The sequence below is a fragment of the Dendrobates tinctorius genome, unplaced genomic scaffold (assembly GCF_039654945.1).
Source record: "Dendrobates tinctorius isolate UK_male_01 unplaced genomic scaffold, ASM3965494v1 ptg000099l, whole genome shotgun sequence".
NCBI classification, from domain to species: domain Eukaryota; kingdom Metazoa; phylum Chordata; class Amphibia; order Anura; family Dendrobatidae; genus Dendrobates; species Dendrobates tinctorius.
In genome coordinates, this window is record NW_027361767.1 from 3290001 (window position 1) to 3350081 (window position 60081).

General features: G+C 50.6%; 2 protein-coding genes across 2 annotated transcripts; both read right to left on the reverse strand.

The window, feature by feature from the left end:
- Positions 1 to 10683: 10683 nt before the first annotated feature.
- Positions 10684 to 33370, reverse strand: ZNF653 (zinc finger protein 653). The gene is made up of 9 exons (XM_073587455.1): positions 33050 to 33370; positions 24205 to 24248; positions 23738 to 23935; positions 16432 to 16845; positions 16188 to 16344; positions 14141 to 14249; positions 13285 to 13399; positions 13102 to 13201; positions 10684 to 12983 (listed from the first exon to the last, which is right to left on the reverse strand). Exons 1-9 carry the CDS (start codon positions 33325 to 33327, stop codon positions 12806 to 12808), a joined length of 1593 nt encoding a protein of 530 aa, XP_073443556.1. The 5' UTR covers positions 33328 to 33370; the 3' UTR covers positions 10684 to 12805.
- A 14691-nt stretch (positions 33371 to 48061) lies between these two features.
- ECSIT (ECSIT signaling integrator) lies at positions 48062 to 53245 on the reverse strand. Its single transcript, XM_073587456.1, has 8 exons — positions 53208 to 53245; positions 52371 to 52455; positions 51758 to 52130; positions 50996 to 51219; positions 50082 to 50139; positions 49278 to 49423; positions 49102 to 49201; positions 48062 to 48925 (listed from the first exon to the last, which is right to left on the reverse strand). Exons 2-8 carry the CDS (start codon positions 52443 to 52445, stop codon positions 48693 to 48695), a joined length of 1209 nt encoding a protein of 402 aa, XP_073443557.1. The 5' UTR covers positions 52446 to 52455; positions 53208 to 53245; the 3' UTR covers positions 48062 to 48692.
- Positions 53246 to 60081: the final 6836 nt, after the last annotated feature.

A 60081-nucleotide genomic window follows, 5' to 3' on the forward strand; every position in this document is an offset into this window, starting at 1 on the left:
GGAGGCTAAAAAACACAGCATTCCAAGAAAAACACTTGCTACCCACAGTAAAATTTGGTGGAGGTTCCATCATGCTTTGGGGCTGTGTGGCCAATGCCGGCACCGGGAATCTTGTTAAAGTTGAGGGTCGCATGGATTCAACTCAGTATCAGCAGATTCTTGACAATAATGTGCAAGAATCAGTGATGAAGTTGAAGTTACGCAGGGGATGGATATTTCAGCAAGACAATGATCCAAAACACCGCTCCAAAATCTACTCAGGCATTCATGCAGAGGAACAATTACAATGTTCTGGAATGGCCATCCCAGTCCCCAGACCTGAATATCATTGAACATCTGTGGGATGATTTGAAGCAGGCTGTCCATGCTCGGCGACCATCAAACTTAACTGAACTGGAATTGTTTTGTAAACAGGAATGGTCACAAATACCTTCATCCAGGATCCAGGAACTCATTAATAGCTACAGGAAGCGACTAGAGGCTGTTATTTTTGCAAAAGGAGGATCTACAAAATATTAATGTCACTTTTATGTTGAGGTGCCCATACTTTTGCACCGGTCAAATTTTATTAAAATGCAGATTGCACATTTTCTGTTAGTACAATAAACCTCATTTGAATCCAGAAATATAACTGAGTCCATCAGTTATTAGATATATGAAACTGAAATAGCTGTTGCAAAAACCAAAATTGTTATAAAGAAAAAAGGTTAACATTAATAGGGGTGCCCAAACTTTTACATATGACAGTAATTATATATGTACAGCTGGTATAACCTGGGCATCTCCTGTATATAATTATACATGTACAGCTGGTATAACCTGGGCATCTCCTGCAAATAATTATATATGTACAGCTGGTATAACCTGGGCATCTCCTGATATCATTATATATGTACAGCTGGTATAACCTGGGCATCTCCTGCATATAATTATATATGTACAGCTGGTATAACCTGGGCATCTCCTGATATCATTATATATGTACAGCTGGTATAACCTGGGCATCTCCTGTATATAATTATATATGTACAGCTGGTATAACCTGGGCATCTCCTGTATGTAATTATATATGTACAGCTGGTATAACCTGGGCATCTTCTGTATATAATTATATGTACAGCTGGTATAACCTGGTCATCTTCTGTATATAATTATATGTACAGCTGGTATAACCTGGGCATCTCCTGATATCATTATATATGTACAGCTGGTATAACTTGGGTATCTCCTGTATATAATTATATATGTACAGCTGCTATAACCTGGACATCTCCTGTATATAATTATATATGTACAGCTGCTATAACCTGGGCATATTCTGTGTATAATAATATATGTACAGCTGGTATAACCTGGGCATCTCCTGTATATAATTATATACAGTATGTACAACTGGTATAACCTGGGCATCTCCTGTATATAATAATATATGTACAGCTGGCATAACCTGGACATCTTCTGCATATAATTATATATGTACAGCTAGTATAACCTGGTCATCTCCTGTATATAATTATATACAGTATGTACAGCTGGTATAACCTGGGCATCTTCAGTATATAATTATATATGTACAGCTGGTATAACCTGGGCATCTCCTGTATATAATTATATATGTACAGCTGGTATAACCTGGGCATCTCCTGTATATAATTATATATGTACAGCAGGTATAACCTGGCCATCTCCTGTATATAATTATATACAGTATGTACATCTGGTATAACCTGGGCATCTTCTGCATATAATTATATATGTACAGCTGGTAAAACCTGGGCATCTTCTGTATAGAATTATATATGTACAGCTGGTATAACCTGAGTATCTCCTGTATATAATTATATATGTACAGCTGGTATAACCTGGGCATCTCCTGTATATAATTATATATGTACAGCAGGTATAACCTGGCCATCTCCTGTATATAATTATATACAGTATGTACATCTGGTATAACCTGGGCATCTTCTGCATATAATTATATATGTACAGCTGGTAAAACCTGGGCATCTTCTGTATAGAATTATATATGTACAGCTGGTATAACCTGAGTATCTCCTGTATATAATTATATATGTACAGCTGGTATAACCTGGGCATCTCCTGTATATAATTATATATGTACAGCAGGTATAACCTGGCCATCTCCTGTATATAATTATATACAGTATGTACATCTGGTATAACCTGGGCATCTTCTGCATATAATTATATATGTACAGCTGGTAAAACCTGGGCATCTTCTGTATAGAATTATATATGTACAGCTGGTATAACCTGAGTATCTCCTGTATATAATTATATATGTACAGCTGGTATAACCTGGGCATCTCCTGTATATTATATATAAAACACTAGTGCATGCACTTATCTCCCGCCTCGACTACTGCAACCTCCTACTCTCTGGCCTCCCCTCTAGCACTCTGGCTCCGCTCCAGTCCATCCTACACTCTGCTGCCCGACTAATCCACCTGTCTCCCCGCTATTCCTCAGCCTCCCCCCTATGCCAGGCGCTTCACTGGCTTCCTAATGCCCAGAGGCTCCAATTCAAAACCTAACCATGACATACAAAGCCATCCACAACCTGTCTCCTCCATACATCTGTGACATGGTCTCTAGGACCTACCCGCACGCAACCTTCGATCATCTCAAGATCTCCTTCTCTACTCCCCCCTTATTTCGTCTTCCCACAACCGCATACAAGGCTTCTCCCGTGCTTCCCCCATACTCTGGAACTCCCTGCCGCAACACATCAGACTCTCACCATCAACGGAAACCTTCAAGAAGAACCTGTTCCGACAAGCCTACAGCCTGCAATGATCCTCGGTCTACTGACCCACCGCACGACCTGCTCTACCCTCTCCTACTATATCCTCACCCATCCCTGTAGACTGTGAGCTCTCGCGGGCAGGGTCCCCTCTCCTTATGTACTTGTGTGTCCCTTGTCTTACACACGTTTATTATACTTGTCTAGATTTCCCTTTTTCACATGTAAAGCGTCATGGAATAAATGGCGCTATATAAATGCATAATAATATATGTACAGCTGGTATAACCTGGGCATCTTCTGTATATGATATATAGTATATATGTACATCATGTAAAACCTGGGCATCTCCTGTATATAATATATATGGTATAACCTGGGCGACTCCTGTATATAATTATCTATGTACAGCTGGTATAACCTGGGCATCTCCTATACATAATTATATATGTACAGCTGGTATAACCTGGGCATCTCCTGTATATTATATATATGGTATAACCTGGGCGTCTCCTGTATATATATATATATGTACAGCTGGTATAACCTGGGCATCTCCTGTGTATAATTATATATGTATAGCTGGTATAACCTGGGTATTTTCTGTATATAATCATATACTTTCAGCTGGTATAACCTGGGCATCTCCTGTATATAATTATATATGTGTAGCTGGTATAACCTGGGTATCTCCTGTATATAATTATATATGTACAGCTGGTATAAACTGGGTATCTCCTGTATATAATTATATATGTACAGCTGATATAACCTGGGCATCTTCTGTATATAATTATATATGCACAGCTGGTATAACCTGGGTGTCTCCTGTATATATGTACAGCTGGTATAAACTGGGCATCTCCTGTATATAATTATATATGTACAGCTGGTATAACCTGGGCATCTTCTGTATATAATTATATATGCACAGCTGGTATAACCTGGGTGTCTCCTGTATATACACTCACTGGCCACTTTATTAGGTACACCATGCTAGTAAGGGGTTGGACCCCCTTTTGCCTTCAGAACTGCCTCAATTCTTCGTGGCAGAGATTCAACAAGGTGCTGGAAGCATTCCTCAGAGATTTTGGACCATATTGACATGATGGCATCACACAGTTGGCGCAGATTTGTCGGCTGCACATCCCTGATGCGAATCTCCCGTTCCACCACATCCCAAAGATGCTCTATTGGATTGAGATCTGGTGACTGAGGAGGCCATTTGAGTACAGTGAACTCATTGTCATGTTCAAGAAACCAATCTGAGATGATTCGAGCTTTATGACATGGCGCATTATCCTGCTGAAAGTAGCCATCAGATGTTGGGTACATTGTGGTCATAAAGGGATGGACATGGTCAGCAACAATACTCAGGTAGGCTGTGGCGTTGCAACGATGCTCAATTGGTACCAAGGGGCCCAAAGAGTGCCAAGAAAAAATTCCCCACACCATGACACCACCACCACCAGCCTGAACCGTTGATACAAGGCAGGATGGATCCATGCTTTCATGTTGTTTACGCCAAATTCTGACCCTACCATCCGAATGTCGCAGCAGAAATCGAGACTCATCAGACCAGGCAACGTTTTTCCAATCTTCTACTGTCCAATTTCGATGAGCTTGTGCAAATTGTAGCCTCAGTTTCCTGTTCTTAGCTGAGAGGAGTGGTACCCGGTGTGGTCTTCTGCTGCTGTAGCCCATCTGCCTCAAAGTTCGACGCACTGTGCGTTCAGAGATGCTCTTCTGCCTACCTTGGTTGTAACGGGTGGCAATTTGAGTCACTGTTGCCTTTCTATCAGCTCGAACCAGTCTGCCCATTCTCCTCTGACCTCTGGCATCAACAAGGCATTTCCGGCCACAGAACTGCCGCTCACTGGATTTTTTTTCTTTTTCGGACCATTCTCTGTAAACCCTAGAGATGGTTGTGCGTGAAAATCCCAGTAGATCAGCAGTTTCTGAAATACTCAGACCAGCCCTTCTGGCACCAACAATCATGCCACGTTCAAAGGCACTCAAATCACCTTTCTTCCCCATACTGATGCTCGGTTTGAACTGCAGGAGATTGTCTTGACCATGTCTACATGCCTAAATGCACTGAGTTGCCGCCATGTGATTGGCTGATTAGAAATTAAGTCTTAACACACAGTTGGACAGGTGTACCTAATAAAGTGGCCAGTGAGTGTATGTACAGCTGGTATAACCTGGGCATCTCCTGTATATAATTATATGTACAGCTGGTATAACCTGGGCATCTTCTATATATATATATATATATATATGCACAGCTGGTATAACCTGGGTGTCTCCTGTATATATGTACAGATGGTATAACCTGGGCATCTCCTGTATATAATTATATGTACAGCTGGTATAACCTGGGCATATTCTGTATATAATTATATATGTACAGCTGGTATAACCTGGCATCTCCTGTATATAATTATATATGTACAGCTGGTATAACCTGGCCATCTCCTGTATATAATTATATATGTACAGCTGGTATAACCTGGGCATCTTCTGCATATAATTATATATGTACAGCTGGTATAAACTGGGCATCTCCTGTATATAATTATATATGTACAGCCGGTATAACCTGGGCATCTCCTGTATATAATTATATGTACAGCTGGTATAACCTGGTCATCTCCTGCATATAATTATATATGCACAGCTGGTATAACCTGGGTGTCTCCTGTATATAATTATACAGCTGGTAATCTTATATAGTGATATGGAGCATGCTGCTATAACCTGGGCATCCTCTGAGACTTCCTGCAGTGAGGGCTTTTTACAGGGATCAGCCGTTAACCCTTACTGTCATCTCTCCCCAGTATGTTATTCAGTCTGTAGGAAGCCAAGTATTTGAGAGACAAATCGGTAATCACATCGGTACACGGCAGACGGAGGAGCCGGGAGGGTGACAACGGCTGAGGAAGGGTAGAGGCCGCAGTAATGGAGAGGAGGTGGTGTGGGAAGGAGAGACAAGTCTTTAAGAATGCCCTTGGCTGCAGGGAATTCTGGGAGCAGCTCAGGCGCGCCGCTTCCCCCCTCCATTTCCGTCTTCCTTGCATTATTAATAAATGTAAATTATTTATGACGATTATTCAATCTCTGCTATTTAAAGAGGCGGCAGAGATAGGGAGTGGCAGCAGGTGGTGGGCAATGAAGTGGTTAAGGAGCAGCAGCTTTAAACCTGTCTAGAAAAGTGGGCACCTTCTATTAAAGGGGTTTAATGATTGAAGTCAAGCACTGCATGACATTTACCCTGCTAAGAAGGATTTGGGACGCTGTGCCTTTAAGAACATTTAACATTGAGTTATTGATTAGAATGTGCATAGTGCGCCTTACCTGAAAGGGTTAATGTTTATCACTGCCATCCCTTTCTACAACTATCTTATCACTGCATGGATTTGACTTTGCTGGCTCAGTGCTTAAGTGATCCAACTATGACATATTGACCTCAGCAGGTTCTTTTTGGGCTGAGATCCGCCATCTGCTTGCGCCCCAGCCCTTGGAGTTGTAAGCTCAGAGGAACACAGTTGCATCTGCTTGAACGTCCTTTTGTCTTGAGGACACAATTGGAGGTTTTTTCGGCAACTTGTTTAGCTTAGAAGGTAAATAAAGAGAAGAAACACAAACACGACAATTCACGGCGCCACTCGAGGACACTCGACGAGAAGTGGAGCAGCTGCCGCTCCAATGGTATGTGGCGCCACAGTCACTCAAGAAAAACGCAGGGACAACCCTAACAGGACAACTTCTACTGACATGGGAAAAATCAAGATGACCCCAAGAACTAGGCCTAAATCCTCCCCGCCCCAGGGAACATTGGCTTTGGCTCGTTGTACCAAAAGGCAGGTTGACCTAAAAGCTGAGGTCATCTAATCAATCTAATGTTTTTGGGTCAACATGTCTGAAATAGAAGGACCTGCTATGTTCTCTGCTCAGAGGCCACCACCTCTACCGTACGATTTTATCTTCGTTGGTTTGATGGGGCAACACCATGTTTTTGAGTTATAGGATTCTCCATTCTCAAGGTCAACCAGATTTGAAGACCTATGTCTTGATATGTTCTTTTTGGTTTTGTAGGCCATCGAGACACCATATCTTTTGATGAACAGCGGAGATGAGCTGTTGGATTGAAGGGGGTGTCTCAACATGTTTTCGGTCCTTGAAGTCCATGTTGCAGGATGGCAAAGACCTACTATGTACTCTGGTCTGCCAGGCCAAAGACGCTACATGGCTAGTGAAGAATTAATAAGATAACCCCCCCCCAAAAAAACATGGTAGCTTATCTTGGATACAGGCACGTTAGTCATCTAATCTAGGGCCACACTACTTCTGCTGGATTTATGTGATGGCCAATCATGTTTTTAGGCTGTGATGAGAAGACCTCAAGACATTTAGGATGGACGAGCCACGTTACCATATTTTGGGTCATGATATCGCATACTGTTTGATAGATGATATGACCCAACCTGTCCTGGTAACATACTACATCAAAAACACCCATGGAGCAAAGTGAAACTGTGAAGTCACAGTTCGACTAGACATGTGCAGTCTTGCTCAATTCACTTGCATTGAACGAGGCTGCGCACGACTAGTTGGCATGTGACCGCATGTATGTAAATCAGAGTGACTGCAGATTTGAGCCCGAAGACTGGAAACCTCTATCGATATGCAACGAGCAGTGTTACAAGGACATGCCCGATCGCGTGCTGCACATTAGGCTCATCGTGCTTTCCAATTCAGGATGTGCCGCAATGATGTCACACACATGGAGGAGACGAAGGCGCCATTTCTCACAGAATTCTTAAGAAATCTGGAATTTTAATGTCAAGGAGAAAGGGAGAGAATAGAGAGGCTGGAGGAGACGCACGGCTCCTTCTCTCCTTTGTCTTTTGTTAGCTAACCCTTTGCATGTCATCCTTGTGACTGCAACGCTGACATGACGGTCCATATATTGAGTGCCAGCGCCCTCCGCTGGAAGACATGTAAAACTGCAATATTCTCATCCTACCTACCAGGAATAACTCCTGCATTTCTGACATTAACTTCTTGAAGACGCAGTCATTTTTTGCTTGTGCTTTTTACTATTCTCCTTCCCGGAGCCAGAACTTTGCTTTTTTTCAGCAACATCTCGCTGCACGAGGGTTTATTGTTCTGCCGGACGAGTTGTAATTTTACGTGCCACCGTTCAGTTTACCATAGAAAAAGTTTAAAAACACAGGAAAAAGTTCTAAACAATGTAAAATGGCAAAAACGGGTAATTAGGAGGTTAATGTATTTTTTTTACTCTTTACTACTTGGGTTCAATTTTATAGATCGCACTTTTAAGGACGTGGTGATCCCTAACATATGTATTTTTTTTTTCCTATATTCGGATAATAAAGGAAGTACATATAACAAAAAACTTTTTCTTTTTTACTCTATTAGGCCGGTTTCACACGTCCAGATATTTCCGGTACTGGAGATATCCGTGTCCACTACATGTGGCACATCAGGACCACACGGACGGCCGCCGGGGAAGCGGCTACCTGTACGCGCTGTTCCCCGGCGAATGGTGCTGAAGCCGGCTGTCATTCCAACACACGATCCGTGAAAACACGCTGACACGTACATAGACCCATTCATTTGAACGGGTCTACATGTCTCAGTGTCTCCAGTACGTGAGAAAACTGTCACCACACGTACCGGTGACACTGACATGTGAAACCGGCCTTACACAGAGTCTCTCACTCGGGAAAACCGCTGCGTTTTTGCCATATAATGATTCTAATAAACACTGTGTAATGAGTTATTTCACCTGTGGAGGCGCTATAAAGGAAAATTACATTTGTTTCACCCATAGATTTCAGCTGATCGCTTGGGGTCTGAAGAAGCCAAAAAGACAGAAGTAGCGAAACACATTGTTTTTTTAAATTCAATCAACCTCAATCTTGATAAATATCCCTCTTTCAACAATCGCTGGGCAAGTTTACAGCCGGCATCGATTGTGACCGATCATTCGGCTGTTTAATGTCCTGCATCAATAGGTCAATATATCATGTCCTGGATCTGTACTTTCTTCACTCAGGAACAAATTCTTGTTCTGGCCAAGTTTTTTTTTTAAAGAGTTCAAAAGTGAAACATTTGTCAAGAGGAATCAACTTCAAGACCCAATCCATTCTTGGGGGAGTTTTTCCTTTTCCTGAAGCGTTCTTCACAGCTTTTCAAAAAGATTAAATTTTCTTTTTTTTAGCCATTTTTCTAACAATTTTTTAAAGAAAAAAAAGAAAAGTTAAAGAATGGCAATGGCTCAGCTTGTGTGCCAACCATGTACTGCACATTGGATCTCTGCCTGCCTCTCCTCCATTCTCTGAGCCCTCAGTTGCAGACCACCCTCTGCGAAGTCAAGCATCTTCTACCTTGTCTTCACCCCCTGATACCAGCCATGGCACCCTGCATCAGTCCAATGTTATATCGGTGTTTCACAAGCAGAGTTATTATTAACGGATGGGTCTGTATCGGCAAATCGGCCGTGGAGCTTTCGGACCAGACATCGCGCTTCGCTTCTCAGCTCCTCTGAGATAATGACTTTTGGGTTTTCATTGGCTGTAGGCCACAATCATCGACATTACCAGAAATAAACACGTGACATAGATCACTCGGTGTGTAATGACTCTATAGAATATAGGAGAGTCACTTTTTGTATTGAAGAACTGAAATAAATTCACTTTGTGATGATATTCTCATTTTGTGAGAAGCACTTGTCTCTCTGGTGCAGACCAATATTCGCAAGTTTCATGTGTTGTCAGAAAGTTGACACAAACTCCAAGTAACACGCACACTCACCAACAGCAGGTGTAAAGCAGTAATCCCTCCCAAAAAAGTGTGTCCCAATGACAGATCTAAGGCAGTGGGGGGTCTAGTACCTAAACGTCTCTTACGAGTAGTACACAGAACATCAAATATACACGATATGGAGAAACGCTCCGGAACAAGTTTCACTCATTGAATTCAGGTTTGTGTCCTCGTCACCCCCACCCGGCATATAACATCAGATCCCTGGCCCCCTACCCCGGTATATAGCATCCAGCCCCTCGCACTCCTATCTATACCTCCCTGGCCACTCGCCCCCCATGCTGTCCGCCATTACAACCATGCCTCAGAACAGCCGGTGGTGCAGAGCTCACTGATACCGGTCCGGTCCTGTAATAGGGTCCACTGGGGTAACAAGTCTGTCCCTGACATTTCTTCCTCCTGACTTTTCCCCATCACCTGTGAGTGATATTATTGAGAAGTGGAAGGAACCGCAGCAACTCAGCCACAAAGTGCAGACCCCGTAATGTTATAGAGCGGGGGGCCGAGTGCTGAGGAGCAGAGGGCAGAAAAGTCACCAACGCTCTGCTGACCCCATAACTGCAGAGTCCAGACCTCCTCTGGAATAACATCAGCACAAACACTGCCAGAAGCTTCATGGCCGAGCAGCTACATGCAGCCATACATCACCAAGCACAATGCGGAGCGTTGGTGTAAAGCCTCCACCACTGGACACTGGAGGAGACGTGTTCTGTGCAGTGACGGATCACACTTCCCTATCCGCATCTGATGGAGGAGTGTGTTTGGTGACTCCAGGAGAACATTACCCCCTGACTGCATTGTGCTGCTGTACAGATGGTGAGGAGGATAATGCTCTGGGCTGTTATCACGGGGCAGCCTCGGCATCTTAGCGCCAGTAATAGGAAATCTTAAAGGTGGGGTCTAGGCTGAAGTCGTACAAAGACTGCAGACTTGTGACTGGTCACAGCGCGGTGTGTGAACGCCGACCTACAGCAGGGAGAGCACAAACGATCGATCAGCACTTACACTACAGACAGAACATCCCGGCTGATGAGGATGAATCCTGGCAGAAAACACAGAGGACGTACAATAAATAAAGAATCTTTTAATAGAAACAAGGCAGCAAGCGACACACAGAAGAGCGGCAGTGACTAACTGAAATATGGGAGAAGCGGCGCCCTCCGGCCAGCGATGCAGACGGGGGGCACGGCCACATCTGACTATGAAAGCAAGGAGGGAGCAGGGAAAAAATTAGTTTTTTTTAAATGTAAGACTTGAAAAACTTTTAAAAAATGTTTATTTTACAGGGAATGGATCTAAGAACAGATGAATATGAGGAGGCCATCAGCATGGAGGCAGCACATTTAGAGGGGCTACAAATAGTGACGATCTGCAATTATCTGATTGTTGTTTTGATAGATGGGAGCCTTCAACAAAGGGAGCGCTGAGCTGGGAGAAGCCCCCGACCCCCACCAGTCTTGGTTTAGCAGAGAAGAATGCAAGGCTGCCTTTTTTTCCACAACCCACCCTAAGAAATCTGCATTTGGGTAACGGGATGAGCTTGGAGCCTTGTCATGAAGAAAATGGTCCATGACAAGGCTCCAACCTGCAAAGCCGATCTGGCAACTGCAATCAGAGGAAGTTGGATGCAGATTGATGAAGAGTGCTGTGTGACACTCATTAAGTCCAGGCCTCAGAGACTGCAAGCTGTTAGAAAATACTAGTGATGTGTTGGAGGGGTTTTTTTTGTTGGTTTTTCATGATTCCATAATTTTTCCCCTCAGAATTGAGTGATTCCATAGTTTTTCGCTCTGCTTCTTTTAAAAAAGTAACCATTACTGACTGCCACATTATTTGTTCTTGATTATTTCTTTTAGTGTTTCGTAAAGCCAGAAAGTTGCCATTTGAATTGACTTTAGTTTTATGCCATGTCTGTGATCTGCTTTTTTTCAACAAAATTAAACACCTGAATGAACATCCTCCAAGGCCGGTGATTATGTAATTTTTGCCAGGGGTTGTATATTCAACACTAGGGCCCTCGATAGCAAAAATTAGATCAAGGTCTACGGGGACCGATTAGTAAAAGGAGATCAGCGATAAAACGTAGCTTATTAGCTGAGCCTTACCGGCCCGAAGCAAAGATATTCAGTCATCAAGAAACCCCCCCAAAACCGTAACATCCAGACGTCCATCACCCCCTTCCCCATTAGTCAGAATAAGAATAAACATTCCCGCTATGACCAACCTAACCCTGACCCCTAGACGCGCGTTACCGCCGTGTGATACTACATTTCCCCACTGCAATCGGATGATCGTCGTGGGCCCTTCCTTATTAACCCCTTCACCATATTTAGTATATGGGAAAACTGACCTGGAACTATGATTCTCCAGGTCCTTACAAGTACGCAGATAGAAAAAAAAATATATACATGTTTAGTATCTAACTGGTGAAAAAAAAATGTGGAAATTTTTAAAACAAAAAAGTTTTTGTTTCTGTCGCCAATTTGAGACCTGTAAACGCCTTGATTTTTCAGGATCTGGGGTTGGGTGAGTGCTTATTTTTTGCGCCCTGAGTTGACATTTTCATTCATACCATTTTGGGGTAGATACAAGGCTTTGATCACCCCTTTGGGGAAAGAAAAAAAACAAAGCATCTAATTCTGGGGATTTTTTTTTCTTGTAGGGCCATTTACCAATCACATTAATTTAGTTTATATTTTCACAGAATCATCATGACAGGCACGGAGGTCTTCAGCAGAACCCCAGCTGTCATGGCATCCTATCGGTGCCCCACTGCTGGCCATTAAAGGAACATGATGGCTGATCCATCATCTGCCGGGAAACCTGTGGGCTTTGTCAGAGCGCCGTAATGTGACGTACCAGTACGTTATACAGTATGTCGTTAAGGGTTTAGAGGGGTTGAATGGCTGATCCGATTTGTAGTTATTACCATGAGAAATTGCAGGAATAAAAGATCTGAAACGGGGCGCTCCTAACGCTATGAAGCTGTACATTTTTGCTTTTGCCCTATAGGTCACTATCGCTTGGACAAGAGTTTATTTACAATGAGTGGACAGATCTGAGAGCCCTGGCTCTCGGCGGGTTTTGAGGAGGCCATGCTCAGCGGCTGGTAGAGCCTAAAACCCTTTAAACTACCTACTAAAACTTATAAAACTGCGGTGTGACCTGGACGCTCTCCACCGCTCCTCACGTAGCTCTCCCCTCTGGGTGACTCTTCAGCTTGTGGAACTTGACGCTTTCCCGTTTCTCAAAACGTTTCCCGCAGTGTTCGCAGGAGAAGCTGTACTGGTTCATGGAATTATGCTTCCTCATGTGCCAGTTCAGAGACGCCCGCTGCCGGCACTGGAAGCCGCAAACCTCGCACCTGTTGGGGAGAGATAAAAGGAGCATCACAAGCTCTGCAGGACTCGGAACGAAAGGCTTCAAGATCTCTGCTAGCAGCCAGTAAGTGGATGTGTACAAGCAGGAGGCAGGTTTCTTACTGTAGGGGGGTCTCTCCGGTGTGAGTTCTTCTGTGGACTTCCAAGTGACTTTTCCTTTTGAACGATTTGCCGCAAGTCTCACAGATGAATTCCCGGACGCCTATGGAGAGAGTGAGAGATGGACATGAGACCGAGGATGTGACCCGCACCGGCGGCAGTGCTGCGTCCAGCAGCCGCACATACCCGTGTGTATAATCATGTGACGGCGCAGGTGATTGGTTAGGTAGAACTTCTTCCCGCAGCCTTCTTCAGGACACACTTTGGTTCTTCCTTTTCTGTGAATCAGATTCACGTGATTCTATGGAAAAAAAGAAAAATTGCCATCAGTCAAAATACCAGGGAAAGCTAATCCGCTGAGCATCAGAACGAGCACCTGTTCCTGACACATCAGTAGTCTGCGGCCATCAGATGGGACCCTTGCCGACCGCCTCATATGGTCTGGGATCTCCAGGAACTCTTCTGATTAGTAGGCCCAGTGTGACATCATGTTGCAAAGATGACGTCATGCCTACAAATCAGGAGAGGCGCTGTGGATTACAGCTGATAGGCAGTTGGAAGGGGTCCGGTCCAGCAGCCAAAGAACACAGGCCTGCAAAACAGTCTGATTGGTGAAGTTCACAGCCATTTAAGTGTGCAGAACCGGGTGACCCGGCGCTGCAATGTAAAGGACATCTCAGGATTCAAGAGGGACCCCCCGGTCCAACCCTTAAGGAAAACCATCATTTTATAAGAAGGGAATATCCCTTTAGACATGCTTCATTCTATGTTCTACGACAAGATGAGCTTGCAGAAGCGTGTCCTCCATCGCTGAAGCTCTAAAGGTGCGCGCTGCTCCAATATGTATAGCTGTTTTTATTTGTGAGTGCCACCGCTGTGGGGGTTCACTTACTTATTTCTGAACAGTCTACATTATACAAACACGACCTGTTCTGATCGAAAGGACTTTAAAAGGCCAGAGATCGTCACACTACAGAGGAATGGGTCCAGCTGGAAGACACCAGAGGGAGGGCAGCTGCAGCCCAGTACGAGATGATGATACCTGGAAGCTGGTGAGAGCGGTGTAGACCTGAGCGCACCCCTCGTAAGGACAGTGGAACATCTCCGGCACCCCATCAGCATCTGTCACCGGAGCGCGACGGTTCCTCTTCCTGTGAGGACACAAGACAAAAGTTACCGAGGAACTGTCCCTTTTAGAAAAATCTGATTAATAATAGGAGATGGAAATATCCATAACGTCGATTGCGTCTGTGCCCACAGGATCAGCTGCGAGCGCCCGGCTGATACATAAGGAGATTCCTGGAAAAACTGTGTGGGATCGTTGAGAACATGGAACCCTGCAGATTAACTCCCTAATTTATACCATCAATGGTGCCATGCAAGTGGAGAGAGTTCCCTACATTGCCAGAGCCATGCAAGCCTGACAATGCCCCCTGTTGTGAGTTCATTCTCTGGTTCACCAGTTGTGAGTTCTCCTTCCAGACTCCCTCTGGTGGTAACAGGAGGTAGTGAGGCTGATTTAATCAGTGGAGGTCTTCCACCTGATGGTGTGGATGACGATCGGACCTCAGGAATCTGACTGGATTTAAGACAGCCGACGCCCTATTCTGGTGCTGGTGATTCCTTCTGGCTTGTCAGCTCTTGGTTTTCAGCTCTGTTCCAGTCATCTAAAGCTAAGTTTTTTTCTGCTAATGTTCACACTTGATTTTGTTGGTCTATTCAGTTTTTTGTGTGGTCAGCCAGCCCCGGCTGGGGGCTGCGCTGAATTTCCACTCTTATTTATCTGTATTTGCCAATTTGCTTTTTGTCCCTTACTAGTTTGGCCTCTTTTTTGCTCTGTCTCAGAATATTTCAGAATGCTGATATAGTGGGAGAAGTCTAGTGACTTCAGGGTTAATTTTGCTATCAGAAGTGTTGGACATTATTTTTGTAGGGTTTTTTGCAGGTTGCAGACAGTGTCTTTCCTTTCCTGTCAGTTTGGGCCCCATCATTTGCTCAGCCTATTTTCCTGCCTGTGTTTGTGCTTTCATCTTGTTTCACCGTCAATACATGTGTGGGGGCTATCTATTCCTTTGGGGTCTGTTCTGGGGCAGTTAGTTTTCCCCTTTTCATGCTATAGGCTTATGTAGTCCTCCGGCTGTGACGAAGCGTCTAGGTTCATCGTAGGTACGCTCCACGGCTGCTGCTAGTTGTGTGGTTAGGATCAGTGATCTGCAATCTGCATAGTTACCAACCTCTCCGGTTTTCTGTGACTTAGCTTGTTTTGCTTTTTTCTCCTCGGTGACTCATTCATAACAGCCCCCTATGGCTGCAATCTTTACCCCCAGCCACCCCAATCTCGCCATTTTCCAAGATACGCAACGTTTTTATTTTTCGGGATCTGGGGGCATATTTTTTACGTCCTGAGCCGATGTTTTTACTGATACCATTTTGGTGTAGGTACGTTGTTTCATGGTCTTTTATTGCAATGTTGCGGCGGCCACAAACCCGCCTAATTTTGTCTTTAATTTTTTCTCGTCACGCTGTTTACCGATTGGATTTATTTCAGATTTTGATTCATCAGACACTTTTGAACGTATTTTTTATTTAATTTTTAATGGGGCGGTGATTTGAACTTGTGTTTATTTTTTTTCCTCATACCTTCTTTTTCACTGTACTTGTTAGTCCCCTCAGGGAAGCTGCAATCATCTCATTGCTTATTCCTATACGTAGTGGTATGTCAGCCGTGCTATGTATAGAGAAAAATCACGATCTCCAATGATTGCCAGCTAAACACTGGATGTAACAGGAGGATCGTAGTGACCGACACAGATCTTCAGCAATCACGTCATGGGTGTGCCAATGGGAGTGTGGAATGACATGCATCACTGCTGGCGCATGCTAAATGCCGCTGTCAGATCAACAGGTTAGCATCTGGAGGCGGCACTCGACTCCACCTGCGGCTGTTAAAGGCAAATGGGACTACAGCAGGACGGATTCAATGGTAACTGGTGGGTAACCAGAGTCTGGAGGGGCATCATTACAGGGAAAGGGGGACCTATAAGAAAACTTACTTCGTAGCTAAGTTCCCATTACGACTGTGCAATCACCTTGGGGGTCGTTTGATGACGACTTGCTCCACTCCGTACTCGCCCGTCTCCAAGATAACGCTTTCAACTGGCTCTTCCACTGAAACGGACTCCGGTAATGGGGAGTCTATTATTACCCCGTCGGTTTCCGTTTCCAAGGTGTAGAGCGCGTTCTCATCTTAAGAAAAGCACAAGTGGGAAGTCCACCATGAGAACACCCTCCTGTGTTGGGGCTTATTGCCTGCCCCCTCTCATACCCACTTACCCATCATTGCCCCTTCGCTCCCGTCTTCCTCCTGCTCCTCGCCCTGGGTGAACGCAGACACTGGTTCCAGTGTGGTACATGTGCTGTCATCTCCGCTGCCGCCGTCACTGACATCCAGCTGGATCCCTTCTGCTGTCAACGCCTCGTCGTATCCAGGCCCGGTGATGATAATGACCTGGGAGGCGCCAGCTACCACCTGCCCAAGGGCTTCCTGGGTCACTTCTTCAAAGACGCCATCTGCACCTGTCCCCATGGGGACACACATCACGGTCTCCGTCTCCTCGGTGCACTGCTCCTCTCCATCGGTCATGCTCTCAGAGTACAAGGTGTGGAGCGGCTGATCCGGCTCGGAAACTTGAATGACGGGTGCCGGTGTGGAGGAGGAATCTTCGGAACTGAAGTCATCATCGCTCACTGTGAAAAAAACAAAAAACCTTTCAGAAATTGAGAAACTACTAATGGGTTGTACACGTCACTCCTCCATTCTTTGTACTGCATCTCTGCTTCACCTGGAAGTCAGTAAATAGAGAGGAGAGTATAAGCCTTAAAGGGGTAGTTCCAAAATTAAAAGTAAAAGGGACGAAATTACTTATCACTGATCACATTACCACTCAGACCCCAGTAATACCAAGAGGGGGTCTCCGGGTAATTAATAAAGCGGAGGTGCGCATACTCAACCTGCTCTCTGTTCCTTGTCTGTGGATCCAGAGCCCTGCTTAGCATAGCTGGGGGTTCAAGAGGTCACTAAGTTATCCCCCAATCGTACAGATAGGAGACAGTCATGGCCAAAATGGTTTGTACTAGTGATGAGCGAGTGTGCGCCTTTAATATGTTGTTGGCATCTTTCCAAAATTGTGAGATAACTTTGTTTCAAGCACATGATGCGCGTACAATCTCACCTGTGGCAAGTAACAGGTGTTGGAGACATGAAAATCACACCTGAAACCTGATAAAAAGGGAAGACGCTGACTTCATCTTTGCATTGTGTGTGTGTGTGCCACACTAAGCATGGAGGACAGAAAGAGGAGAAAAGGACTGTCTGAGGACTTGAGAACCAAAATTGTTGCACAATTATCAACAATCTAAAGGTTGCAAGTTCATCCAGAGATAGACTCCAGTGGTCTTGATGATGTTCATCAGCTCCTCCTCACTATGCTCCGTTCCATTGGCCTCAAGGACACCGTTCTCTCCTGGTTCTCCTCCTATCTCTCTGACCGCTCCTTTACTGTATCTTTTGCTGGTTCCTCCTTCTCTCATCTTCCTCTTACTGTTGGGGTTCCTCAAGGATCAGTCCTAGGTCCTCTTCTCCTTGTACACTGCCCCTATTGGTCAAACAATCAGTAGATTTGGTTTCCAGTACCATCTCTGTGCTGATGACACCCAATTATACGCTTCATCTCCTGACATCACGCCAGCCTTTCAAGAAAACACCAGCGATTGTCTAAACGCTGTGTCTAACATCATGTCCTCACTATATCTGAAACTGAACCTGTCAAAGACTGAACTCCTTGTGTTTCCTCACGCTACTAACGTACCTATACCCGACATTGCTATTTCTGTGTGTGGTTCCACTATTACTCCCCAGCAACATGCCCGCTGTCTTGGGGTCATACTTGACTCCGAGCTTTCCTTTGCCCCCCACATTCGATCACTGGTTCGCGCTTGTTATCTGCACCTCAAAAACATTTCTAGAATTCGACCTTTTCTTACTTTTGACTCCGCAAAAACTCTTACTGTTTCTCTTACTCATTCTCGTCTCGATTATTGTAAATCTCTTCTAATCGGTCTCCCTCTTACCAAACTCTCCCCTCTCCAATCTGTCTTGAATGCTGCAGCCAGGATCATATTCCTCACCAATAGTTACACCGATGCCTCTACCTTGTGCCAGTCATTACACTGGCTACCCATCCACTCCAGAATTCAGTATAAACTTATTACCCTCACCCACAAAGCCCTCCATGGCTCAGCACCACCCTACATCTCCTCCCTTGTTTCAGTATACCACCCTACCCGCGCCCTCCGTTCTGCTGATGACCTGAGGTTAGCATCCTCAATAATCAGAACCTCCCACTCCTGTCTCCAAGACTATACACGTGCTGCGCCAATTCTTTGGAATGCACTTCCCAGGTCAATACGACTAGTCCCCAATCCCCACAGGTTTAAGCGTGCCATGAAAACGCATTTACTCAGACTGGCCTATCGCCTCAACACATTAACCTAATCTATCCCTGTGTGGCACAACCAAAAGTTCTACCATAACCAAATTCCCCGCATCATGTTCCCACATGCTTTATGCATCCATTAGCCCTCTGTGTCTGTACTGTTACACACTTAACATTATGAAAAAACCAAAAGCAAAACACAAAACAAATATCCTGGAATAAAAAAGTAAAAAAATATATATTGCAAAAATTGCATGAAGGTAGTAATAATAGTAATAATAAGGGTATTTTCTGCTCAGACCCAGTTTCACACTTAACATTATGGCTGCTCCATACAATCAGGGCAACTGTTACCACCCACCTTTCGTGTCTCCCCTTTTTCCCTCAGACTGTAAGCTTGCGAGCAGGGCCCGCATTCATCTTGGTATCTGTTATAATCTATGTGATTATTGTTATGCTGTAATGTCTATTGTCTGTACAAATCCCCTCTGAAATGTAAAATGCTGCGGAATATGTCGGCGCTATAGAAATAAAATTTATTATTATTATGTTCCTTTGTCCACAGTGTGCAACATAATCAAGAAGTTTACAACCCAAGGCATTGTAGCTAATCTCCCAGGACGGCAGAGAAAAACTGATGAAAAGTTGCAACGTAGGATAGTCCGGATGGTGGATAAGCTCCAAACAAGTTCCAAAGAAATTCAAGCTGTCCTGCAGGCTCAGGGCGCATCAGCGCAAACTATCAGTCCATATGTGAATGAAATGAAACGCTATGGCAGGAGACCCACGAGGATCCCACTGCTGACAGACCAAAAAAAGCTACACTGCAGTTTGCCACAACCCTTCTGGGAAAGCATCTTGTTGACTGATGAGACTAAAATATAGCTTTTTGGTAATGCACATCATTCTATTGTTTTCCTGGAAATGGAATGAGGCCTACAAAGAGGAGAAAAGAGCTCCTACAGTCAAATATGGTGAAGGGTCAAAGATATTTTGGGGTTGTTTTGCTGCCTCTTGCGCTGAGTGTCTTGATTGTGTGCAAGGCATCATGAAATCTGAACCTTACCAAAGGTTTTTAGGTGGCAATGTAGCGGCCAGTGTCAGATAACTGGGTGTTGTGTCCTAGGTCATGGATGAATTAATCCAGAATTTAATATGATCTATACAGACTTTACCCTGCCATCTGCTACCATCGCACTCTAATCAACATCTCCATTTCTCTATTTTTCCTACAGGTACGTTACCCAGCTTTTCCACACCGGCTTTCTCATACCTCTGCTCCTTGCAATCACTTGGTATGCTTTTCAACTAAACCCTGCAATACCCCCAATATTATTTATGACCTTGTTTACCCCGCCTTGGTCATATGCATCTGGCTCACTCTTATCTGATCCAGATGAGCACAGACCACTCCTCTCCGCTTCACACCCGAATGCACTTTGAAGCACATATACTGCATAGCATAAGTCTACCAAGACGTCAGTCTGCCCAGTGCATTACATCTGACCACAACCTACTAACATTCTCTTCCCTCTCCAGGTCCACAATCCCCACCCCACAAATTGCACACCCTCGCAGAAATCTCAAACATCTGAATCTACACTCACTCTCTGAATCCCTTCTCCCTCTTACAGATATAAGTTCGCTACACAAGGCAGATACCGCTTTATATAACACGACAATAGCTGCAGCTCTTGAATCGGTCACCCTTCTCACACATACCAAAGCTCGCAAAATCAACAGACAACCCTGGCACACCAGCCTGACCAAAGAACTGACGCGGTCTTCCAGGGTTGCTGAGCGGAAATGGAAAAGATCACACTTCATCGCATTCAAACAATCCCTAGAATAACTACCGTATTTTAATATATATATATATATATATATATATATATATATATATATATATATATATATATATATGTACTGCAGGGTCCAGGGGAGGTGGGGGCAGCTTTGGAGCGGTGCTGTGAGCTGGTAAAAGCTGCCGAAGGGAGCCTTTGATCTCCTGCTCACGCTCATATAATATGCACTGCCGCTGTCCATCACCATGGTGCTGAAACCGCACCACGGTGACTGGCTGGGGGAGCGGTGCATATTATAGCTGCCTGCGCCCTCCTTTGATCGCACATGATCCCCTGTGTTAGATATCGCCCCCATGCTGCTGCCCATAGTAAAATAAAAAACTCTTTCCTTACCTCCTCCAGCGCTGATCTCCCGGTGTCTCTGCTGCTGCTGTCATCAGCACTCTGCTGTGCTGATCACATGACCGGCTCTGAGAACCAGGAAGTGGAGGAGGAGCTCAACCACACTGAGGGAGACACGAGGAGGGACAGCGCTGAGAAGGTAAGGAAAGAGTTTATTTTACTAAAAGCAGCAGCATGGAGGCGATATCTAACACAGGGTGATGTGTGCCAGCCACAGGGGGGCCAGTGTGCCAGCCACAGGGGGGCCAGTGTGCCAGCCACAGGGGGGCCAGTGTGCCAGCCACAGGGGGGCCAGTGTGCCAGCCACAGGGGGGCCAGTGTGCCAGCCACAGGGGGGCCAGTGTGCCAGCCACAGGGGGCTATATTCAATATAAGGTGGCCATATCCAGATTAAGGGGGCTAATTTTAGGGTGGGGGGGCTATGAGGGACATATACCCTATATGATTTGTTAGACGGACACTGGCATTATAAGACGGACCCCATTTATTAAAAAATTCTCTATTCCTTCACCACATTTGGGGGTGCGTCTTATAATCAGGTGCGTCTTATAAAGCGAAAAATACGGTACTTTCACTGCCACACTCGCCACAGCAAAACAAACCTACTTCTCATCTCTCATATCCTCCCTGTCTCACAACCCTAAAAAGCTATTCAACACCTTCAATTTTCTCCTCCGTCTGCCAGCACCTCCTCCCTCTCCACTTATCTCAGCTGAAGACATTGCCTCATTCTTCAAACAGAAGATTGATAACATCAGATAAAGCTTTGGCCTCCAACCCTCAAAGTCACTCCTCCTATCTACGATCCCATCCCACTTCATCCCAAACCTCACCACAGTCTTCATCCCAACCCTAACCCATCTCTTCCACCCATCACTAACAACTGGCGTTTTCCCCTCATGCTTCAAACATGCCTCAATCACACCCATCCTTAAAAAGCCCTCTCTTGACCCATCCTCTGTGTCTAGCTATCGCTCCATATCACTTCTCCCTTGTGCCTCAAAACTCCTGGAACAACAAGTCCATTATGAACTGTCCTCCCACCTCTCCTCCTGCTCCCTATTGGATCGCTTACAATCTGGCTTCCAACCGCGTCACTCCACTGAAACTGCCCTATCAAAAGTCACCAATAACCTGCTGACTGCCAAAGCCAAGCAGCACTACTCTGTCCTCCTCCTGGACCTGTCCTCTGCCTTTGACACAGTGGACCATTCCTTCTTGCTACAGACCCTCTCATCTCTTGGCATCACTGACTTGGCCCTATCTTGGATCTGGTCATACCTAACAGACCGGACATTCAGCGTCTCCCACACCACCTCGCCCCCTATCTGTCGGATTCTCGCAAGGTTCAGTCCTAGGGCCCCTGCTCTTCTCCATTTACACCTTCGCCTATAACAGTTCATAGAATCTCATGGCTTTCAGTATCATCTCTATGCTGATGACACACAGATCTACCTCTCTGGGACAGATATCACCTCCCTACTAACCAGAATCCCACAATGTCTGTCCACTATTTCATCCTTCTTCTCTGCTAGATTTCTAAAACATAACATGGACAAAATAGAATTCATCATCTTTCCCCCCCCCCCCCCCCATCTCACTCGACTCTCCCAACAGACCTATCCATTAAAGTAAATGGCTGCCCACTCTCTCCAGTCCCACAAGCTTGCTGCCTAGGGGTAATCCTCGACTCTAATCTCTCCTTCAAACCACATATCCAAGCCCTTTCCACCTCCTGCCGACCTCAACTCAAATATTTGCCGGATCCGTACATTTCTCAACCAAGAATCTGCAAAAACCTTAGTCCATGCCCTCATCTCCCATCTAGACTACTGCAACCTCCTGCTGTGTGGCCTGCCCTCTAACACCCCTCCAATCTATCCTAAACGATGCTGCCCGACTTATCCACCTGACCCCCCACTATTCCCCAGCCTCTCCTCCATGTCAATTCCTTCACTGGCTCCTCAGAAACTCCAGTTCAAAACCCTAACCATGACATACAAAGCCATCCACAACCTGAGTCCTCCGTACATCTGTGACCTCGTCTCCTGGTACCTACCAGCATGCAACCTCCGATCCTCACAAGATCTCCTTCTCTACTCCCATCTTATCTCTTCTTCCCACAATCACATACAAGATTTCTCCTGCGCATTCCCCCTACTCGAACTCTCTACCCCAACATACCAGACTCTCACCTACCGTGGAAACTTTCAAAAGGAACCTGAAGACCTACCTCTTCCAACAAGCCTACAACCTGCAGTGACCACCGATCTATCAAGCCGCTGCACGACCAGCTCTACCCTCGCCTACTGTATCCTCACCCATCCCTTGTAGATTGTGAGCCCTCGCTGGCAGGGTCCTCTCCTCCTGTACCAGTCATGACTTATAATAATGCAAACAACGACCCCAAACATACTTCAAGAAGCAGCCAGAAATGGATGGAAACAAAAGACTGGAGAGTTCTGAAGAGGCAGCAATGAGTCCAGATCTAAAGCCTATTGATCACCTGTGGAGTAATCTAAAAATTGCTGTTGGGAGAAGGCGCCTTCACATACCAGAGACCTGGAGCAGTTTGCAAAACAGGAGTGCTCCAAAATTCCAGGTGAGAGGTGGAAGAAGCTTGTTGATGGTTATAGGAAGCGACTGATTGCAGTTATTTATTCCAGGGGGTGCCAACAATTTTGTCCAGCATATTTTTGGGGTTGTGTGAAATTTCCAATTTACCTTTTTTTCTTGTTCCAATACACAGAGGAAATAAACGTGTAACTGCAATAATGTTCTAGGAAAAATACTACATTTTCTGGAACAATTTCAAGTGTGCTTACATTTTCGTCCATGACTATCTTGCAATTTTGGGAATAGCCCTTTAAAAATGTCACCCCGCCTGTTGCCACCACTGAGGGGCGCTCTATATACCACACTATACAAATGTCTTGCCTTTATGATTAAGCATCTTCAAGGGGCACCGTAGGTCTTGAGAGAAGTGGTGCCCGGCCTGGCACTGCCACACCGCTGTGGTATAGAGGAGCTGACTGGTATCGAGCTCGGACAGGGCAGGCTCATGGGGGCAGTGGCTCTCGTGGTCATGATACCAGGTCACTAAGCTGAGCAGGTTGTTCACACAGCGCTTCTGCCCTGGAAAGACATGAAAAGGTGAGGCGTCTGTGCCGCGGGGTATTTGCCCCTTCTGAGCCCACAGATCTGTGCCCACCCTCTTATGAGCAATGCCCACAGCACTGGAGAAACACCATACAGCGTTTAGCTCCACTGTTAGGGGTGAGGCAGGGGCCCAATTACAAGGCTCTACCCCCTCATGTAATATTACATTAGGGGGGGGTAGGTGACTATTCTACACTCATGCCCTCTACACCATGCTGGGAGTTGTTGTTGTAACAGGTACATACTGATCCTGTGCGGTGGGTTCACCTGGAGATCACCATCCGGCTTCCTGTAACAGAGAAAGAGACGTCAGCGATCACATAGATGTGTCCATTACATGAGGACTTGTCCTCACTGACAATCGGGGCACAAAAGTCACATAGGGGGTCCACAAAATAACAATGGTGTGATCAGGAGTAAATTGCACCACTGTACAGCTCACCCTGCCACCCCGTGACCCCCTCCCCCAAGGAGCTGGCCATCCCGTGACCCCCTCCCCTAAAGGAGCCCTCCCCCCTCAGCACACACAGGCTGTCCCCCCTCCTCCCCCCGCAGTACACACAGCCCGTCCCCCTACTCCCCCCTCACTACACACAGCCCGACCCCCTCCTCCCCCTTCAGTACACACAGCCTGTCCCCCCCTCCTCCTCTCAGTACACAGTCCGTCCCCCCTCCTCCTCTCAGTACACAGTCCGTCCCCCCTCCTCCCCCTGTACACACAGCCCGTCCCCAACTCCTCCCCCCTGTACACAGCCCGTCCCCAACTCCTCCCCCCTGTACACAGCCCGTCCCCCCCCCCTCCCCCCTGCACACAGCCCGTCCCCCCCCCTCCCCCCTGTACACACAGCCCGTCCCCCCCCCTCCCCCCTGTACACACAGCCCGTCCCCCCCCCCTCCTCCCCCCTGTACACACAGCCCGTCCCCCCCCCTCCTCCTCCCCCCTGTACACACAGCCCGTCCCCCCCCTCCTCCTCCCCCCTGTACACACAGCCCGTCCCCCCCCCTCCTCCTCCTCCCCCCTGTACACACAGCCCGTCCCCCCCCTCCTCCTCCTCCCCCCTGTACACACAGCCCGTCCCCCCCCCTCCTCCTCCTCCCCCCTGTACACACAGCCCGACCCCCTCCTCCCCCTTCAGTACACACAGCCTGTCCCCCCCTCCTCCTCTCAGTACACAGTCCGTCCCCCCTCCTCCTCTCAGTACACAGTCCGTCCCCCCTCCTCCCCCTGTACACACAGCCCGTCCCCAACTCCTCCCCCCTGTACACAGCCCGTCCCCAACTCCTCCCCCCTGTACACAGCCCGTCCCCCCCCCCTCCCCCCTGCACACAGCCCGTCCCCCCCCCTCCCCCCTGTACACACAGCCCGTCCCCCCCCCTCCCCCCTGTACACACAGCCCGTCCCCCCCCCCTCCTCCCCCCTGTACACACAGCCCGTCCCCCCCCCTCCTCCTCCCCCCTGTACACACAGCCCGTCCCCCCCCCTCCTCCTCCTCCCCCCTGTACACACAGCCCGTCCCCCCCCCTCCTCCTCCTCCCCCCTGTACACACAGCCCGTCCCCCCCCCTCCTCCTCCTCCCCCCTGTACACACAGCCCGTCCCCCCCCCTCCTCCTCCTCCCCCCTGTACACACAGCCCGTCCCCCCCTCCTCCTCCTCCTCCCCCCTGTACACACAGCCCGTCCCCCCCTCCTCCTCCTCCTCCCCCCTGTACACACAGCCCGTCCCCCCCTCCTCCTCCTCCTCCCCCCTGTACACACAGCCCGTCCCCCCCTCCTCCTCCTCCTCCTCCCCCCTGTACACACAGCCCGTCCCCCCCTCCTCCTCCTCCTCCTCCCCCCTGTACACACAGCCCGTCCCCCCCTCCTCCTCCTCCTCCTCCCCCCTGTACACACAGCCCGTCCCCCCCTCCTCCTCCTCCTCCCCCCTGTACACACAGCCCGTCCCCCCCTCCTCCTCCTCCTCCTCCCCCCTGTACACACAGCCCGTCCCCCCCTCCTCCTCCTCCTCCTCCCCCCTGTACACACAGCCCGTCCCCCCCTCCTCCTCCTCCTCCTCCCCCCTGTACACACAGCCCGTCCCCCCCTCCTCCTCCTCCTCCCCCCTGTACACACAGCCCGTCCCCCCCTCCTCCTCCTCCTCCCCCCTGTACACACAGCCCGTCCCCCCCTCCTCCTCCTCCTCCCCCCTGTACACACAGCCCGTCCCCCCCCCTCCTCCTCCTCCCCCCTGTACACACAGCCCGTCCCCCCCCCTCCTCCTCCTCCCCCCTGTACACACAGCCCGTCCCCCCCCCTCCTCCTCCTCCCCCCTGTACACACAGCCCGTCCCCCCCCCTCCTCCTCCTCCCCCCTGTACACACAGCCCGTCCCCCCCCCTCCTCCTCCTCCCCCCTGTACACACAGCCCGTCCCCCCCCTCCTCCTCCTCCCCCCTGTACACACAGCCCGTCCCCCCCCCTCCTCCTCCTCCCCCCTGTACACACAGCCCGTCCCCCCCCCTCCTCCTCCTCCCCCCTGTACACACAGCCCGTCCCCCCCCTCCTCCTCCTCCCCCCTGTACACACAGCCCGTCCCCCCCCCTCCTCCTCCTCCCCCCTGTACACACAGCCCGTCCCCCCCCCTCCTCCTCCTCCCCCCTGTACACACAGCCCGTCCCCCCCCCTCCTCCTCCTCCCCCCTGTACACACAGCCCGTCCCCCCCCCTCCTCCTCCTCCCCCCTGTACACACAGCCCGTCCCCCCCCCTCCTCCTCCTCCCCCCTGTACACACAGCCCGTCCCCCCCCCTCCTCCTCCTCCCCCCTGTACACACAGCCCGTCCCCCCCCCTCCTCCTCCTCCCCCCTGTACACACAGCCCGTCCCCCCCCTCCTCCTCCTCCCCCCTGTACACACAGCCCGTCCCCCCCCCCTCCTCCTCCTCCCCCCTGTACACACAGCCCGTCCCCCCCCCTCCTCCTCCTCCCCCCTGTACACACAGCCCGTCCCCCCCCCTCCTCCTCCTCCCCCCTGTACACACAGCCCGTCCCCCCCCCTCCTCCTCCTCCCCCCTGTACACACAGCCCGTCCCCCCCCCTCCTCCTCCTCCCCCCTGTACACACAGCCCGTCCCCCCCCCTCCTCCTCCTCCCCCCTGTACACACAGCCCGTCCCCCCCCCTCCTCCTCCTCCCCCCTGTACACACAGCCCGTCCCCCCCCCTCCTCCTCCTCCCCCCTGTACACACAGCCCGTCCCCCCCCTCCTCCTCCTCCCCCCTGTACACACAGCCCGTCCCCCCCCCTCCTCCTCCTCCCCCCTGTACACACAGCCCGTCCCCCCCCCTCCTCCTCCTCCCCCCTGTACACACAGCCCGTCCCCCCCCCTCCTCCTCCTCCCCCCTGTACACACAGCCCGTCCCCCCCCTCCTCCTCCTCCCCCCTGTACACACAGCCCGTCCCCCCCCCCCTCCTCCTCCCCCCTGTACACACAGCCCGTCCCCCCCCCCCTCCTCCCCCCTGTACACACAGCCCGTCCCCCCCCCCCTCCTCCCCCCTGTACACACAGCCCGTCCCCCCCCCCCTCCTCCCCCCTGTACACACCAGGGCTGTGGAGTCGGAGTCGGTGCTCATTTTGGTGGCGTCGGAGTCGGTATAAAATGGACCGACTCCTAAAATATATAATAAATTGGGTACAGTAGTTCAATGCAGAATATGCTGAATATTTTTTCATAGGAATTTGGGAAAGTTATGAAATGTCCTATAAATGACTGCTCTATTTCTGATCTAAGGCTACATTCACACACAGCGTTTTTCCTGCGTTTTTTGAGGATACGTTTTTCAGTTGCAAAAGCAGATCAGCTTTTAAAAAAACCGCATCACCTGAAAGGTTTTTGAGTTCATAGATAATGTTTTCAATAGCAAAAGCAGATTAGAAACCTGCTCTACGTATCCATTTATCCATATCGTATCTGTACCAAAAAGAATGAAAGCCGGGTAGCACACAGACTAACACTCCTTTTTTTTAGCACCAGTCAGGTACACCTCATAGCTGCCCAAAAGGACGCCCAGGACAGGCATTGCTCATCTTCAGTAACATCAACTGATAGTTGGAATAAATAGACTGCATTCATCACATCTTCTTAAGGTGCAGGCTTTATTCTCAAGTGTAGGGGTGTGTAGTATGAGGTTCTGCAGCAGCTGAGGTAGTATGAAATTCTGCTAAACAGTATGAGATTCTGCCCCCCCACCCCACCCCCAGGTTTGATCCTGGCTACGCCCATAGTGTGAATGTAGCCTGAGGATCTAGGGTTTATCTTAGCCGAGATAAGTCAGTGTGTGTGTGTGTGTGTGTGTGTGTGTGTGTGTGTGTATATATATATATATATACACACACATACATATATATATACACTCACACACAGTACAGACCAAAAGTTTGGACACCTTCTCAATCAAAGCGTTTTCTTTATTTTCATGACTATGATAATTGTAGATTCACTCTGAAGGCATCAAAACTATGAATTAACACATGTGGAATTATATAATTAACAAAAAAGTGTGAAACAACTGAAAATATGTCTTATATTCTAGGTTTTTCAAAGTATCCACCTTTTGCTTTGATTTCTGCTTTGCACAATCTTGGCATTCTCTTGATGAGCTTCAAGAGGTAGTCACCGGAAATGGTTTTCACTTCACAGGTGTGCCCTGTCAGGCTTAATAAGTGGGCTTTCTTGCCTTATAAATGGGGTTGGGACCATCAGTTGTGTTGTGCAGAAGTCTGGTGGATACACAGCTGATAGTCCTACTGAATAGACTGTTAGAATTTGTATTATGGCAAGAAAAAAAGCAGCTAAGAAAAACGAGTGGCCATCATTACTTTAAGAAATGAAGGTCAGTCAGTCCGAAAAATTGGGAAAACTTTGAAAGTGTCCCCAAGTGCAGTGGCAAAAACCATCAAGCGCTACAAAGAAACTGGCTCACATGAGGACCGCCCCAGGAAAGGAAGACCAAGAGTCACCTCTGCTGCGGAGGATAAGTTCATCCGAGTCACCAGCCTCAGAAATCGCAGGTTAACAGCAGCTCAGATTAGAGACCAGGTCAATGCCACACAGAGTTCTAGCAGCAGACTCATCTCTACAACAACTGTTAAGAGGAGACTTTGTGCAGCAGGCCTTCATGGTAAAATATCTGCTAGGAAACCACGGCTAAGGACAGGCAACAAGCAGAAGAGACTTGTTTGGGCTAAAGAACACAAGGAATGGACAATAGACCAGTGGAAATCTGTGCTTTGGTCTGATGAGTCCAAATTTGAGATCTTTGGTTCCAACCACAGTGTCTTTGTGTGACGCAGAAAAGGTGAACGGATGGACTCTACAAGCCTGGTTCCCACCGTGAAGCATGGAGGAGGAGGTGTGATGGTGTGGGGGGGCTTTGCTGGTGACACTGTTGGGGATTTATTCAAAATTGAAGGCATACTGAACCAGCATGGCTACAACAGCATCTTGCAGCGGCATGCTATGCCATCCGGTTTGCGTTTAGTTGGACCATCATTTATTTTTCAACAGGACAATGACCCCAAACACACCTCCAGGCTGTGTAAGGGCTATTTCACCATGAAGGAGAGTGATGGGGTGCTACGCCAGATGACCTGGCCTCCACAGTCACCAGACCTGAACCCAATTGAGATGGTTTGGGGTGAGCTGGACCGCAGAGTGAAGGCAAAAGGGCCAACAAGTGCTAAGCATCTCTGGGATCTCCTTCAAGACTGTTGGAAGACCATTTCCGGTGACTACCTCTTGAAGCTCATCAAGAGAATGCCAAGAGTGTGCAAAGCAGTAATCAAAGCAAAAGGTGGCTACTTTGAAGAATCTAGAATATAAGACATATTTTCAGTTGTTTCACACTTTAATTATATAATTCCACATGTGTTTATTCATAGTTTTGATGCCTTCACAGTGAATCTACAATTTTCATATTCATGAAAATAAAGAAAACTCTTGAAATGAGAAGGTGTGTCCAAACTTTGGTCTGTACTGTATATATGTAATCGATATTATACAGTGTATTACATATTTACAATGTATTACAGTTTTTTGTGTTCTAAAGTTGGATTCCAATAAATAGATATGTTCTAAATATCTTGATTATTGGATCATAGAAATGATTAAATGTCTGATGTTCACATTGTACTACAATAAATTTTTCACTTAAATATAAGCAATATATGTGGGAGCCGGAATTGGAGTCGGTGTAAGGGAAATTGAGGAGTCGGAGTCGCAGGTTTGGCTTACCGACTCCACAGCCCTGGTACACACAGCCCGTCCCCTCCTCCTCCTCCTCCCCCCTGTACACACAGCCCGTCCCCTCCTCCTCCTCCTCCCCCCCGTACACACAGCCCGTCCCCTCCTCCTCCTCCTCCCCCCCGTACACACAGCCCGTCCCCTCCTCCTCCTCCTCCCCCCCGTACACACAGCCCGTCCCCTCCTCCTCCTCCTCCCCCCCGTACACACAGCCCGTCCCCTCCTCCTCCTCCTCCCCCCCGTACACACAGCCCGTCCCCTCCTCCTCCTCCTCCCCCCCGTACACACAGCCCGTCCCCTCCTCCTCCTCCTCCCCCCCGTACACACGGCCCGTCCCCTCCTCCTCCTCCCCCCCGTACACACGGCCCGTCCCCTCCTCCTCCTCCCCCCCGTACACACGGCCCGTCCCCTCCTCCTCCTCCCCCCCTGTACACACGGCCAGTCCCCCCCTCCTCCTCCCCCTGTACACACGGCCCGTCCCCTCCTCCTCCTCCCCCCCGTACACACGGCCCGTCCCCTCCTCCTCCTCCCCCCCGTACACACGGCCCGTCCCCTCCTCCTCCTCCCCCCCTGTACACACGGCCAGTCCCCCCCTCCTCCTCCCCCTGTACACACGGCCCGTCCCCCCTCCTCCTCCCCCGTACACACGGCCCGTCCCCTCCTCCTCCTCCCCCCCTGTACACACGGCCAGTCCCCCCCTCCTCCTCCCCCTGTACACACAGCCCGTCCCCCCTCCTCCTCCCCCGTACACACGGCCCGTCCCCCCTCCTCCTCCCCCGTACACACGGCCCGTCCCCCCTCCTCCTCCCCCGTACACACGGCCCGTCCCCCCTCCTCTTCCCCGGTACACACAGCCAGTCCCCTCCTCCTCCCCCCGTACACACAGCCAGTCCCCTCCTCCTCCCCCCGTACACACAGCCCGTCCGCTCCTCCTCCTCCCCCTGTACACACGGCCCGTCCCCTCCTCCTCCTCCCCCTGTACACACGGCCCGTCCCCTCCTCCTCCTCCCCCTGTACACACGGCCAGTCCCCCCCTCCTCCTCCCCCGTACACACGGCCAGTCCCCCCCCCTCCTCCTCCCCCTGTATACACGGCCAGTCCCCCCCCCTCCTCCTCCCCCTGTATACACGGCCAGTCCCCCCCCCTCCTCCTCCCCCTGTATACACAGCCAGTCCCCCCCCTCCTCCTCCCCCTGTATACACAGCCAGTCCCCCCTCCTCCTCCCCCTGTATACACAGCCAGTCCCCCCTCCTCCTCCCCCTGTATACACAGCCAGTCCCCCCTCCTCCTCCCCCTGTATACACAGCCAGTCCCCCCTCCTCCTCCCCCTGTATACACAGCCCGTCCCCCCCCTCCTCCTCCTGTATACACAGCCCGTCCCCCCCCCTCCTCCCCCTGTATACACAGCCCGTCCCCCCCTCCTCCTCCTGTATACACAGCCCGTCCCCCCCCTCCTCCTCCCCCTGTACACACAGCCCGTCCCCCCCTCCTCCTCCTGTATACACAGCCCGTCCCCCCCCTCCTCCTCCCCCTGTACACACAGCCCGTCCCCCCCCCTCCTCCCCCTGTACACACAGCCCGTCCCCCCCCCTCCTCCTCCCCCTGTACACACGGCCAGTCCCCCCCTCCTCCTCCCCCGTACACACGGCCAGTCCCCCCCCCTCCTCCTCCCCCTGTATACACGGCCAGTCCCCCCCCCTCCTCCTCCCCCTGTATACACAGCCAGTCCCCCCCCCTCCTCCTCCCCCTGTATACACAGCCAGTCCCCCCCCCTCCTCCTCCCCCTGTATACACAGCCAGTCCCCCCCCCTCCTCCTCCCCCTGTATACACAGCCAGTCCCCCCCCTCCTCCTCCCCCTGTATACACAGCCAGTCCCCCCCCTCCTCCTCCCCCTGTATACACAGCCAGTCCCCCCCCTCCTCCTCCCCCTGTATACACAGCCAGTCCCCCCCCTCCTCCTCCCCCTGTATACACAGCCAGTCCCCCCTCCTCCTCCCCCTGTATACACAGCCAGTCCCCCCTCCTCCTCCCCCTGTATACACAGCCCGTCCCCCCCCTCCTCCTCCTGTATACACAGCCCGTCCCCCCCCCCTCCTCCCCCTGTATACACAGCCCGTCCCCCCCCTCCTCCTCCCCCTGTACACACAGCCCGTCCCCCCCCCTCCTCCCCCTGTACACACAGCCCGTCCCCCCCCCTCCTCCTCCCCCTGTACACACAGCCCGTCCCCCCCCTCCTCCTCCCCCTGTACACACAGCCCGTCCCCCCCCTCCTCCTGTACACACAGCCCATCCCCCCCCTCCTCCTCCCCCTGTACACACAGCCCGTCCCCCCCCTCCTCCTCCTGTACACACAGCCAGTCCCCCCTCCTCCTCCCCCGTACACACAGCCCGTCCCCCCCCCTCCTCCTCCCCCTGTACACACAGCCAGTCCCCCCTCCTCCTCCCCCGTACACACAGCCCGTCCCCCCCCTCCTCCTCCCCCTGTACACACAGCCAGTCCCCCCTCCTCCTCCCCCGTACACACAGCCCGTCCCCCCCCCCCTCCTCCTCCCCCTGTACACACAGCCCGTCCCCCCCCTCCTCCTCCCCCTGTACACACAGCCCGTCCCCCCCCTCCTCCTCCCCCTGTACACACAGCCAGTCCCCCCTCCTCCTCCCCCGTACACACAGCCCGTCCCCCCTCCTCTTCCCCGGTACACACAGCCAGTCCCCTCCTCCTCCTCCCCCTGTATACACAGCCCGTCCCCCCCTCGGGCAGCGCAGCATGCAGGGAGCGGCAGTCTCCGGGCACATCGCACAGTAACACTCCGGGCTCTCACCCCTGGGATCCGGACTCCAGCGCCAGCAGGTGTGCAGCCAGGCGGGCATCGCTCCAGGCCTCCCCGGCGCTGTCCCCGCCGCCCCGGTCCCTCCTCCGCATCCAGGCCCCGTGGGCCTCTCCCAGGTACACCCGCCGGCAGTCATACTTCTTCCGGGACTCCAGCCGCCGCCTCACCCGGTCCTTATCATTGAGCCGCGGCCTCCCGCGCATCTTCCTCCCGAACTCATCCTCCTCTTCTTCCTCCGACCCGGGAGTCTCCACCACAGGGGCCGCCATTTTACCTGCTGACGTCACCGCGGGGCTGCAACAAACTTTATAGACACGAACAGCGGCGCACAGTGAGCCTGGTAAGGGGCGGGCACAATGGCGGCCTGTGCCCCTATATACAGTGCTGTCCCTGTGCCCCTACATACAGTGCTGTCCCTGTGCCCCTATATACAGTGCTGTCCCTGTGCCCCTATATACAGTGCTGTCCCTGTGCCCCTATATACAGTACTGTCCCTGTGCCCCTACATACAGTGCTACATACAGTGCTGTCCCTGTGCCCCTACATACAGTGCTGTCCCTGTGCCTCTACATACAATGCTGTCCCTGTGCCCCTACATACAGTGCTGTCCCTGTGCCTCTACATACAGTGTTGTCCCTGTGCCCCTATATACAGTGCTGTCCCTGTGCCCCTATATACAGTGCTGTCCCTGTGCCCCTACATACAGTGCTACATACAGTGCTGTCCCTGTGCCCCTACATACAGTGTTGTCCCTGTGCCCCTACATACAGTGCTGTCCCTGTGCCCCTATATACAGTGCTGTCCCTGTGCCCCTACATACAGTGCTACATACAGTGCTGTCCCTGTGCCTCTACATACAGTGTTGTCCCTGTGCCCCTACATACAGTGCTGTCCCTGTGCCCCTACATACAGTGCTGTCCCTGTGCCTCTACATACAGTGTTGTCCCTGTGCCCCTACATACAGTGCTGTCCCTGTGCCCCTACATACAGTGCTGTCCCCGTGCCTCAACATACAGTGCTGTCCCTGTGCCCCTACATACAGTGCTGTCCCTGTGCCCCTACATACAGTGCTGTCCCTGTGCCCCTACAGTGTTGTCTCTGTGCCCCTACATACAGTGTGGTACCTGTGCCCCTACATACAGTGTTGTCCCTGTGCCCCTACATACAGTGCTGTCCCTGTGCCCCTACATACAGTGTTGTCCCTGTGCCCCTACATACAGTGTTGTCCCTGTGCCCCTACATACAGTGCTGTCCCTCTGCCCCTACCTACAGTGTTGTCCCTGTGCCCCTACATACAGTGTTGTCCCTGTGCCCCTACATACAGTGCTGTCCCTCTGCCCCTACCTACAGTGTTGTCCCTGTGCCCCTACATACAGTGCTGTCCCTGTGCCCCTACATACAGTGCTGTCCCTGTGCCTCTACATACAGTGTTGTCCCTGTGCCCCTACATACAGTGCTGTCCCTGTGCCCCTACATACAGTGCTGTCCCCGTGCCTCAACATACAGTGCTGTCCCTGTACCCCTACATACAGTGTTGTCCCTGTGCCCCTACATACAGTGTTGTCCCTGTGCCCCTACATACAGTGCTGTCCCTGTGCCCCTGCATACAGTGCTGTCCCTCTGCCCCTACCTACAGTGTTGTCCCTGTGCCCCTACATACAGTGCTGTCCCTGTGCCCCTACATACAGTGTTGTCCCTGTGCCCCTACATACAGTGTTGTCCCTGTGCCCCTACATACAGTGTTGTCTCTGTGCCCCTACATACAGTGCTGTCCCTGTGCCCCTACATACAGTGCTGTCCCTGTGCCCCTACATAGTGTTGTCCTTGTGCCCCTACATACAGTGCTGTCCCTCTGCCCCTACATACAGTGCTGTCTCTGTGCCTCTACATACAGTGCTGTCCCTGTGCCCCTACTTACAGTGCTGTCCCTGTGCCCCTACATACAGTGCTGTCCCTGTGCCCCTACATACAGTGCTGTCCCTGTGCCCCTACATACAGTGCTGTCCCTGTGCCCCTACATAGTGTTGTCCTTGTGCCCCTACATACAGTGCTGTCCCTCTGCCCCTACATACAGTGCTGTCTCTGTGCCTCTACATACAGTGTTGTCCCTGTGCCTCTACATACAGTGCTGTCCCTCTGCCCCTACATACAGTGTTGTCCCTGTGCCCCTGCATACAGTGCTGTTCCTCTGCCCCTACATACAGTGCTGTCCCTCTGCCCCTACATACAGTGTTGTCCCTGTGCCCCTACATACAGTGCTGTCCCTGTGCCCCTACATACAGTGATGTCTCTGTGCCCCTACATACAGTGCTGTCCCTGTGCCCCTGCATACAGTGCTGTCCCTGTGCCCCTACAGTGTTGTCTCTGTGCCTCTACATACAGTGCTGTCCCTGTGCCCCTACATACAGTGCTGTCCCTGTGCCCCTACATACAGTGTTGTCCCTGTGCCCCTACATACAGTGCTGTCCCTGTGCCCCTACATACAGTGTTGTCCCTGTGCCCCTGCATACAGTGCTGTCCTTGTGCCCCTACATACAGTGCTGTCCCTGTGCCCCTACATACAGTGCTGTCCCTCTGCCCCTACATACAGTGTTGTCCCTGTCCCCCTGCATACAGTGCTGTCCTTCTGCCCCTACATACAGTGCTGTCCCTGTGCCCCTACATACAGTGCTGTCCCTGTGCCCCTACATACAGTGCTGTCCTTGTGCCCCTGCATACAGTGCTGTCCCTGTGCCCCTGCATACAGTTCTGTTCCTGTGCCCCTACATACAGTGTTGTCCCTGTGCCCCTGCATACAGTGCTGTCCTTCTGCCCCTACATACAGTGCTGTCCCTGTGCCCCTACATACAGTGCTGTCCCTGTGCCCCTACATACAGTGCTGTCCCTGTGCCCCTACATACAGTGCTGTCCCTCTGCCCCTACATACAGTGTTGTCCCTGTGCCCCTGCATACAGTGCTGTCCTTCTGCCCCTACATACAGTGCTGTCCCTGTGCCCCTACATACAGTGCTGTCCCTGTGCCCCTACATACAGTGCTGTCCTTGTGCCCCTGCATACAGTGCTGTTCCTGTGCCCCTACATACAGTTCTGTTACTGTGCCCCTACATACAGTGTTGTCCCTGTGCCCCTGCATACAGTGCTGTCCCTGTGCCCCTACATACAGTGTTGTCCCTGTGCCCCTGCATACAGTGCTGTCCTTCTGCCCCTACATACAGTGCTGTCCCTGTGCCCCTACATACAGTGTTGTCCCTGTGCCCCTACATACAGTGCTGTCCCTGTGCCCCTACATAGTGTTGTCCCTGTGCCCCTACATACAGTGCTGCCCCGTGCCCCTACATACAGTGTTGTCCCTGTGCCCCTACATACAGTGCTGTCCTTGTGCCCCTACATACAGTGCTGTCCCTGTGCCCCTACATACAGTGCTGCCCCGTGCCCCTACATACAGTGTTGTCCCTGTGCCCCTACATACAGTGCTGTCCTTGTGCCCCTACATACAGTGCTGTCCCTGTGCCCCTACATACAGTGCTGTCCTTGTGCCCCTGCATACAGTGCTGTTCCTGTGCCCCTACATACAGTGCTGTCCCTGATCCCCACTGTGGTCCCTTTGCCGCTATGTACACTGCGCTCCCTTTTTCCCTACTACACTAAGGCTGTGTGCACACGCTGCGGAATCCGCTGCGGATTAATCCGCACAGATTTTGCAAAAACCGCAGATAAACCGCAGGTCAAAAGACCTGCGGATTATCTGCGGTTTTGCCTGCGGTTTGGTCCTGCAGATTCACCATCTCCACAATGGTGGAGATAGGAACCCGCTGCGGATTCCGCAGAAAGAATTGACATGTCACTTCTTTCTGCGGTTTCAAAACCGCAGCAAATCCGCACGGATTTTTCCGCAACGTCTACACAGCGTTTTTTTTTTTAACATTCATTTGAATGGTACTGTACACCGCAGCTAAAACTGCTGCGGGTCCGCAGCGGCCAAAACCGCAGCGTGTGCACACACCCTAAGGTCCCGCGCCCCTACGTACGCTGCCGTCCTCGTGCAGGAGATTTGGCCACATCCAGCAATGGAGTTTTTCCTTTTTTCCTCCTCCTTACAGGAGCCATAATGCTGTGCTCCTCCTCAGTTGTCGCTGTGTGGCAGCTCGAGTTCTGCGGCTGCGGCTGGAGTTGTGACTGTTCCCGTTACATGATGATTAAAGGTGAGAAAAATAAGATATAACTTTTAATGTAGTATTTAAAATTAATGCTACCTAAAAGAAACAAGGGATCCAAAGCACAGTGTGTATAGTGAGGTAGATGGGAGACCTGATGTCTGTACTAAGAAGTCAGCTATATACAGTGAGGTAGAATCATAGAATCGTAGAGTTGGAGGGGACCTCCTAGGCCATCTGGTCCAACCCCCTGCTCAAAGCAGGATTCGCTAAATCATCCCAGACAGATGTCTCTCCAGCCTCTGTTTGAAGACTTCCATTGAAGGAGAACTCACCACCTCTCGTGGCAGCCTGTTCCATGCATTGATCACCCTCACTGTCAAAGTTTTCTCTAATATCTAATCTGTGTCTCCTCCCATTCAGTTTCATCCCATTGCTTCTAGTCTTTCCTTGTGCAAATGAGAATAAAGATGATCCTTCTGCAATGTGACAGCCCTTGAGATATTTGTAGACAGCTATTAATTCTCCTCCCATGGTTTACAGACCGGTCACCATTCTGGTCGCTCTTCTCTGAACTTGCTCCAGTTTGTTGATGTCTTTTTTAAAATGTGGTGCCCAAAATTGGACACAATATTCCAGATGAGGTCTGACCAAAGAGGAGTAGAGGGAAATAATGACTTCACGTGATCTAGACTGTATGCTTCTGTTAATACATCCTAGAATTGCATTTGCCTTTTTTGCTGCTGCATCACACTGTTGACTCATATTCAGTCTGTGATCTATTAGTATACCCAAGTCTTTTTCACACTTGCTGTTGTTTAGTTCTATTCCTCCCATTCTATAGATGTAATTTTTGTTTTTCTTGCCCCGATGTGGAATCCTGCATGTAATACCATTCTGTTAGTTGCTGCCCATTGTTCAAGCTTATCTAGATCCTTCTGAATCCTCTCTCTCTTCTCTAGTGTTACCTATCCCCCTAGTTTTGCATCTTCTGCAAATTTAAATGCAGACACTGCTGCCGCCACCAAGATGGAGCTAATTTTTTTTCACTCTAGAAAAATGTCGCCGCTGGTGCCATTTTGAGGAAGATAATTTTTTTTCTTCCCACAATACTATATGACTAAATCATAAATGAATTTATGCATATTAGCCATCATATCATGCTACAGCACAGTACTCTGTGCGGTATATTAAATAGGGGGCAGGTCAGTGAGGGATGAGTGACCTGCCAGAAGCCGTACGGATGAATATGTTATCAGAGCACCACATGAAGCCACGCCCCAGAGCATGAGCATATCATTAACTGAAAATAAAGGTTAAACAAGAACCACAAGACGGATCTCATCCCCAGGTATCATTGTAATCAGTATAACGGCGCCGACCTGACACTGTCTGTAGGTTACTGAGCACAATCCTGCCGACAGGACCAGAATATCTGAATTCTTAGTACAGAAATCAGGTCTCCCATCTACCTCACTATACACACTGTGCTTTGGATCCCTTGTTTCTTTTTTCAGGTAGCGTTAATTTGAAATACTCGATTAAAAGTTATCTTTTATTCTTCTCACCTTTGCTGTTCTCCTGCAATAATATCACTCACAGGTGATGGGGGAAGATTTAGGAGGAAGAAATGTCATGGACGGACTCGTTACCCCTGGAGGCTCCTATTACAGGGCCGCGCTGATATCAGTGAGCTCTGCACCACCGGCCGCTCTGTCACATGGTTGTAAGGGAAAACAGCATGGTGGGGGGGCCGGAGGGTAAACACCGGCGGGGACGGATATTATACAATGGAGGGATGAGGGGCTGAATGTGATACACTGGGGGACAAGGGGCCGGATGTTACCATCCCAGAGAAATACATGAATCTGTCACTCTCGTTCGAGAGTGTCATGGCCAGTCTGAACATTGCATTTATAAAAAAGTTACAGGCAGGTGTCAGAAAAAGAGACACAAATGATATTTTTTATTTATTTTTTTTTTACAAATTTTGGTTTGTTGTATCTCTAATCTTTAGATTCGCATTTCCAGGTAGGTTTTACTGATCAGTGAACGATGTAAAAGCGAAACCGTTCACCGCACATATCTTTTTTCACATTTTTCAATTACCGTATATACTCGAGTATAAGCTGACCCGAGTATAAGCCGAGGCAACTAATTTTGCCACGGAAAACTGGGTAAGCTTATTGACTCGAGTATAAGAAGGGTATGCATTGTCCCCTCATCCCTGTCCTAGTATGCATGGCTCCCCCCCCGTCGCTGTCCTGGTACATGTGGCTCCCCCCGTAACTGTCCTGGTATGCGTGGCTCCCCCGTCCTGTCCTGGTATGCGTGGCTCCCCCGTCCTGTCCTGGTATGTGTGGCTCCCCCGTCCTGTCCTGGTATGCGTGGCTCCCCCGTAACTGTCCTGGTATGTGTGGCTCCCCCGTCCTGTCCTGGTATGAGTGGCTCCCCGTCCTGTCCTGGTATGTGTGGCTCCCCCGTCCTGTCCTGGTATGTGTGGCTCCCCGTCCTGTCCTGGTATGAGTGGCTCCCCCGTCCTGTCCTGGTATGAGTGGCTCCCCCGTCCTGTCCTGGTATGAGTGGCTCCCCGTCCTGTCCTGGTATGAGTGGCTCCCCCGTCCTGTCCTGGTATGAGTGGCTCCCCGTCCTGTCCTGGTATGAGTGGCTCCCCGTCCTGTCCTGGTATGAGTGGCTCCCCCGTCCTGTCCTGGTATGAGTGGCTCCCCGTCCTGTCCTGGTATGAGTGGCTCCCCGTCCTGTCCTGGTATGTGTGGCTCCCCCGTCCTGTCCTGGTATGTGTGGCTCCCCGTCCTGTCCTGGTATGAGTGGCTCCCCCGTCCTGTCCTGGTATGAGTGGCTCCCCCGTCCTGTCCTGGTATGAGTGGCTCCCCCGTCCTGTCCTGGTATGAGTGGCTCCCCCGTCCTGTCCTGGTATGAGTGGCTCCCCCGTCCTGTCCTGGTATGAGTGGCTCCCCCGTCCTGTCCTGGTATGAGTGGCTCCCCCGTCCTGTCCTGGTATGAGTGGCTCCCCCGTCCTGTCCTGGTATGAGTGGCTCCCCCGTCCTGTCCTGGTATGAGTGGCTCCCCCGTCCTGTCCTGGTATGAGTGGCTCCCCCTTCCTGTCTTTGTATGAGTGGCCCCCCCCTGTCCTGTCCTGGTATGAGTGGCTCCCCCGTCCTGTCCTGGTATGAGTGGCTCCCCCTTCCTGTCTTTGTATGAGTGGCTCCCCCCATCCTGTCCTGGAATGAGTGGCTCCCCCGTCCTGTCCTGTGACTCCCCCATCCTATCCTGGTATGCAGGGCTCCCCCATCCTGTCCTGGTATGAGTGGCTCCTCCGTCCTGTCCTGGTACATGTGGCTCCCCCCGTAACTGTCCTGGTATGAGTGGCTCCCCCATCCTGTCCTGGCATGCGTGGCTCCTCCCCGTTGCTGTCCTGGTATGCGTGGCTCCCCCATCCTGTCCTGGTATGAGTGGCTCCCCCATCCTGTCCTGGTATGCGTGGTTCCCCCGTCCTGTCCTGGTATGCGTGGCTCCCCCATCCTGTCCTGGTATGCAGGGCTCCCCCGTCCTGTCCTGGTATGAGTGGCTCCCCCGTCCTGTCCTGGTATGAGTGGCTCCCCCGTCCTGTCCTGGTATGCGTGGCTCCCCCATCCTGTCCTGGTATGCAGGGCTCCCCCATCCTGTCCTGGTATGAATGGCTCCCCCATCCTATCCTGGTATGAGTGGCTCCCCCGTCCTGTCCTGGTATGAGTGGCTCCCCCGTCCTGTCCTGGTACATGTGGCTCCCCCCGTAACTGTCCTGGTATGAGTGGCTCCCCCATCCTGTCCTGGTATGCGTGGCTCCTCCCCGTTGCTGTCCTGGTATGCGTGGCTCCCCCATCCTGTCCTGGTATGAGTGGCTCCCCCATCCTGTCCTGGTATGCGTGGTTCCCCCATCCTGTCCTGGTATGTGTGGCTCCCCCATCCTGTCCTGGTATGCAGGGCTCCCCCGTCCTGTCCTGGTATGAGTGGCTCCCCCGTCCTGTCCTGGTATGAGTGGCTCCCCCATCCTGTCCTGGTATGAGTGGCTCCCCCGTCCTGTCCTGGTATGAGTGGCTCCCCCGTCCTGTCCTGGTATGAGTGGCTCCCCGTCCTGTCCTGGTATGAGTGGCTCCCCCATCCTATCCTGGTATGAGTGGCTCCCCCATCCTGTCCTGGTATGAGTGGCTCCCCTGTCCTGTCCTGGTATGAGTGGCTCCCCCATCCTATCCTGGTATGAGTGGCTCCCCCTCCTGTCCTGGTATGAGTGGCTCCCCCCGTAACTGTCCTGTTATGAGTGGCTCCCCCATCCTGTCCTGGTATGCGTGGCTCCCCCCCCGTTGCTGTTCTGGTATGCGTGGCTCCCCCATCCTGTCCTGGTATGAGTGGCTCCCCCATCCTGTCCTGGTATGCGTGGTTCCCCCCGTCCTGTCCTGGTATGTGTGGCTCCCCCATCCTGTCCTGGTATGAGTGGCTCCCCATCCTGTCCTGGTATGAGTGGCTCCCCCGTCCTGTCCTGGTATGAGTGGCTCCCCGTCCTGTCCTGGTATGAGTGGCTCCCCCGTCCTGTCCTGGTATGTGTGGCTCCCCCATCCTGTCCTGGTATGAGTGGCTCCCCCGTCCTGTCCTGGTATGATTGGCTCCCCTGTCCTGTCCTGGTATACGTGGCTCCCCCATCCTGTCCTGGTATGAGTGGCTCCCCGTCCTGTCCTGGTATGAGTGGCTCCCCGTCCTGTCCTGGTATGTGTGGCTCCCCCATCCTGTCCTGGTATGAGTGGCTCCCCCATTCTGTCCTGGTATGCGGGGCTCCTTCGTCCTGTCCTGGTACATGTGGCTCCCCCCGTAACTGTCCTGGTATGTGTGGCTCCCCCCGTCGCTGTACTGGTATGTGTGGCTCCCCCCGTCGCTGTCCTGGTATGCGTGGCTCCCCCGTCCTGTCCTGGTATGAGTGGCTCCCCCGTCCTGTCCTGGTATGCGTGGCTCCCCCGTCCTGTCCTGGTATGAGTGGCTCCCCCGTCCTGTCCTGTGGCTCCCCCGTCATGTCCTGGTATGCGTGGCTCCCCCATCCTGTCCTGGTATGAGTGGCTCCCCGTCCTGTCCTGGTATGTGTGGCTCCCCCATCCTGTCCTGGTATGAGTGGCTCCCCCATCCTGTCCTGGTATGAGTGGCTCCCCCATCCTGTCCTGGTATGCATGGCTCCCCCGTCCTGTCCTGGTATGCGTGGCTCCCCCGTAACTGTCCTGGTATGAGTGGCTCCCCCATCCTGTCCTGGTATGAGTGGCTCCCCCGTCCTGTCCTGGTATGAGTGGCTCCCCCTTCCTGTCCTGGTATGAGTGGCTCCCCCCGTAACTGTCCTGTTATGAGTGGCTCCCCCATCCTGTCCTGGTATGCATGGCTCCCCCGTCCTGTCCTGGTATGCGTGGCTCCCCCGTAACTGTCCTGGTATGAGTGGCTCCCCCATCCTGTCCTGGTATGAGTGGCTCCCCCGTCCTGTCCTGGTATGAGTGGCTCCCCCTTCCTGTCCTGGTATGAGTGGCTCCCCCCGTAACTGTCCTGTTATGAGTGGCTCCCCCATCCTGTCCTGGTATGCGTGGCTCCCCCCCCGTTGCTGTTCTGGTATGCGTGGCTCCCCCATCCTGTCCTGGTATGAGTGGCTCCCCCATCCTGTCCTGGTATGCGTGGTTCCCCCCGTCCTGTCCTGGTATGTGTGGCTCCCCCATCCTGTCCTGGTATGAGTGGCTCCCCATCCTGTCCTGGTATGAGTGGCTCCCCATCCTGTCCTGGTATGAGTGGCTCCCCCGTCCTGTCCTGGTATGAGTGGCTCCCCGTCCTGTCCTGGTATGAGTGGCTCCCCCGTCCTGTCCTGGTATGAGTGGCTCCCCCGTCCTGTCCTGGTATGAGTGGCTCCCCCATCCTGTCCTGGTATGAGTGGCTCCCCCGTCCTGTCCTGGTATGATTGGCTCCCCTGTCCTGTCCAGGTATGATTGGCTCCCCTGTCCTGTCCTGGTATACGTGGCTCCCCCATCCTGTCCTGGTATGAGTGGCTCCCCGTCCTGTCCTGGTATGAGTGGCTCCCCGTCCTGTCCTGGTATGTGTGGCTCCCCCATCCTGTCCTGGTATGAGTGGCTCCCCCATTCTGTCCTGGTATGCGGGGCTCCTTCGTCCTGTCCTGGTACATGTGGCTCCCCCCGTAACTGTCCTGGTATGTGTGGCTCCCCCCGTCGCTGTACTGGTATGTGTGGCTCCCCCCGTCGCTGTCCTGGTATGCGTGGCTCCCCCGTCCTGTCCTGGTATGAGTGGCTCCCCCGTCCTGTCCTGGTATGCGTGGCTCCCCCGTCCTGTCCTGGTATGAGTGGCTCCCCCGTCCTGTCCTGTGGCTCCCCCGTCATGTCCTGGTATGCGTGGCTCCCCCATCCTGTCCTGGTATGAGTGGCTCCCCGTCCTGTCCTGGTATGTGTGGCTCCCCCATCCTGTCCTGGTATGAGTGGCTCCCCCATCCTGTCCTGGTATGAGTGGCTCCCCCATCCTGTCCTGGTATGCATGGCTCCCCCGTCCTGTCCTGGTATGCGTGGCTCCCCCGTAACTGTCCTGGTATGAGTGGCTCCCCCATCCTGTCCTGGTATGAGTGGCTCCCCCGTCCTGTCCTGGTATGAGTGGCTCCCCCTTCCTGTCCTGGTATGAGTGGCTCCCCCCGTCCTGTCCTGTATGAGTGGCTCCCCCGTCCTGTCCTGTGGCTCCCCCATCCTATCCTGGTATGCAGGGCTCCCCCGTCCTGTCCTGGTATGAGTGGCTCCTCCGTCCTGTCCTGGTACATGTGGCTCCCCCCGTAACTGTCCTGGTATGAGTGGCTCCCCCATCCCTTCCTGGTATGCGTGGCTCCCGCCCGTTGCTGTCCTGGTATGCGTGGCTCCCCCATCCTGTCCTGGTATGAGTGGCTCCCCGTCCTGTCCTGGTAGGTGTGGCTCCCCCATCCTGTCCTGGTATGCGTGGCTCCCCCGTCCTGTCCTGGTATGAGTGGCTCCCCCGTCCTGTCCTGGTATGCGTGACTCCCCCGTCCTGTCCTGGTATGAGTGGCTCCCCCGTCCTGTCCTGTGGCTCCCCCATCCTGTCCTGGTATGAGTGGCTCCCTGTCCTGTCCTGGTATGTGTGGCTCCCCCATCCTGTCCTGGTATGAGTGGCTCCCCCATCCTGTCCTGGTATGAGTGGCTCCCCCATCCTGTCCTGGTATGCATGGCTCCCCCGTCCTGTCCTGGTATGCGTGGCTCCCCCGTAACTGTCCTGGTATGAGTGGCTCCCCCATCCTGTCCTGGTATGAGTGGCTCCCCCGTCCTGTCCTGGTATGAGTGGCTCCCCCTTCCTGTCCTGGTATGAGTGGCTCCCCCCGTCCTGTCCTGTATGAGTGGCTCCCCCGTCCTGTCCTGTGGCTCCCCCATCCTATCCTGGTATGCAGGGCTCCCCCGTCCTGTCCTGGTATGAGTGGCTCCTCCGTCCTGTCCTGGTACATGTGGCTCCCCCCGTAACTGTCCTGGTATGAGTGGCTCCCCCATCCCTTCCTGGTATGCGTGGCTCCCGCCCGTTGCTGTCCTGGTATGCGTGGCTCCCCCATCCTGTCCTGGTATGAGTGGCTCCCCGTCCTGTCCTGGTAGGTGTGGCTCCCCCATCCTGTCCTGGTATGAGTGGCTCCCCCATCCTGTCCTGGTATGCGTGGCTCCCCCGTCCTGTCCTGGTATGCGTGGCTCCCCCGTCCTGTCCTGGTATGAGTGGCTCCCCTGTCCTGTCCTGGTATGAGTGGCTCCCCCTTCCTGTCCTGGTATGAGTGGCTCCCCCCGTCCTGTCCTATATGAGTGGCTCCCCCATCCTATCCTGGTATGCAGGGCTCCCCCGTCCTGTCCTGGTATGAGTGGCTCCTCCGTCCTGTCCTGGTACATGTGACTTCCCCCGTAACTGTCCTGGTATGAGTGGCTCCCCCATCCTGTCCTGGTATGCGTGGCTCCCGCCCGTTGCTGTCCTGGTATGCGTGGCTCCCCCATCCTGTCCTGGTATGAGTGGCTCCCCCATCCTGTCCTGGTGTGAGTGGCTCCCCCATCCTGTCCTGGTATGCGTGGCTCCCGCTCGTTGCTGTCCTGGTATGTGGTATGCGTGGCTCCCCCATCCTGTCCTGGTACATGTGGCTCCCCCTGTAACTGTCCTGGTATGAGTGGCTCCCCCATCCTGTCCTGGTATGCGTGGCTCCCGCCCGTTGCTGTCCTGGTATGCGTGGCTCCCCCATCCTGTCCTGGTATGAGTGGCTCCCCCATCCTGTCCTGGTGTGAGTGGCTCCCCCATCCTGTCCTGGTATGCGTGGCTCCCGCTCGTTGCTGTCCTGGTATGCGTGGCTCCCCCATCCTGTCCTGGTACATGTGGCTCCCCCCGTAACTGTCCTGGTATGAGTGGCTCCCCCATCCTGTCCTGGTATGCGTGGCTCCCGCCCGTTGCTGTCCTGGTATGCGTGGCTCCCCCATCCTGTCCTGGTATGAGTGGCTCCCCCATCCTGTCCTGGTATGAGTGGCTCCCCCGTCCTGTCCTGGTATGAGTGGCTCCCCCTTCCTGTCCTGGTATGAGTGGCTCCCCCGTCCTGTCCTGTGGCTCCCCCATCCTATCCTGGTATGCAGGGCTCCCCCGTCCTGTCCTGGTATGAGTGGCTCCTCCGTCCTGTCCTGGTACATGTGACTCCCCCCGTAACTGTCCTGGTATGAGTGGCTCCCCCATCCTGTCCTGGTATACGTGGCTCCCGCCCGTTGCTGTCCTGGTATGCGTGGCTCCCCCATCCTGTCCTGGTATGAGTGACTCCCCCATCCTGTCCTGGTATGAGTGGCTCCCCCATCCTGTCCTGGTATGCGTGGCTCCCGCCCGTTGCTGTCCTGGTATGCGTGGCTCCCCCATCCTGTCCTGGTACATGTGGCTCCCCCCGTAACTGTCCTGGTATGAGTGGCTCCCCCATCCTGTCCTGGTATGCGTGGCTCCCGCCCGTTGCTGTCCTGGTATGCGTGGCTCCCCCATCCTGTCCTGGTATGAGTGGCTCCCCCATCCTGTCCTGGTATGCGTGGTTCCCCGTCGCTGTCCTGGTATGTGTGGCTCCCCCATCCTGTCCTGGTATGCGTGGTTCCCCGTCGCTGTCCTGGTATGCGTGGCTCCCCCGTCCTGTCCTGGTATGCGTGGCTCCCCCCGTCGCTGTCCTGGTATGCGTGGCTCCCCCATCCTGTCCTGGTATGAGTGGCTCCCCCATCCTGTCCTGGTATGCGGGGATCCTTCGTCCTGTCCTGGTACGTGTGGCTCCCCCCCGTCGCTGTCCTGGTATGTGTGGCTCCCCCCGTCGCTGTCCTGGTATGCGTGGCTCCCCCGTCCTGTCCTGGTATGCGTGGCTTCCCCATCCTGTCCTGGTATGCGTGGCTCCCCCCGTCGCTGTCCTGGTATGCGTGGCTCCCCCATCCTGTCCTGGTATGCGTGGCTCCCCCCGTCGCTGTCCTGGTATGCGTGGCTCCCCCATCCTGTCCTGGTATGAGTGGCTCCCCCATCCTGTCCTGGTATGAGTGGCTCCCCCATCCTGTCCTGGTATGAGTGGCTCCCCCGTCCTGTCCTGGTATGCGTGGCTCCCCCAGTCGCTGTCCTGGTATGAGTGGCTCCCCCGTCCTGTCCTGGTATGTGTGGCTCCCCCATCCTGTCCTGGTATGAGTGGCTCCCCCGTCCTGGTATGAGCGGCTCCCCCTGTCCTGTCCTTGTATGAGTGGCTCCCCCGTCCTGTCCTGGTATGAGTGGCTCCCCCTTCCTGTCTTGGTATGAGTGGCTCCCCCCGTCCTGTCCTGAGTGGCTCCCCCGTCCTGTCCTGAGTGGCTCCCCCGTCCTGTCCTGGTATGAGTGGCTCCCCCGTCCTGTCCTGGTATGAGTGGCTCCCCCTTCCTGTCTTGGTATGAGTGGCTCCCCCGTCCTGTTCTGGTATGAGTGGCTCCCCCGTCCTGTCCTGAGTGGCTCCCCCGTCCTGTCTTGGTATGAGTGGCTCCCCCGTCCTGTCCTGGTATGAGTGGCTCCCCCATCCTGTCCTGGCTTTTGGTAAAGCATTTCATTCTACTATTTACCAAAAATTGAATGAGGACCAAAAAGAAAAGAACACAGTACCTACAGTCAAACATGGTGAAGGTGCAAAGATGTTTTAAGGTTGTTTTGCTTCCTCTGGCACTGGGTGCCTTGACTGTGTGTAAGGCATCATGAAATCAAAAGAGTAGCAAAGTATTTTGGGTTGCAATGTAGTGTCCAGCGTTAGACAGATGAGTTTGTCTCCTAGATCATGGGTAATCCAGGAGAATAATGACCCCAAACACACTTAAGAATCCCCCAGAATTGGATGGAAACGAAGCACTGGAGAGTTCTGACATGGCAGCAATGAGTCCGGATGTAAATCCCACTGATCACCTATGGAGAGATCTTACAATTGCTGTTGGGAGAAGGCGCCTTCACATACAAGAGTCCTAGAGGAGTTTGCAAAACAGGAGTGCTCCAAAATTCCAGGTGAGAGGTGGAAGATGCTTGGTGATGGTTATAGGAATAGATTGATTGCAAAGGGTATGCAACCAAATATTAAGCTGAGGGTGCCAACAATTTTGGCCATGACATATACATAATAAATGGCGTTAGAAGCAGGAGTTAATGGTTACTGTATACGTGTGCCCACCGTCCCCCCTTATGTTACAGCTGGCCTCGCCTGCGCACTGTATGACATTTTAGGACCCTCCATGCTGTGCAGCCCACATGACCGGACGCAGGCCGCCACACACAGCACCACAGGACGCAGCACATTGTTTCCAACGATATTTATTGAACACCCTGTTCTACACAGCATTTCTCTGCACCTGGCAAAGCTGGATGAAAACCAACATGGCGGCGTTTTCAGCTTTCACAAGGTCATTACCCAGCTGGACAGGACCTCTGATTGACTAATTGATAACTAACATAGCCACCGTTACAGGCCGTGTCACCCAGCTTTCCTACAACGCTGACTGGCACAGATGTGCAACGTGAGACATGGTAAGAACCAGCAGTACTTTATATTATTGACCATCACCTGGTATAGCAGTGTGGTATCAGATGAGGGCTGTCACCCAGCTTTCTCAGACCCAGGAGTGGGTTTTTTTTCTTCAGGGTGCTCGGAGGGGGACAAAAGTGACCCTATATGTCAGGGATCAGAACGAGAGCACAATGTGTCGTGTGACCGTTCCGGCCTCTTCCCAATGGAGGAATTGCTCTCGGAGCGGAGCAGCTGTGTGACATTTTTTTTTAGTAGTCTATAAAATGCCTTAATATGAAAGAACCGGACCGGGAAACACATCCTCTTTACATGTCATATCTGTATCGCGAGCCGTCGGGTAATGTTCTGGTGACTGCTCCTGGAGATTATATGGCCGACATCTCTCTCCCAGTATGGGATCATTACTGTTCCATCCTGCGGTGTTGTCTCGTTTCCTCCTCCTCCCCCGCGGACAATCTCGTTTCCCCTTCCTTGCGTGACGCAGCCTCTTCCTGTGGGCCAGCGGTCAGTCTGAAGAGAACCGGCAGCTGACCAAGGATGGGGTTGGTTTTTTGAAGACATTGGATCCATTTTCCCAGTGCTCTCTCGTCTCCAGATCCTACCATGCACATGGCGTAGACCGGACCCTCCTCCACTGCGAACAAAAGCCAAGATGTCACCTGGATGTTTAACCCCTTAATTTTTGCCTCCATCCCCCAAACCCATGCAGTTGAAGGCAATCTACTAAAAAAGCAGGAAATATCCTCGCCCCCCTTCAATGACCTCACACACCGAACCCCTCAGGCTTTTTCTGACCTCCATCATTCTCACCTTCATCCACATCAAAGCTCAAGTCGTCCCCGAGATCCCTCTCCAAATCCAGGTCCAGTTGCAGGGGGTAATAGAGACATCTCTCGGGGTCTACTTCCTCCTGCCCAACGAGCAGACGACAGTCATCAATTATCAATGACCAGACGTAGACACCACAGCTGGCACCATGTACCCACCTTCTTTATGGCGCCTGGCTCCGCGCGAAGGACATAGTATTGGACACAGGTCTTCTTCAGCCACAGTGGGAACGGACCTTCAACTATTACAGGGAAACTGTGATCATGGCCAGCCAGGAGAGACATCTGATCCGGAGACTGGATACCTGGGGGAACCAGACATTGTGACTAGACATCACGCTCTCTCTTGACACTGGATCTCAAAACTGATCATCTCATGTTTCCGCCCTCAGCTAACCTTCCTAATCCTGACATACCAAAGCTCCCAGGCAGCCACCTGCTATCTCTGTGCTGCTCCTCATCCTTTATTCCCTATAATCAATCACCTCAAAAACATCTCCAGAATCCGCCATTTTCTTACCATCTTGATTACTGTAATTCACATTTTTCTCCAGCTGCTTCACCGATGTCTCCACCTTGTACCAGTCATTGCACTGGTTGCCAATCCGCTACAGGATACAAGATAAACTTATCCCTCTCACCCACAAAGCTCTCCACAGTTCTGCACCACCCTACATCTCCTCCCTTATTTCTGTCTACCACACTGCCCTTTCTTAAATTCTGCCTACCACCCTGCCAGTCCTCACCATAGTCCTACATCTCCTCATCTGTCTACCACCCTGCCTGTCCTCACCACAGTGCTACACCGTCCTACATCTCCTCCCTCAATTCTGTCTACCATTTCATCTGTCCCCTCCACAGTGCTGCACCGCCCTAAATCGTCTTCTCACCTATATCTACTTCCCTTCCTCTCGTCAAATAGCCGGAGTTCCCTTCTGTAATGGCGCCTTGTCATGTACATACCCACGAGATGCGTGTGCTCCTGAACTGTGCCATCTTCACACACCTCTGATGACGGCAGCTGTATAGAAACCATATGAATCATCATTTATATACGTGGCTATGGCTTATGTGAGATCTGAAGTTGTGAACTTGCAGGGTATCACACTGATTCTGAGAACAGGCGGCCTAGCAGATAAATGGCTGCCCATGGCGGCCTACAGGTGACTGAGCGTACTGTCTTCCCAGTGGTCACTTCACCACCAGTAAGACTATGTTACAGAGAATATGCCAGAAAAGTAATGTCAGAACCCCCCAGGCTATCAGATACTGTGTGACAATCACTAGCGCCCGCCATTCTAAATCTCAGCACATGGGGTATACATTTATTGGGTCTTCTGCAAAATTCATGCAGATGTGGCTCTATACTGAAAATGGAGGAAATATTTTTTTTAAAGAGGGAGAGAAATCAAATATTTTGGAAGGGAAATAAACTCACCAGAAATACTTAAAGATCCTTAAATAAACATTGAAAACGGCTCTTGCAAGTCTTTCTTCTAGGCCGAGATATAATCATTTGAAGTTACAGGCTCTAAGCCTGAGGCTGCACTACTGAGCTTGTGAGGCCCATGAAACCTTCTGATTTCTGCCGGTCGAACTGTTGTCATGGAGACCTTGTTTGAATCTGGATCACCAACTATATCAATATTTACATCCCAGCTGGATGGAATGCTGTCACTTCTGTGTGGACATTGCTCAAAAATTGGAATCTTTCAGTAGTGCAGCCTCAGACTTCAGGCCTATAATTTCATAAGCTCATATCTCAGAATAAAAGTAAGATATTAACAAGCGGTTTTCACATTTTTAATGTATAATAAAAGGGCCTTCTCCTAATGGGTCACCATTATCAATGAAACAATGGATTTCCTGATAGTCACCTGGTAAACTGACACTTGAGCGTCTCTGTCTGCGGCTATTCGCTTCAGGCAAACTTTTGAAAGGGCAACGGGATCGGCTTCTAGGTCAACGGGCACAGGGTAAGGGTTGGCATGCTTAAAACGAGGAAACCAATAGAGCATCCGCTGGTACTTCTTCACAGGGTGACTGAATTTCCCAAATGTTTGTGCAAGGAGGAAAAAGGTGTGCTTGTTAGGGGTGATACCTGTAAGGAAAGAAAACAGTTACTGCCAGCCGATACCACAGGGATATACTCTCCTAACCATGTCACCCCGTGGTGGGAGGAACAGACTCCATGTCACATAGCTCCTCCCTCCTGTCTGTGTCACCCTGTGGTGGGAGGAGCAGACTCCATGTCACATAGCTCCTCCTTCTTGTCTGTGTCACCCTGTGATGGGAGTAGACCCCATGTCACATAACTCCTCCTTCCTGTCTGTGTCACCCTGTGGTGGGAGGAGCAGACTCCATGTCACATAGCTCCTCCCTCTTTTCTGTCACCCTGTGGTAGGAGGAGCAGACTCCATGTTACACAGCTCCTCCCTCCTGTCATCCTGTGTTGGGAGGAGCAGACTCCATGTCACATAGCTCCTCCCTCCTGTCTGTCACCCTGTGGTACGAGCAGTCTCTATGCCACACAGCTCCTGTCACCCTGTGTTGGGCGGAGCAGACTCCATGTCACATAGCTCCTCCCTCTTGTCCATCCCCCCTTATTTTGGAGGAGCTGTACTGTATTCCATATTTACCATAGTACTCCATTTGATCCAGGACCTTGATCGCACACTCCTGCTGTCGGGGGTAATGGAGGAACATGGTCTGGACGAAGTTCTGTGGGATGAACACCTCTTTGGGGAACACATCCAGCAGTTTGTTATAAACTTCGATGTCTTTCTCCACCCCAAACTGCGGCATCCACCTGAGCGCCGCCTCGATCATCTCGATGTGTCCTCTCCTCCTCACGTCTCGGCCACAGAACAAGTCAAGCACCTCGACAAACGAGGCCTTGTCCCTCTGTTCCTTTGCAAACGCGTCTTCAAACGGAGCTACCGTTTTCAACGGCGGGCCAGTCACCGGAGGAGCGGGAGAGGACGAGGTGTGGGCTGCCCGGAGCAACTGGGACTGCAAAGCAAACGGAGACAGTGGGGGGTCACAATCATCATATGTGCTCCATGCCGAGCTTATACACAGCCGTCAACGCGAGCAGGAAGAGCTGCTGAAGTGTAAATCAAGGCGAAGTGAGGCAGCAACTAGCCAAAGTCCCACATCTGATCATCTGGCTGCAATTTCATCACTTCCAGATTTTATGTATCCGAATAGTGGCAGAGTGCGGCTCGGATAAAGCTGTGCACTCACACTCACCTTTGCCCCGTGGGGCATCTGTCTGACCCCCGCACATAGCTTGTGGGCAGCAAACAGCAAGCGCAGGCTCCTCATCCTCAACCGTCTGCAGAAAAAGATGACATGGAATTCAGGGGTCACTTTCACTTTTAGGGTTACTCCCCATCTTCATAGATGGATATTGTTGGATAGTGCTTGTAATTATGAGCAATTTTGCAATTTACGGCTTATCAAAATCTGCCGCCGTTATTGAGATAGTAACACTTTTCTTTATAGCTTGTTGCCTAGGAGACCGACCACCGCTGCAAAACCACGCGCAGTGCTCTTTTCTATTGAACTTGTAAGTGTTGCTGTGACGCTGCCAGGATCGCCAGAGCGTGCGGTTACCTCCCAGTCCCGGCCAGCTTCAGCACGGTGCTCACAAGATAAGACGGCAGCGGTGGTCGGTGTCCATAGCGACAAGCTGTAAACAAAACACAAGGGTTAATATCTGAAGAATGGTTAGAATTTTAAAAAGCTGCAAATTGCAAAAGTGCTTGTAATCACTAGCGCTATCCGACCACAGCTATCTATGAAGAAAGGACAAATACATTAAAACCTCTGATTGCTGTCAGGGAACGGAAGCCGTAAACACTTCTCAACAGTAACAAACCCTCAGCTGTGAGATGCACTGAGTGGAGACAGGTGTGCAGACTCTGGAAGCAATCAAGAAGGATTGCAACTGACAACATGCAAAGCTACAGAAAAGACTGGAGGGGATATGATATGGGGCATGGTGGTGGTCTCTGGTCATCTGGTACCAGTGGTCTGAATGTGACAACAAATCATCATCTCCAGCCATATGTCACCGCCACATACACAGACACCGGCGCTATCGCCCCCAGTGCACACAGCCGTTTACCTGCTCAGGATCCGCAATGTCAATTTGCTTCTATGGGCGCCGCCATCTTGGAAGAGAAGACGTCATCCGTCTGCAGCTACATCTCGTCATTAGAGGCCAAACTCTCCACTCATTTTTTTCCACATCGCCGGCGCCATTTTGTCGGTAGCGCTGTAATGTATAGTATTTTGGACTACAACAAAATGGCGGCCGATACCACTTTTGATTCATCTGGCATCATTTTTTTTCGAAATTGATAAATTGCTCAATAATTCACGTTTGCGGGTCTGATACAAATGAATGCAGTGTATTTTTTTGCAGTTTTATTCAGGATTTAACTGGGAAAGTTGGGTGATACCCAATATGGCCGTCATTCTACCCAGCTTTTCCATTTTACTGATTGATAATTCTGCCTCAGTATGCAGTGATATAGCCAGGGCTTCTCTCTAGCTACATAACTGCTTATATTTACCAAGCAGGAGTTTGTGAAAGCTGGCTGACAACTGGTGTGGGATCTCTAGGGTCGTTAAGTTGTCACCAAGCTATTCTGAATGGTAATATTGGCTCTGTATGTTGTAAGAAACCCACCAGCGTCATGCTGCTGTATTGGTGTAACTATAGGGGGGCTGCAACTGAGCCCCCCGCTCCTCACGAAGGACCCAATTCATTATTGCACTTGCGCCTTTTTTATGTTTGCCTGAATGGACGAAATTTGGAGTTTGCAGATGTTTTTGGCCCATTCATCAATTCCAAATTTAAAAAAAACAAAAAAAAGTTGAAATGTTTTCCTACAGCCGTTCTCCAGTCCCCGGGAGTGATGGTTCTGACTGATTCATTTCTTCTTTATTTCTCTTTTTGTCGCTGTTCTTTTCTTTGTGCTTTGTGTTTGTCGCCTTTTCTTTACACTGAACACTTCACAAATAGGCACAAATTAAAGAAGAATAATAGGCGCAAAAATGGAAAAAAAGATGCTGAAAACTAGACAAAAAAAGGCGAAAATGCTGCAATGAATTAGGCCCTATATATGTGTCGGATTTGTGCGCAAAGTTTGTGTCATTTTAGCAGAACATGTCAGTTTTTCTCCTAAAACCTGAAAAAAAGGTTAAAATTAAATATAAAGAGCATTTATGGATAAAGGAACCACGAGCGCCATTTTGAAGAATTTGGCGCAAAAAAACCAAAACAATGAATACGAGACAAAAAAAAGAAAAATAGAGAAAAAAAAATGCCAGTGTTAAATAAAGGCCCCTTTTTGTGCTTCATTTCACAGGTTCTGTTTCCGGTCCGGTCACTGTCTATGCGACGTCATTTTTTTAAAATATTTTCTATGAAAAGAAAAAAATTGAAACCTTCTCTAGTGAAAAATGGATACTCCCAACATGATGTCCCAGGGAGATATTTTTTTATTGACCCATTCACATAAGCGGGCAACTTTCGTCTGTGTTAAAGTTTGAGACGTCCGTTTTTTTAATGTGGGCAACTAGCCTGCAAAAAGAGAACACACTTTGGGTCCATGAGCTTTCCGTTTCCCCCTGATCCCGGGCCATATATTTCAGTTGCATCAGTCTCTTAAAGGGAATCTGTGACCAGGCTTTTGCTATGTAATTTTAGAGCTTGATGATGTAGGAGCTGAGACCCTGATTCCAGCAATGTGTCACTTGCTGGGCTGCTTGCTTTCCTTTTGACGCTATCACCTTTTTTTTGCAGTACTCAGAATGCTGAGCTATGTATAACCCCGCCCACACCACTGATTGGGCAGCTTTCTGTGTACAGTATTCATAGGCAGAAAGTTACCAATCAGTGATGGGGGGGCGTGGTTAGACTAGTAGCCACAAGACACCTAGTCCTCCAGTGATCATCTCCTCCTAATAAAACACTGATTTTCTTAAATACAGCCCAGTAAGTGACACATCACCGGAATCAGGGTCTCTGTCTCTACACCAGATTACATTTAAAAAAAAACTGCAGACAGATTCCCTTTAACAATAAATATTTTCTGGATTGACATGTAAAATCGCACTTAATGATATGTCATGCCCCATTTTTATCCTCGAAAGAAAAGGGTGGTAACGCTATGTGCGTCCTGCCTCTTTTCTCGGCTCTGCCCTCCTGTAATTCACCTCCTCCCCTTGGATGGGGCTCGGAGAAGGCGGCTTTGGGTGGTTTTTCCTGCTGATATAATAAAGTCTTATTGTGACAGGATCCGTCTTTGCCGCCAGACCTGTCGATCCAGTTCTTGTAGGGGCCTGAGTTCTATGCCCGCTGCTGAGCGCTTCGCCTTCCCTGGCACGGCACGACGATTATATACTGTATATATGGATAAAAAATAGCAAAAAGTCAACCAGAGAGTATGAAACATTTATGCCTGGAAAGGCGGCAGAGTTGTATCGCGGTGTTTTCTCTCCCTTTTTCAAACAGCCATAACTTATAACTTTTGTATTTTTCCATTTTTTTTATTTTTTGCTGGATGGTTGTAGTTTTGAATGACACCCTTCCTTTTACCATCTAGAGTAAGGGAAAATGGCAAAAAAAAAAAAAAATAACAAGTGCGGTGAAATGATGAAAACCGCAATTCCGACATTTATTTTTATTTTTTCATAGTTACTAATTGTGTATTCCGAATAACCTGGAAACATAATTCTCCAGGTCGGTATGATGGCGGAGATACTTTACATGTATTTTTTTTTTACTATTTTATTGGCTTAAAAAAATCTAAATTTTGTAAAAATGATTTTTTTTTGTCACCATTTTCCTGATTTATTTCTTCCAACGACCATACAAAGGACCAGGGGGCGGCACTCATTACCTGTAAAGGAAAGGTAAATCGGCAGCTAAATAGGAAAGGGTTCTTTACAGTTAGAGCAGTCAGAATGTGAAATCCCGACCACAAGAGGTAGTAATGGCCGACACTATGACAGCTTTTATAGATGGACGGCCATCCTCACAACAAGTGAGGTAGAGAATGTGGAACTGGTGGAGAAAGGTTGGACCTATGTAACTTTGAGCCTGCAATGTAATATGAGCATGCATGGTAACGTGGGCATGCGCTGTAGAATGAGCATACAATTTAGTATGAGCATGCATTGTAGCATGAGAATGAGTTGTATGAGTATGCTCATGCTACATATCCAGGTTCCTCGCATCATGTTCTCACATGCTTTATGCATTTAATAGCCCTCTGTGTCTGTACTGTTACATATTTAGACTGTTAACTGGTTCATGCAGCAACAGGAACACCCGATTCTTACACTATGGCTGGTCCAAACAATAAAAGCAATTGTTACCATCCACCTTTCGTGTCTCCCCTTTTTCCTCATAGACTGTAAGCTTGCGAGCAGGGCCCTCATTCCTCTTGGTATCTGTTATGATCTATGAGATTATTGTTATGCTGTAATGTCTATTGTCTGTACAAGTCCCCTCTGTAACGTAAAGTGCTGCGGAATATGTTGGCGCTATAGAAATAAATGTATTATTATGCTCTGTAGCATGAGCATGTGCTGTAGTATGAGCATGTGTCATAGTATGGGAATATCCTGTAGCATGAGCATGTGCTATAGTATGAATATGTAGCATGAGCATGTGTTGTGGTATGAGCATGTCTGGTAGCATGAGCATACAATGCATGATCATGCTCTGTGGCAAGAGCTGTAGTATGAGTATGCGCTGTAGCTTGAGCATGTGCTGTAGTATGAGTATGCACTGTAGCTTGAGCATGTGCTGTAGCATGAGTATGCGCTGTAGCTTGAGCATGTGCTGTAGCATGAGTATGCGCTGTAGCATGAGTATGCGCTGTAGTATGAGTATGCACTGTAGTATGAGTATGCGCTGTAGCATGAGAATGTGCTGTAGTATGAGTATGCGCTGTAGCATGAGCAGGTGCTGTAGTATGAGTATGCGCTGTAGCATGAGCAGGTGCTGTAGCATGAGTAGGTGCTGTAGTATGAGTATGCGGTGTAACTTGAGCATGTGCTGTAGTATGAGTATGCAGTGTAACTTGAGCAGGTGCTGTAGTATGAGTATGCGGTGTAACTCGAGCAGGTGCTGTAGTATGAGTATGCGGTGTAACTTGAGCATGTGCTGTAGTATGAGTATGCACTGTAGCTTGAGCATGTGCTGTAGTATGAGTATGCGCTGTAGCTTGAGCATGTGCTGTAGTATAAGTATGCGCTGTAGCTTGAGCATGTGCTGTAGTATGAGTATGTGGTGTAACTTGAGCATGTGCTGTAGTATGAGTATGCACTGTAGCTTGAGCATGTGCTGTAGTATGAGTATGCGGTGTAACTTGAGCATGTGCTGTAGTATGAGTATGCGGTGTAACTTGAGCATGTGCTGTAGTATGAGTATGCGCTGTAGCTTGAGCATGTGCTGTAGTATAAGTATGCGCTGTAGCTTGAGCATGTGCTGTAGTATGAGTATGTGGTGTAACTTGAGCATGTGCTGTAGTATGAGTATGCACTGTAGCTTGAGCATGTGCTGTAGTATGAGTATGCGGTGTAACTTGAGCATGTGCTGTAGTATGAGTATGCGGTGTAACTTGAGCATGTGCTGTAGTATGAGTATGCGGTGTAACTTGAGCATGTGCTGTAGTATGAGTATGCGGTGTAACTTGAGCATGTGCTGTAGTATGAGTATGCGCTGTAGCTTGAGCATGTGCTGTAGCATGAGTATGCGCTGTAGCATGAGTATGCGCTGTAGTATGAGTATGCGCAGTAGCTTGAGCATGTGCTGTAGCATGAGTATGTGCTGTAGCATGAGTATGCGCTGTAGCATGAGTATGCGCTGTAGCTTGAGCATGTGCAGTAGCATGAGTATGCGCTTTAGCATGAGTATGTGCTGTAGTATGAGTATGCGCTGTAGTATGAGTATGCGCTGTAGCATGAGCATGTATCGTGGTATGGGCATGACCTGTAGCATGAGGATACGATGTATGAGCATACGCTGTAGCATGAGCATGTGTCGTATTATGGGCATATCCTGTAGTATGAGTATGCGCTGTAGTATGAGTATGCGCTGTAGTATGAGTATGCGCTGTAGTATGAGCATGTCTTATAGTGTCGATGTGTGTAGCTGTAGATAAAATGCATTCACCTTTTTTTTTTGGACTTCGCCATTATGAAATGTGTGTTGTTTTCTTGCCTTTAATCCATAGTAACCTTTATTTCACTTACATCCAGTCTGTGGCATTTGCATGCAAAGATCTTTGATATCAGCAGCATGGTGGACAGGTGTCGTGCCCTTTTTCCGTAGACCTGAAATGCAGTGTCCTCACCACTAGCGTAGTCCCCGGGAGGCATCGGACGCGTTGTGTGCCGCAGCTGACCTGAGAGGAGTTTAGAGTCCATAGAATCGGACATAGCTCATTATGTTTATGGCTGTGAAGCAGGAAAAAAAAACAGTCCGGCAGCTTTATGTTAACTGCATCTGAGAGGTCAGATGATTTTAAAACGTGGTCGTGGCTCCAGTGCATCACTATTGGGTGAAAAGGAGACAGCTCCCTTATCCACAAAGACTGGTAACTGCCGCGGCCATGGAGCGAGTCTCGAGGGAAAGTGTGAAAAGAGCATGTTAAGGAACTGAGCCCAAGGAGGAAAGTGGAGGTTAAGGCACCAAGATTGGCTAAGCCATATCGTGGTCATCAGACCCCTCATCTTCACCCATGTCTCATTAATAGATTTCTAGCATGGCGCATTTTTTGGCTTTTAATACATGTGTATGAGCCCACTGGTTCCTACCATGAGTGTTTGAAGCACGTTGGAAGGAGGCCTCACTCCCTACAGTCACAGTTTGTGTGCATTGTAATATTTTTACTGTTTTTGCATTAAAAAATGGACTTCTCATTCGAGTGGTGGACTCGGTGTAAGTCTTTTTCCTTATGAATGTTTTTCATCTGTAAGCCGACGGAACCATCGGCCCTTGGAAGGAAGAAAGGTGGATATAAATCCGAGAACATATGAGATTGATAGCTATTTACCCATTGTCATTAACCCTTGAACCTGTGCTTTGTGGTTGGCATCTCTGTCCGCTGAGCCAAAGCAGATACACTTTTTCTTCTATTATCTTTGCTTTAGTCTTTTTAAGTTAACAGGTCTTTTCATTTATTCATTTGTCTGCCCAATCACCTTTCGGGTGCGACTATATATATTCTTTCCCTTTGCTGGTATTTCCTGCTAGTGATAGTTTCATTTAGATATCCAGCTATACTGCTGTTGTTTATGCCAGTCAGTGAATGACCATCTGGGGCTTATCTGTTGACTATGCTTTTCACCCTGCACCTATCTTCTCTTTCTTGTTTAGGAAGTAGCCGGCATACTCTCTAGCAGTACGTACTTTACCTTTTCATTTTGTATTTCATGGGTTGTTTTACTCACTCTGGAATCTCTTTCTATGTCAGCACTCCTTCCCGTCTGAAGGTAATTTGCGCTCTGCTCACTTTCCATTTCCTTAGGAGGAACATTTATCGCTTGACGGCCTTTCAGGCAGCATAGGTTTGTGTTGCCATAGTTTAGTCTGTTGTTAGGCCTATTCCAGCCCACGTAGAAACTGCTGAGGCTGTGGGGTCAGAATCTCTAATCTTTACAGTAACCGACAGGGTCAGTTGTAGTTTTTTGATGTTTTATTTTTCCATGTGAGTTGTTACACACTCATAACATTATAACCAGCTTACTCCATTTTCATGTGCTGCAAAGCCATAATGAACGCTGACGACGCCTTGGCAGCTATATTACAGTCCTTGTCCTTGGAGGTGGCAGATAAAATGAGGCAACAAAGCATGCGTTTTCCGCCGCTACAGAGGTTTTAGTCCACCTAAAGCTGTCTTCTGAGCCTAAGGTAAATTTACCAGATTGCGTCGAC

What these genes read in the sequence shown, in the direction of transcription:
- ZNF653 (XM_073587455.1), bottom strand. Translation starts at nt 33,327, where the DNA reads ATGGCGGCCCCTGTGGTGGAGACTCCCGGGTCGGAGGAAGAAGAGGAG. An exon ending in CTGGAGTCCGGATCCCAGGG is followed by an intron (nt 24,249 to 33,049) that starts GTGAGAGCCCGG and finishes TCTCTGTTACAG; the next exon opens with GAAGCCGGATGGTGATCTCC. An exon ending in GTCATCAAACGACCCCCAAG is followed by an intron (nt 14,250 to 16,187) that starts GTGATTGCACAG and finishes GTGTCCTCACAG; the next exon opens with GAAGAGGAACCGTCGCGCTC.
- ECSIT (XM_073587456.1), bottom strand. Translation starts at nt 52,445, where the DNA reads ATGAGGAGCCTGCGCTTGCTGTTTGCTGCCCACAAGCTATGTGCGGGG. An exon ending in AGCCAGGCGCCATAAAGAAG is followed by an intron (nt 49,202 to 49,277) that starts GTGGGTACATGG and finishes CTCGTTGGGCAG; the next exon opens with GAGGAAGTAGACCCCGAGAG. An exon ending in GAGCTTTGATGTGGATGAAG is followed by an intron (nt 48,926 to 49,101) that starts GTGAGAATGATG and finishes TTTTGTTCGCAG; the next exon opens with TGGAGGAGGGTCCGGTCTAC.